This window comes from Coregonus clupeaformis, chromosome 14 (genome assembly GCF_020615455.1).
Source record: "Coregonus clupeaformis isolate EN_2021a chromosome 14, ASM2061545v1, whole genome shotgun sequence".
In the NCBI taxonomy this organism is placed as follows: domain Eukaryota; kingdom Metazoa; phylum Chordata; class Actinopteri; order Salmoniformes; family Salmonidae; genus Coregonus; species Coregonus clupeaformis.
Window position 1 is genome coordinate 21,399,517 of NC_059205.1, and position 72,089 is coordinate 21,471,605.

General features: G+C 45.1%; 1 protein-coding gene across 1 annotated transcript; it reads right to left on the reverse strand.

The window, feature by feature from the left end:
- Positions 1–1,650: 1,650 nt before the first annotated feature.
- On the reverse strand, positions 1,651–44,348 carry LOC123481233 (DNA-directed RNA polymerase II subunit RPB1-like). Its single transcript, XM_045224941.1, has 5 exons — positions 44,343–44,348; positions 41,729–42,549; positions 28,829–29,003; positions 28,535–28,617; positions 1,651–1,836 (listed from the first exon to the last, which is right to left on the reverse strand). The coding sequence occupies exons 1-3, from the start codon at positions 44,346–44,348 to the stop codon at positions 28,955–28,957; spliced, it is 876 nt and encodes a 291-aa protein (XP_045080876.1). The 3' UTR covers positions 1,651–1,836; positions 28,535–28,617; positions 28,829–28,954.
- Positions 44,349–72,089: the final 27,741 nt, after the last annotated feature.

Below are 72,089 nucleotides of genomic sequence, written 5' to 3' on the forward strand. Positions count from 1 at the left end.
ATGCTGATTGAGTTAGAATAACAGACTGGAAGCTTTAAAAGGAAGGAAGGAAACATGTGCCGTCATCATTGATTTGCACAAAAAGGGCTTCACAGGCAAGGATATTGCTGCTAGTAAGATTGCACCTAAATCAACCATTTATCGGATCATCAAGAACTTCAAGGAGAGAGGTTCAATTGTTGTGAAGAAGGCGTCAGGGCGCCCAAGAAAGTCCAGCAAGCGCCAGGACCGTCTCCTAAAATTGATTCAGCTGCGGGATCGGGGCACCACCAGTGCAGAGCTTTCTCAGGAATGGCAGCAGGCAGGTGTGAGTCCATCTGCACGCACAGTGAGGTGAAGACTTTTGGAGGATGGCCTGGTGTCAAGAAGGGCAGCAAAGAAGCCACTTCTCTCCAGGAAAAACATCAGGGACAGACTGATATTCTGCAAAAGGTACAGGGATTGGACTGCTGAGGACTGGGGTAAAGTCATTTTCTCTGATGAATCCCCTTTTCAATTGTTTGGGGCATCCGGAAAACACCTTGTCCGGAGAAGACAAAGTGAGCGCTACCATCAGTCCTGTGTCATGCCAACAGTAAAGCATCCTGAGACCATTCATGTGTGGGGTTGCTTCTCAGCCAAGGGAGAGGGCTCACTCACAATTTTGCCGAAGAACACAGCCATAAATAAAGAATGGTACCGACACATCCTCCGAGAGCAACTTTTCCCAACCATCCAAGAACAGTTTGGTGACGACCAATGCCTTTTCCAGCATGATGGAGCACCTTGCCATAAGGCAAAAGTGATAACTAAGTGGCTCGGGGAACAAAACATCAACATTTTGGGTCCATGGCCAGGAAACTACCCAGACCTTAATCCCATTGAGAATTTGTGGTCGATCCTCAAGAGGCGGGTGGACAAACAAAAACCCACAGATTCTGACAAACTCCAAGCATTGATTATGCAAGAATGGGCTGCCATCAGTCAGGATGTGGCCCAGAAGTTAATTGACAGCCTGCCAGGGCGGATTGCAGAGTTCTTGAAAAAGAAGGGTCAACACTGCAAATATTGACTCTTTGCATAATCTTAACGTAATAGTCAATAAAAGCCTTTGACACTTATGGAATGCTTGTAATTATACTTCAGTATACCATAGTAACATCTGACAAAAATATCTCATAACACTGAAGCAGCGAACTTTGTGAAGACCAATACTTGTGTCATTCTCAAATCTTTTGACCACGACTGTAGATAGGAAAGAGTAGAACGTCTTGAAATGCCTGCAGTACCTGTGATGTTGTTATTGGTTATACCCAGCAGGCAAAACTGGTTGCAACAACATCATTATGACGTCTTTTATGAAATCATGGTAAAGTTGAATAATGGTTGCATTAAAACGTTTTTGTATCGGTGTTTAGCATCCAGAAAAACGTATCTTTATCTTGTTGAAACCTTGTTAACTGACCAAATGAAAATATGACGTTATTCCCACGATGTCTTGATCTCATCATGAAAAAGACGTCTTTACCTGGTTGTAACAGTGACCAGTTGGTTGTAAATTTTGCCCACTGGGTATTTTCCTTCAGGTGGGAAGTACAAGAGACAACAGGAAGAACTGATTCCCAGACAAATTCACTGACTCCCAAACAGATGTGGTTGGAAAAGGAAACATTTTCAATTTATTGGATTCAGAAAAAAACATTGTGCTCTTAAAAAAGTTACATCAGAATGTGCATACTTCAGTGGTTCTTCTTGTTTAGTCTCTGCTCCGTCTTCAGTGTATCCAGCTCTCTCTGTCTCTTTTCCACTCTGGTCATAGTTTGTTGCACATTCTCGCAAGGCACCTCTGTTTTAGATCTATGGAAAAGGGAGAGAGAAACAAAAGACAGCAACATGTTCATATAATGTATAGCTAACCAATATCTCATTTTGAAAATGGCAATAAAATCAAGGCACCTCTTATAGAATATGTTGCTCTAAAATATGAACACCTGTACAGCAAATCAGTTCTATAACCTTATTCATTTCTCTTCAAGCACTTATGAATGTGTCAGAATTAGAGGCGTAGAAATAAATTCCATTCCAGTATTGGGTCAGTATTTCAGTCCCATTGATGTTAGGGCCTTTTTTTTGTGGGGGGGTGTTATCAAATGTTAGAAATATTCAGAAAATATTCTGATCATGAAGGAAGGGGTTTTAAGTAACAGCGCTAATTAGGCTCTATGAAGAACACACAGCCATATCTGTCATCCTGTGAGTCCAAACCTGCTGTTGAGGTTTGATGTGCCCTAGATGATAATGTGTCAAATGCTCTCAGAGAGATATGATATGCTCTCAGAGAGAATGATATGCGCTGACCACGTCGCACATTAGTTGGTGAGTTTCAACGGGGGAGCTCAACGGTTCTGTGAGTGATGGTGCTTTTTAATGAGGTTCTGACTCACTGTTCTAGTGATGTCACTGACTGCATTCATTAGTTGTGCTGTATTACTCATATTAAGATATAATTCAGAGTGTACCTGAAAAGTTTTGTCTAAAGCTCTGTTTATACCTGGCACTAACATGCATCCTTTGTCCTGATCCACATTCTGATTATGCACACATTTTCATTAAGGGAGACCGTGGTTTGTTGTCTCATGGGTTGGTTGTCAAAGTGCTTATTACAAAAAATCCAGAGGGGGCTGTGTAATAATTTCAAGATAAAAATGTAGGTCCTCAATAGGAGAGGTCATCCATGTGGTCTATTCTGGTCAGGATCACAAAACATTGAGGTGAGAGGAATATTTTCATTTTTCATGGGTGAAAGTATATATTCATATGCTTGTTATTTATGTAATACATAGTTGTATGATAAGAGTATCCATAAACAATTACTTGTATTGAGAAGAGGAAAGGGAGAGCTTTATTTCAAGCCTATTTGTGAGTTCCTAGGTCAAGCCATGTGGTAACTAGCATCTTAATTAGCATTGGTGGTAAGGGTAGGCAACAACACATCTGCCACGCTGATCCTCAACACCGGGGCCCCTCAGGGGTGTGTGCTTAGTCCCCTCCTGTACTCCCTGTTCACCCACGACTGCGTGGCCAAGCACGACTCCAACACCATCATTAAGTTTTCTGACGACACAACAGTGGTAGGCCTGATCACCGACAACGATGAGACAGACTGGCAGTGTGGTGCCAGGACAACAACCTCTCCCTCAATGTGAGCAAGACAAAGGAGATGATCATGGACTACAGGAAAAGGAGGGCCGAACAGGCAACCATTAACATTGACGGGGCTGTAGTGGAGCGGGTCGAGAGTTTCAAGTTCCTTGGTGTCCACATCACCAACAAACTATCATGGTCCAAACACACAAAGACAGTCGTGAAGAGGTCACAACAACACCTTTTTCCCCCTCAGGAGACTGAAAAGATTTGGCATGGGTCCTCAGATTCTCAATAAGTTCTACAGCTGCACCATCGAGAGCATCCTGACCGATTGCATCACCGCCTGGTATGGCAACTGCTCGGCATCCGATCGTAAGGGACTACAGAGGGTAGTGCGTACGGCCCAATACATCACTGGGGCCAAGCTTCCTGCCATCCAGGACCTACAGTGAGGGAAAAAAGTATTTGATCCCCTGCTGATTTTGTACGTTTGCCCACTGACAAAGAAATGATCAGTCTATAATTTTAATGGTAGGTTTATTTGAACAGTGAGAGAATAACAACAACAAAAAATCCAGAAAAACGCATGTCAAAAATGTTATAAATTGATTTGCATTTTAATGAGGGAAATAAGTATTTGACCTCTCAGCAAAACATGTGTCACACCCTGACTCAGGGGACTCGTACATGTTGAGTCAGGGTGTGTATATTATGTGTTGTGTATATTCTATGGTTGTCATTCTTGTATGTATAGTTCTATGTTGGCCGGTGTGGTTCCCAATCAGAGGCAGCTGTCGCTCGTAGTCTCTGATTGAGGATCATACTTAGGCAGCCTATTGGCACTGTTGAGTGGTGGGATCTCGTTCCGTGTAAGGTTTGTTGTGTGTCTACCTTAGGACTTCACGTTTCGTTTGTTGTTTTGTCGTGTGTTTATTCCGTAATAAACATGTATGCATATCACGCTGCGCCTTGGTCTGACCGTCATTCAACGAACGTGACAACATGACTTAGTACTTGGTGGCAAAACCCTTGTTGGCAATCACAGAGGTCAGACGTTTCTTGTAGTTGGCCACCAGGTTTGCACACATCTCAGAAGGGATTTTGTCCCACTCCTCTTTGCAGATCTTCTCCAAGTCATTAAGGTTTCGAGGCTGACGTTTGGCAACTCGAACCTTCAGCTCCCGCCACAGATTTTCTATGGGATTAAGGTCTGGAGACTGGCTAGGCCACTCCAGGACCTTTATGTGCATCTTCTTGAGCCACTCCTTTGTTGCCTTGGCCATGTGTTTTGGGTCATTGTCATGCTGGAATACCCATCCACGACCCATTTTCAATGCCCTGGCTGAGGGAATGAGGTTCTCACCCAAGATTTGATGGTACATGGCCCCGTCCATCGTCCCTTTGATGCGGTGAAGTTGTCCTGTCCCCTTAGCAGAAAAACACCCCCAAAAGCATAATGTTTCCACCTCCATGTTTGACGGTGAGGATGGTGTTCTTGGGATCATAGGCAGCATTCCTCCTCCTCCAAACACGGCGAGTTGAGTTGATGCCAAAGAGCTCGATTTTGGTCTCATCTGACCACAACACTTTCACCCAGTTCACACTTAGTCTAGAGACTATTTTCACACTTGACGACAGAAGACAGAAAGAGAAAGAAAACTGTTGAGCTGAACATAACAGTATGCATGTGGAATGGAGGACCGGAGCAGGTGACCCAACTCTTGTTTGTGACGACTATGATTTCCCATTGTAGCCAATCCAATTGTAATAACTCCATTACAGATTTTCTAGAAATTATCTTACCAATTTGGTTGTACATTTGAGTTTGAATCATTTAATAATTCTTAAACAAAATATATATCAGTAAAAACACGAACTGGTAGGTCTACCTTTACTTGTTACTTCTATGAACTTTCATTATCTTCTCTCCTCATGAGGGAGAACATGTCACGCCCTGACTCAGGGGACGCTTAAATGTTGAGTCAGGGTGGGTATATTCTTTGTTGTGTGTTTTCTATGTTTCGATCTATTATGTGTAGATCTATGTTGGCCGGTGTGGTTCCCAATCAGAGGCAGCTGTAGCTCATTGTCTCTGATTGGGGATCATACTTAGGCAGCCTATTGGCACTGTCTAGTTGTGGGATCTTGTTCCGTGTAAGGTATGTTGTGTGTGCTACCTTGGACTTCACGTTTTGTTTCGTGTATTGTTTTGTCGTGGTGTTTATTCAGTTAAAATAAACATGTATGTATATCACGCTGCGCCTTGGTCTGACCCGTCATTAGACGAACGTGACAGAACACTTTGAAAATATCTTAAAGATATGTGGGATTTGGGGTACGGAATTTGCAACTCAATATTAGGAAAGGGTTCCTAATGTTTGGTATACTCAGTGTATACAGTGCCTTCAGAAAGTATTCAGACCCCTTGACTTTTTCCACATTTTATTACGTTACAGCCTTATTCTACAATAGAATAAATAAATAAAAATCCTCAGCAATCTACCCACAATGACAAAGCAAAAACAGGTTTTTAGACATTTTAGCAAATGTATTAAATATAAAAAACTAAAACCTTATTTACATAAGTATTCAGATCCTTTGCTATGAGACTCGAAATTTAGCTCAGGTGCATCCTGTTTCCATTGATAATCCTTAAGATGTTTTCTACAACTTGATTGGAGTCCACTTGTGGTAAATTCATTTGATTGGACATGTTTTGGAAAGGCACACACCTGTCTATATAAAAGTCCCACAGTTGACAGTGCATGTCAGAGCAAAAACCAAGCCATGAGGTCGAAGGAATTGACCGAAGAGCTCCGAGACAGGATTGTGTTGAGGCACAGATCTGGGGAAGGGTACCAAAAAATGTCTGCAGCATTGAAGGTTCCCAAGAACACAGTGGCCTCCATCATTATTAAATGGAAGAAGTTTGGAACCACCAAGACTCTTCCTAGAGCTGGCCGCCCGGCCAAACTGAGCAATCGGGGAGAAGGGCCTTGGTCATGGAGGTGACCAAGAACCGGATGGTCACTCTGACAGAGCTCTAGAGTTCCTCTGTGGAGATGGGAGAACCTTCCAGAAGGACAACCATCTCTGTAGCACTCCACCAATGAGGCCTTAATGGTAGAGAGGCCAGACAGAAGCCACTCCTCAGTAAAAGGCACATGAAAGCCCGCTTGGAGTTTGCCAAAAGGCACCTAAAGACTCTCAGACCATGAGAAACAAGATTCTCTGGTCTGATGAAACCAAGATTGAACTCTTCGGCCTGAATGCCAAACGTCAAGTCTGGAGGAAACCTGGCACCATCCCTACGGTGAAGCATGGTGGTGGCAGCATCATGCTGTGGGGATGTTTTCCATGGGGAGGGACTGGGAGACTAGTCAGGATCGAGGCAAAGATGAACGGAGTAAAGTACAGAGAGATTATGGATGAAAACGTTCTCCAGAGCGCTCAGGACCTCAGATTGGGACGAAGGTTCACCTTCCAACAGGACAACAACCCTAAGCACACAGCCAAGACAATGCAGGAGTGGCTTGGGGATAAGTCTCTGAATGTCCTTCAGTGGCCCAGCCAGAACCCAGACTTAAACCGGATCGAACATCTCTGGAGAGATCTGAAAATAGCTGTGCAGAGACGCTCCCCATCCAACCTGACAGTTCTTGAGAGGATCTGCAGAGAAGAATGGGAGAAACTCCCCAAATACAGATGTGCCATGCTTGTAGCATCATACCCAAGAAGAGGCTGTAATCGCTGCCAAAGGTGCTTCAACAAGGTACTGAGTAAAGGGTCTGAATACTTATGTAAATGTCATATTTCCGTTTTTTTTTTTTTTTTTTTTTATAAATTTGCAAAAATCTCTAAAAACCTGTTTTTGCTTTGTCAGTATGGAGTATTGTGTGTAGATTGATGAGAAGAAAATCAATTTATTCCATTTCAGAATAAGGCTGTAACATAACAAAATGTGGAAAAAGTCAAGGGATCTGAATACTTTCCGAAGGCCTTAATTTCTCAAAAATATACTCTGCTCCTATGAACTTCATATGTTGGTTCTCATGGGTCCTTTTAGATGGAAATGCCCATATCCAGACACAATGCGTGCCTGACTAACTACGGAGGTGGTCAGAAAGATCTGATCACAATCAGAAAACAATGCATAATTTAATATTCTACACCTGTCTAGAAATGTGGGCAAAATCAGAATGTATACAAGATCAGGATAAAGGATGCATGTTAGCACCAGGTATGAACAGGGCTCAAATAAAGTGCAAGTTTGTATTTCCGTTATGTCTTGCGGTTGTAAGTATGTAGGGGTTATGAATGTGTTATGAAGTGCTTAATCAACTCCTTCGTATTGATATGAACTTGCTTTGACACCTCCTTGAACAATCTATATTATAGTACTGTAAGCCTCTCAGCTGCAGTAGGATCTTCTCCTACAATTTTGCAAATGTTTACTTAATTTTAGGCTCAAAGAAGTGCATCGCCCTTTTACATGGTACTGGCAACTTTATATATTCCGCTGTGTTTCATATTTTTGTTTATTTTCCAGTTTTTTATGGTTTGGAATGTCCAGTATAGCTGCGATACCATGCTGTCACAATGTAAATGATGTAAGCATTTGTAGGCCAATTTTGAATCTGTAGAATGACTACATTATCCATTATACTATTTGACTGGACATTCCAAATTACCATGGCAATTATGCATCCCAATAGTAATGATATTTCTATTGTGAAGGGACTTCTATGATGTAGGGCAGGCCAGTAACCATTATAACCAAATTATTTTACTGTGTCAAGTTATGGTCACACAGTGCCACTGATTGATTCAAAATGAGTAGCCTAATAATTAACCAATTTACATGGCCCGAGTTGCATTAGCAACCATTTGTTTTGATGTTGTGCAAAATCAATCATAGTTGCACACCTAGGGTGACAGTGAGCATTTGACAGTGATCATGAGCAAAAAGCTTATTAGTAGCATAAATAAATTGTACTTCAATGGTTGAAATCCTCAAAGATTGAATTGCACTGAATCAAATTAATCAGATCCAATGATTTACCGCCTGCAAGATGAGGTGCTGCTAGTATATATAATGTGTACTATGTTTTTAGATTTTTTTTATGTGTGTATATACAGTTGAAGTCGGAAGTTTACATACACCTTAGCCAAATACATTTAAACTCAGTTTTTCACAATCCCTGACATTTAATCTTAGTAAAGATTCCCTGTCTTAGGTTAGTTAGGATCACCACTTTGTTTTAAGAATGTGAAATGTCAGAATGATTTAACATTTTACATTTTAGTCATTTAGCAGACGCTCTTATCCAGAGCGACTTACAGTTAGTGAGTGCATACATTTTCATACTGCCCCCCCGTTGGAAACGAACCCACAACCCTGGCGTTGCAAGAGCCATGCTCTACCAACCTTTTATTTATTTCATCACATTCCCAGTGGGTCAGAAGTCTACACACACTCAATTAGTATTTGGTAGCATTGCCTTTAAAATTGTTTAACTTGGGTCAAACATTTCGGGTAGCCTTCCACAAGCTTCCCACAATAAGTTGGGTGAATTTTGGCCCATTCCTCCTGACAGAGCTGGTGTAACTGAGTCAGGTTTGTAGGCCTCCTTGCTCGCACACGCTTTTTCAGTTCTGCGCACACGTGTTCTTTAGCATTGAGGTCAGGGAATTGTGATGGCCACTCCACTACCTTGACTGTGTTGTATGCTTGGGGTCATTGTCCATTTGGAAGACCCATTTGCGACCAAGCTTTAACTTCCTGACAGATGTCTTTAGATGTTGCTTCAATATATCCACATAAGTTTCCTTCCTCATGATGCCATCTATTTTGTGAAGTGCACCAGTCCCTCCTGCAGCAAAGCACTCCCACAGCATGATGCTGCCATCCCCATGCTTCACGGTTGGGATGGTGTTCTTCGGCTTGCAAATTTTCCCCCTTTTTCCTCCAAACATAACGATGGTCATTATGGCCAAACAATTCTATTTTTGTTTCATCAGACCTGTCACACTCTGGCTCCGGGACTTGTATTTTGAGTCAGGGTGTGTTCGTTTTGTTGGGTTTTTGGGTTGGCTTTGTTGTGTATTGGGTGTGTTTGGTTTGGTGTGCTTGTATTGTCATATGACTCCCAATCGGAGGTAACGAGTGTCAGCTGTCGGCTCGTTATCTCTGATTGGGAGCCATATTTAAACTGTGTGTTTTCACCTTGTGTTTGTGGGTTTTTGTTCCGTGTTCAGTCGTGTACTGTTGGACTTCACGTTTCGTCAGTGTTTATTGTTTTGGTTAGTGTACTTTATCTTAATAAAGTCATGTTCACTCAACGTGCTGCGCTTTGGTCTACTCATTCGTCAGACGACCGTGACAGAAAAACCCACCATAAAAGGACCAAGCAGCGCGTCCAGGAGCAAAGGGTCTGGACATGGGAGGAACTGTTGGACGGTAAAGGGTCCTGGACTTGGGAGGAGATCCTGGATGGTATGGATCGCCGACCATGGAGCGAGACGGTGGAGAGGCGACGGCGAGAGGAGCAACGGCATCGGCAGGGCCATCGTCGGAAGGACGAGAGGCAACCCCAAAAAAATTTTTGGGGGGGGCACATGGCTTGGGCGGCTGGGCAGCAGGAGGCTGCCACAGGGAGATATGGAGAGAAGGCTATCGGAGTACGGGAGCCATTGGCGAGTAGAGGGAGGGAAGTTGTTGTGGCACGGCGTGAGAGACTGAGGTGTGTTACCAGTCCGGTCCGGCCCGTTCCTGATCCCCAGTTAAGGCCAGTGGTATGTGTTCCCGGTACGGACCGGCCTGTTCCTACTCCAAGTACCAGGTCCACGATGTGCGTCGCCAGCCCAGCCCGGCCGGTTCCTGCTCTACGCACTACGCCTGTGGTGGGCGTCGCCAACCCAGCCCGGCCGGTTCCTGCTCCACGCACCAGGGATACGGTGCGCTTCGCCAGCCCGGCCCGGCCTGTTCCTGCTTCCCGCACTAGCCCTGAGATGCGTGTCCTCAGCCCGGTACCTCCAGTTCCGGCACCACGCATCAGGCCTACGGTGCGTCCCCAGGGCCCAGCATGCCCTGTTCCTTCTCCCCGCACTAGCCCTGAGATGCGTGTCCTCAGCCCGGTACCTCCAGTTCCGGCACTACGCGCCAGGCCTAAGGTGCGCCTCAGACGGCCAGAGTCTGCCGTCTGCCCAACGGCGCCTGAACTGCCCGTCTGCCCAACGGGCGCCTGAACTGCCCGTCTGCCCAACGGCGCCTGAACTGCCCGTCTGCCCAACGGGCGCCTGAACTGCCCGTCTGCCCAACGGGCGCCTGGACTGCCCGTCTGCCCAACGGGCGCCTGAACTGCCCGTCTGCCCAACGGGCGCTTGAACTGCCCGTCTGCCCAACGGCGCTAAAGCCGCCCGTCTGTACTGAACCTGCAAAGCCGCCCGTCTGCCATGAGCCTTCAGAGCCGTCCGCCAGACCGGGAGCCGCTAGAGCCTTCCGCCAGACAGGAGCCGCTAGAGCCTTCCGCCAGACAGGATCAGCCAGAGCCTTCCGCCAGACAGGATCAGCCAGAGCCTTCCGCCAGACAGGATCAGCCAGAGCCTTCCGCCAGACAGGATCAGCCAGAGCCTTCCGCCAGACAGGATCAGCCAGAGCCTTCCGCCAGACAGGATCAGCCAGATCCGTCAGCCAGCCATGAGCAGCCAGATCCGTCAGCCAGCCATGAGCAGCCAGGTTCGTCAGCCAGCCATGAGCAGCCAGATCCGTCAGCCAGCCATGAGCCGTCCAGCCAGGATCCGCCAGAGCCGTCCAGCCGGGATCCGCCAGAGCCGTCCAGCAAGGATCCGCCAGAGCCGTCCAGCCAGGATCCGCCAGAGCCGTCCAGCCAGGATCCGCCAGAGCCGTCTAGCCAGGATCCGCCAGAGCCGTCCAGCCAGGATCCGCCAGAGCCGTCCAGCCAGGATCTGCCAGAGCCGTCCAGCCAGGATCCGCCAGCCAGCCAGGATCCGCCAGAGCCAGCCAGCCAGGATCCGCCAGAGCCGTCTAGCCAGGATCTGCCAGAGCCGTCCAGCCAGGATCCGCCAGCCAGCCAGGATCCGCCAGAGCCAGCCAGCCAGGATCCGCCATTCAGTCCGGTGCTGCCCCTTAGCCTGGTGCTGCCTCTTATCCTGGTGCTGCCCCTTAGTCCGGTGCTACCCCTTAGTCCGGTGCTGCCCCTTAATCCAGGTGGGTTAAATTGGAGGGTGGTCATTTGGAGGAGGCTACGAGAGTGGGTAGTGACTATAGTGGGGTGGTGGTCAAGCCCGGAGCCGGAGCCGCCTCCGAGGAGCAACACCCACCCAGCCCTCCCCTATTGTGGGGTTGTAAGGCGCGGTCGCAGTCCGCGCCTTTAGGGGGGGGTACTGTCACACTCTGGCTCCGGGACTTGTATTTTGAGTCAGGGTGTGTTCGTTTTGTTGGGTTTTTGGGTTGGCTTTGTTGTGTATTGGGTGTGTTTGGTTTGGTGTGCTTGTATTGTCATATGACTCCCAATCGGAGGTAACGAGTGTCAGCTGTCGGCTCGTTATCTCTGATTGGGAGCCATATTTAAACTGTGTGTTTTCACCTTGTGTTTGTGGGTTTTTGTTCCGTGTTCAGTCGTGTACTGTTGGACTTCACGTTTCGTCAGTGTTTATTGTTTTGGTTAGTGTACTTTATCTTAATAAAGTCATGTTCACTCAACGCGCTGCGCTTTGGTCTACTCATTCGTCAGACGACCGTGACAAGACCAGGGGACATTTCTCCAAAAAGTACGACCTTTGTCTCCATGTGCAGTTTTATGGCGGTTTTGGAGCAGTGGCTTCTTCCTTGCTGAGCGGCCTTTCAGGTTATGTCGATATAGGACTGGTTTTACTGTGGATATAGATACTTTGTACCTGTTTCCTCCAGCATCTTCACAAGGTCCTTTGCTGTTGTTCTGGGATTGATTTACACTTTTTGCAACAAAATACGTTCATCTCTAGGAGACAGAATGCGTCTCCTTCCTGAGCGGTATGATGACTGCGTGGTCTCATGGTGTTTATACTTGCGTACTATTGTTTGTGCAGATGAACGTGGTACCTTCAGGCGTTTGGAAATTGCTCCCAAGGATGTGTCACACCCTGGCTCTGGGACTCTATATGTTGAGCCAGGGTGTGTTCATTCTATGTGTTCTGTTTCTTTGTTTGGGTGTTCTAGGTTGGTTATTTCTATGTTTGCCTGTGTGACTCCCAATCAGAGGCAACGAGTGTCAGCTGTCGGCTGGTTGTCTCTGATTGGGAGCCATATTTAACTGTCTGTGTTTCACTTTGTGTTTGTGGGTTTTTGTTCCTTATTCGGTCAGTGTCACCGTGGACTTCACGAGTCATGTTTTGTTTTGTACTTTAACTAATTAAAGTCATGTTTGTTTCACACGCTGCGCCTTGGTCTACTCCTTACCTCGATCGTGACAGAAAAACCCACCATACAAGGACCAAGCAGCGTGTCCAGGAGCAGGCAGACTGGACATGGGAGGAAGCGCCAGGAAAGGAGATGGAGAGGCTGGCGATGGCCCAGGTGGGCAAATCGTGGTCCTGGGAGGACATGCTCGGGGGCAAAGGGCCATGGGCAAGGATTAAGGCCCTGGCGAGAGAGGAGCAGCGGCGTCAGCAGTATCATCGTCGGACGGTCGAGAGGCAACCCCAATCAATTTTTAGGGGGGGCACACGGCATGGACGACGGGGCTGACGGAGGCAAAGATGGGGCGGATCCAGGAGGCCACCAGGCCAGGGGTACACCGCCCTGTACGTCCTGTGCGGATGCCTCACACAGAGTGTGTGAGGGTAGGCATTCAGCCAGGACGGGTTGTGGCCGCTCTTCACTCCAGGCCCCCTATCCGTCTCCACAGCCCGGTTCGGCCTGTCCCTGCTCCACGCACCAAGCCTACGGTGTGCGTCGCCAGCCCAGTCCGGCCTGTCCCTGCTCCACGCACCAAGCCTACGGTGTGCGTCGACAGCCCAGCCCGGCCTGTTCCTGCTCCACGCACCAAGCCTACGGTGTGCGTCGCCAGCCCGGTCCGGCCTGTTCCTGCCACCCGCACCAAGTCTACGGTGCGCGTCGCCAGCCCGACCCGGCCTGTTCCTGCCACCCGCACCAAGCCTACGGTGTGCGTCGACAGCCCAGCCCAGCCTGTCCCTGCTCCACGCACCAAGCCTACGGTGTGCGTCGACAGCCCAGCCCGGCCTGTCCCTGCTCCACGCACCAAGCCTACGGTGTGCGTCGCCAGCCCTGTCCGGCCTGTCCCTGCTCCACGCACCAAGCCTACGGTGTGCGTCGACAGCCCAGCCCGGCCTGTCCCTGCTCCACGCACCAAGCCTACGGTGTGCGTCGCCAGCCCTGTCCGGCCTGTCCCTGCTCCACGCACCAAGCCTACGGTGTGCGTCGACAGCCCAGCCCGGCCTGTCCCTGCTCCACGCACCAAGCCTACGGTGTGCGTCGCCAGCCCAGCCCGGCCTGTCCCTGCTCCACGCACCAAGCCTACGGTGTGCGTCGTCAGCCTGGTCCAGCCCGTTCCTGCCACTCGCACCAAGCCAGGGGTGCGAGTCGTCAGCCTGGTCCAGCCCGTTCCTGCCACTCGCACCAAGCCAGGGGTGCGAGTCGTCAGCCTGGTTCAGCCCGTTCCTGCTACTCGCACCAAGCCCGGGGTACGAGTCGTCAGCCTGGTAAGGCCCGTCGCTGCTCCACGCACCAAGCCTAGGGTGCGAGTCGTCAGTCCGGCACAACCCGTGCCTGGGTCATCGGTGCCAATTCAGGTACCGCTCAACTGCTCCACTAAGGAGCTGAAGCCTACCGCCCCTGCTACGTCCAGTCCAGCTCCAGCCAGCGGGGCCAGACCGGACCAGGGGCGCTATGGGGGGTTTGTTGGAGGGTGGTGGGCAAGGCCGGAGCCAGAACCGCCGCCGAGGAGGTATGCCCACCCAGCCCTCCCCTGTTTTGCTCGTATTTAGGCGCGGTCGCAGTCCGCGCCTTTAGGGGGGGGTACTGTCACACCCTGGCTCTGGGACTCTATATGTTGAGCCAGGGTGTGTTCATTCTATGTGTTCTGTTTCTTTGTTTGGGTGTTCTAGGTTGGTTATTTCTATGTTTGCCTGTGTGACTCCCAATCAGAGGCAACGAGTGTCAGCTGTCGGCTGGTTGTCTCTGATTGGGAGCCATATTTAACTGTCTGTGTTTCACTTTGTGTTTGTGGGTTTTTGTTCCTTATTCTGTCAGTGTCACCGTGGACTTCACGAGTCGTGTTTTGTTTTGTACTTTAACTAATTAAAGTCATGTTTGTTTCACACGCTGCGCCTTGGTCTACTCACTCCTACGACGATCGTGACAGGATGAACCAGACTTGTGGAGGTCTACAATTGTTTTTCTAAGGTCTTGGCTGATTTCTTTTGATTTTCCCATGATGTCAAGCAAAGAGGCACTGAGTTTGAAGATAGACCTTGAAATACATCCACGGGTACACCTCCAATTGACTCAAATGATGTCAATTAGCCTATCAGAAGCTTCTAAAGCCATGACCTCATTTTCTGGAATTGTCCAAGCTGTTTAAATGCACAGTCAACTTAGTGTATGTAAACTTCTGACCCACTGGAATTGTGATACAGTGAATTATAAGTAAAATAATCTGTCTGTAAACAAATGTTGGAAAAATGACTTAGATGTCCTAACCGACTTGCCAAAACTAGAGTTTGTTAACAAGAAATTTGTGGAGTGGTTGAAAAACGAGCTTTAATGACCAAAGTGTATGTAAACGTCCGACTTCAAACGTATATACACATATATATATATATATATATATATATATATATATATATATATATATGTGTGTAGATATACACATATGTTGAGTATAATGTGTACAGTGGCTTGCGAAAGTATTCACCCCATTGGCATTTTTCCTATTTTGTTGCCTTACAACCTGGAATTAAAATGGATTTTTGGGGGGTTTGTATCATTTGATTTACACAACATGCCTTCCACTTTGAAGATGGAAAATATTTTTTCTTGTGAAACAAACAAGAAATAAGACAAAAAAACAGAAAACTTGAGCGTGCATAACTATTCACCCCCCCCAAAGTCAATACTTTGTAGAGCCACCTTTTGCAGCAATTACAGCTGCATGTCTCTTGGGGTATGTCTCTACAAGCTTGGCACATCTAGCCACTGGGATTTTTGCCCATTCCTCAAGGAAAACCTGCTCCAGCTCCTTCAAGTTGGATGGGTTCTGCTGGTGTACAGCAATCTTTAAGTCATACCACAGATTCTCAATGTGATTGACGTCTGGGCTTTGACTAGGCCATTCCAAGACATTTAAATATTTCCCCTTAAACCACTCAAGTGTTGCTTTAGCAGTATGCTTAATGTCATTGTTCTGCTGGAAGGTGAACCTCCGTCCCAATCTCAAATCTCTGGAAGACTGAAACAGGATTCCCTCAAGAATTTCCCTGTTTTTAGCGCCGTCCATCATTCCTTCAATTCTGACCAGTTTCCCAGTCCCTGCCGATGAAAAACATCCCCACAGCATTATGCTGCCACCACCATACTTCACTGTGGGGATGGTGTTCTCTGGTTGATGAGAGGTGTTGGGTTTGACCCAGAAATAGCGTTTTCCTTGATGGCCAAAAAGCTAAATTTTAGTCTCATCTGACCAGAGTACCTTCTTCCATATGTTTGGAGAGTCTCCCAAATGCCTTTTGGCGAACACAAAACGTGTTTGCTAATTTTTTTCTTTAAGCAATGGCTTTTTTCTGGCCACTCTTCCGTAAAGCCCAGCTCTGTGGAGTGTACGGCTTAAAGTGGCCATATGGACAGATACTCCAATCTCCACTGTGGAGCTCCTTCAGGGTTCTCTTTGGTCTCTTTGTTGCCTCTCTGATTAATGCCCTCCTTGCCTGGTCCATGAGTTTTGGTGGGCGGCCCTCTCTTGGCAGGTTTGTTGTGGTGCCATATTCTTTCCATTTTTTAATAATGGAGTTAATGGTGCTCCGTGGGATGTTCAAAGTTCTGATATTTTCTTTTAACATAACCCTCATCTGTACTTCTCCACAACTTTGTCCCTGACCTGTTTGGAGAGCTCCTTGGTTTTCCAAGGTGCCGCTTGCTTGGTGATGCCCCTTGCTTAGAGGTGTTGCAGACTCTTGGGCCTTTCAGAACAGGTGTATATATACTGAGATCATGTGACAGATCATGTGACACTTAGATTGCACACAGGTGGACTTTATTTAACAAATTATGTGACTTCTGAAGGTAATTGGTTGCACTAGATCTTATTTATGTGTGACATAACTCCATTAGTCCTAACTATGATATAATTTATGCGGATTATACCTTTTTAAAAAAATTTTTTCAATAGAATAATGTTATTTTTTATCAATTAGTATATTTTAGTTTCACCACAATATTTGTTACATTATTTGTACTGTTGTTTCTGGAAGATTAAATTGAAATTGCAACCAACTTTCTATGGCTTGTTTTAGAAATAGTGATATTTGGGAGATTATTTCCTTTTCAAATAACTGAAAGTGAGAGGTTGTAATCTGAATAAAGGGAAAAAGGCCATTCTTGAACATTGGGTGAGACAATCTTACTAATTTGCTAGAGAACCAGTTCGGATTTAAGTATAACTTTTGTATGACTGAAGCTTTTAGTGATAGGTCTAATGCTTTAATATTTAATAATTTATGTCCTCCGAATTCATATTCATTATATAAATAGGCTCATTTAATTTTGTCTGGCTTGCCATTCCAAATAAAATGGAATATTTTCATCTCACATAATTTAAAAAACTGTAGGCAAGACAATAAGTAAATAGGTATTTTTCCACAAATAGACAGGTATTTACCTTTCCATGGTAGCAAGATCTAATCTATTTTTGCTAACTCTCTATAAAAATGTATTGGAGTGAGATCATTTATTTAATTTGGGATATGTATTCCGAGGATATCCACATCACCATATTGGTAAACTACATGGTAATGTAAAACATTAATTTTTTAGTTATCCAGTACATTTATCATAATTTGGTTGTAATCCAGAGACGTTAGAAAATGTATCTAGATCCTCTATGAGGCTGTGGAGGGATTTGAGTTCTGGATTTAAAAGAAAACATGAATCATCAGCGTACAATGGCACCTTTGTTTTTAAGCCCTGGATTTCTAATTCCTTGATATTATTGTTGGATATGATTTTAATAGCTAACATTTCGATGGCCATAATAAATACATATGCCAATAGTGGACAACCTTGTTTCACTCCTCTTGACAGTTTAAAACTTTCGGAAGAAATAGCCATTATTTACTATTTTACACCTAGGGTTGCTATACATGATTTTAACCCATTTTATAAGAGATTCTCCAAAATCGAAATGCTCCAGGCATTTATATTTAAACCCCAGTCGTACTTTATCAAATGCCTTTTCAAAATCTACTATGAATAGCAGGCCTGGTTTCCCAGATTTTTCATAGTGTTCTATTGTTTCCAGTACTTGCCTTATATTATCTCCAATGCATCGTCCATGTCAAAAACCTTTCTGATTAGAATGAATAATGTCCGACAATACCTTTTTAATTCTATGTGCTATACATTTTGCTAGAATTTTTGCATCGCAACACTAATGTGTAAAGGGCCTCCAATTTTTTTAATGGACTGGATCTTTGTATTTTCCACTTGTATCCTGTTTCAGTACTAATGAAATCACCTTCTTCTTGAGTGTCTGGTAATCTACCATTTACATAGGAGTGGTTAAAACATGCTAATAACAGTCCTCTGAGTATATCAAAAAGGTTTGGTATACCTTGACTGGTATGCCATCCAACCCTGGAGTTTTCCTGGACTTAAAGTCTTTAATTGCATCCAGAAGTTCCTCCTCTGTAATTTCACCTTCACATGAGTCTTTCTGTATGGCTGTTAATGTTACATTATCTATATAAAAAAATCTCTACAATTAGCTTCGGTTAGAGGAGATGGAGGCGACTGAAACGAAAACATATGCTTAAAGTATTTTGTTTCCTCCTTCAATATATAATTTGGTGAATCATGGGTGACTCCATCATTTTTAACCAGTTTCAATACATTCTTTTTGGTAGCATTTCTATGTTGAAGATTCAAAAATAATTTGTTGCATTTTTCGCCATATTCCATCCAGTTTGCTTTATTTTAATAATATATTACACATGATCTTTCTTGAATAAGTTTCTCCATTTCTTTTTGTTTTTCCTCTAATTTATTCTGAGCCTCTATGTTACAGTTTTTATTGCTATCTATCTGTTCTGTCAGACCTTCTATTTATTTTGTTAGTATGGACTCTTTTGACCTAAATTACTTTTGTTTTTGAGATGAGTACTGAATTGTATGGCCTCTAAAGGCACATTTAAAAGTGTGCCATACAATAAGGGGATTTGCTGAAAAAAATCTGATATAAATTCCTCTGTCCTACTTGAAAACAAGTTATCATCCAATAGGCTTTGATTCAATTTCCAATATCCTTGCCCACGTGGAAATTCAGTAAGAATAATATATATGGCAATTACATGATGGTCTGACCGCATTCTGTCCCCTATCAACACTTTTTAAACTTTTGGTGCCAACGAGAATGACATAAGAATGAAGTCAAGACGACTAGCTTGATTGAGCCTCCGCCATGTATATCTCACTATATCAGGATATTTAAGCCTCCATATATCTACTAGTTCTAATGTATCCATGACATTCACAATTTCCTTAAGAGCATGTGGGTGATTGTTTGTGGTGTGATTTCCTTTACGGTCCATTGAGCTATTTAAAACAGTATTATAATCTCCACCATAATAATAGGGTCTTGTATTGCTTGCAGGGTTGAACATTTATTATATACAGTTGAAGTCGGAAGTTCACATACACTTAGGTGGGAGTCATTAAAACTAGTTTTTCAACCACTCCACAAATTTCTTTTTAACAAACTATAGTTTTGGCATGTCGGTTAGGACATCTACTTTGTGCATGACACAAGTAGTTTTTCCAACATTTGGTAACAGACAGATTATTTCACTTATAATTCTCTGTATCACAATTTCAGTGGGTCAGAAGTTTACATACACTAAGTTGACTGTGCCTTTAAACAGCTTGGAAAATTCCAGAAAATGATGTTATGGCTTTAGAAGCTTCTGATAGGCTAATTGACATCATTTGAGTCAATTGGAGGTGTACCTGTGGATGTACTTCAAGAACTACCTTCAAACTCAGTGCCTCTTTGCTTGACATCATGGGAAAATCAAAAGAAATCAGCCAAGACATCAGAAAAAAATTGGTTCTGGTTCATCCTTGGGAGCAATTTCCAAACGCCTGAAGGTGCCACATTCATCTGTACAAACAATAGTACGCAAGTATAAACATCATGGGACCACGCAGCCGTCATACCGCTCAGGAAGGAGACGCGTTCTGTCTCCTAGAGATGAACGTACTTTGGCGCAAAAAGTGCAAATCAATCCCAGAACAACAGCAAAGGACCTTGTGAAGATGCTGGAGGAAACAGGTACAAAAGTATCTATATCCACAGTAAAACGAGTCCTATATCGACATAACCTGAAAGGCTGCTCAGCAAGGAAGAAGCCACTGCTCCAAAACCGCCATAAAAAAGCCAGACTACGGTTTGCAAATGTCCTCTGGTCTGATGAAACAAAAATATAACTTTTTGGCCATAATGACCTTCGTTATTTGTGGAGGAAAAAGGGTGTGGCTTGCAAGCCGAAGAACACCATCCCAACTGTGAAGAACGGTGGTGGCAGCATCATGATGTGGGGGTGCTTTTCTGCAGGAGGGACTGGTGCACTTCACAAAATAGATGGCATCATGAGGAAGGAAAATTATGTGGATATATTGAAGCAACATCTCAAGACATCAGTCAGGAAGTTAAAGCTTGGTTGCAACTGGGTCTTCCAAATGGACAATGACCCCAAGCATACTTCCAAAGTTGTGGCAAAATGGCTTAAGGACAACAACGTCAAGGTATTGGAGTGGCCGTCACAAAGCCCTGACCTCAATCCTTTCGAAAATTTGTGGGCAGAACTGAAAAAGCGTGTGCGAGCAAGGAGGCCTACAAACCTGACTCAGTTACACCAGCTCTGTCAGGAGGAATGGGCCAAAATTCACCCAATTTATTGTGGGAAGCTTGTGGAAGGCTACCTGAAACGTTTGACTAATTGAGTGTATGTAAACTTCTGACCCACCTGGAATGTGATGAAAGAAATAAATGCTGAAATATATCATTCTCTCTACTATTATTCTGACATTTCAGATTCTTAAAATAAAGTGGTGATCCTAACTGACCTAAGACAGGGAATATTTACTAGGATTAAATGTCAGGAATCGTGAAAAACTGAGTTTAAATGCCTTTGGCTAAGGTGTATGTAAACTTCAGATTTCAACTATATATTGTCAAAGCAGTGTGGATCATCATTATTTGGTGTGTAAAGGTTAATGAGCCATATCTGTTTATGGTCCAATAACATATTTAAAATAATCCATCTACCTTGCGGATCTGTTTGGACAATTTGCACATTCGAATTGAAATTACTGTTAATTAATATCATCACCCCTTTTGAGTTTCTTTGCCCATGTGAGAAGTATATTTGCCCCCCCATTCCTTTTCCCACGCAACTTTATCTAGAATTGTTGAATGAGTTTCCTGTAAACAATATGTATTATATTCCTTCTCTTTGAGCCATGTAAATATTGTTATTCATTTGTTATTATCTGCTAAGCCATTACAATTAGAACTGGCTATATGTATTTTACCATAATGAGATAAAAGTTTAAAATCTATTTATCATTATATATGTTTGTAAATTTACCAATAAAAAATACCATAATGATTGATTGTCCATATAGCTGTACCATGATATTTGCATTGCTACTAAGTAACCCTCCAATTGTTCTCCACTATTCCCCCCGCTAAAGCCCCTCCCCATCCCAAATTGAGCCGTAATCCCAGTGATCGGCATACCACCCCCGTCCCCCCGGATCCCTAGGCCCCCGAGAGGCCAGGACCCATCCATCGAAAACAGCACACAGTGCCACCCACAAAACAGAAGCAGGTCAACCGCCAAAAGCATTTCCAATGCTCTCACCTCAATATATATATATATATATAGATATTTAAAAATATATATCTATTAAAATATCTTGAATATCTTAATTTCCATCATTATAAATTAATATGCGTAATAATGTTGGCAGTTCATTGTTACCTATAACCCGGATTGCCATTTATTACATTACATTTTTGTCAAGCAATTATTATTTTAGCAAACAATTATTGAGGTTCATCCTATATTCTCCCTAACATCCTTACTCCCTTGCAACAGATGTGGAATAAACACACACACACACACACACACGCACATACTCTAACACACTCCACCCCTTTCCTCCACAATCAACCGTAAGATCAGATGCTCAACGGTTGTTACATCCCAGAGCCCAACTCAAGAAAGGACCTGATTTACGAATGCATATACAATTACAGCTGTTTGAGAACGCATGCAAGATTGAGCAAAAATTGACCAAAATGTGAGATTTGATTAATCTATGTCAAGTCCTAGGTGATGGAGATCAGATCCACACTCTTCCCCTGAGACACAAACACTCTGGTCCCCCGTTGTAACCATTTTCCCCAAGCATCTCTGTGTAGTCAGACCACAAGGGCCACAATAATATTCCCCCTCTCTGATTGTCCGAGTGTGACCCCCTCCCCATGGGTTTCTGCAGCCAGTGTTTCCAGCACTGCCACTACCTAGGTGAGTGTGCTCCTAATCTCAGCTGTATAAAAGACACCTGGGAGCCAGAAATCTTTCTGATTTAGAGGGGGTCAAATACTTATTTCCCTCATTAAAATGCAAATCAATTTATAACATTTTTGACATGCGTTTCTCTGGATTTCTTGTTGTTATTCTGTCTCTCACTGTTCAAATAAACCTACCATTAAAATTATAGACTGATCATTTCTTTGTCTTTGTCAAATGTACAAAATCAGCAGGGGATCAAATACTTTTTTCCCTCACTGTACTTATTATGGACACAGTACTTGTGTTCTAATTAGTTGTATTTGAAGATGTAATATTTTGCTTGTTATCTTTTCTTGTAATACTGTCTTATCCCTTTATAAAGTACTATAAATACTATAAATGTGCTTTATTATTACATTCCCTACCATGGCTAGCATTGGGTGTTCCATTATTCGACTCCTCTATTAGAACTTTCAGAATAGCCATGTAGTAGTCTTTGTGTCGCGGAACATTTGGTTGTCAATTTACAGTTTATCGACAACTAGAGCAACACGCTTCCCTTTTAATATATTTTCCTTGAAGATTGGGTACAGAACTTTGCACCTTTCTGCAGTCTCCCTCGGGAACTGATTATTCATGCCTATTTTCGTGCCAGCAAGTCTTTTACCTAGGCTTTTAACCATTACTTTATCCTTAAAAAAAGCAAATTTGGCAACGATTGGATGCTCATATCTCTGTCCTCTTTGTCCGAAACGGTGTACACGTTCGAGTTGGATTTTATCGACAGCCTCGAGTGGGATTTGAAGCGCTGTAAGAAAGATGTCCTCCTAAGTACTAGATTTTATCTCATAGATCTAGTTTGTATGTCTAGTAAGGCTTGTCTCAGAAAGTTGTTCTCCTTTTTAAGTACCTTAACGTCCGTTTCTATCTTAGTGATTGTCCCTTTTAGTTTTTTTTTGTATCGTTCTCCATTATGTTGTGAGTTTATTTTCCTGTAATAATGAATACAAATTAGCTAAAGTTAAGATGAGATGGTCATTGTTTGAACTGGCTAGCCAGATAATTTCACTTTGTTTAGAAAGTTGCTTTTAGTTGCCTGGTTTGCTAGATTGACATATATTAAATTCATTTTTAAACGGATGGGTTTGTTGGTGTGAAAATACACCAGTTATGCTATTTTGGACCACCAGGCTGCTGATGTCATGCAGCCTGTCGTTTATGTGTTAATACTTTTTCATAATGACAAGTTCGAAGTCGGACGACAGTAGAATGTTCATGATGTCACTGTAACAACTGTCTACAGACATGTCGATAGACGTAGCATAAACTAGCCTTTAGTCTTGAAATCTTTGGTTGTTTAGTACACTACTGTACTCACACTGTTTAGCACATGGCCTCACATGTGAATCCTTAAAGAGATGGGTGTGAACGATGCTGAATGGGTGTCAACAAAGAAGAGCTCTCCAGTAGGTGTACCAAAACATTCAAGTGGCGTTACAAGTTTATCACCATTCAAAGCAGAATTACTTTCCCATTGTTCCTCAACTGTAGTGTAGATATACCATTTTCTATCTCTACTTTTATCCAATGTAAAAAACACAATTTCAAATGTTGCTACATAAGACCGAATCGAGCTGGTCGGTCACATATGGCCATTGGTCCACATCTGCCTGGGTAGGAATTTTCTCCTTTATCACAGGGATTTCCTTTTGTGTGTAAACGGAAGGGAGTTCCATAAAACTGCTGTCATCAAGGCTGCTTATCTCCAAGCCAGATACAACAAAGGTACTCACAACTTCCTGCTTGTTCATAGTCTTGAGAAGAATGTCTGTTCTTCTTCCACGGACCTTGAGATCTTGAAGCAGTGCTTCTGTACAAAATGTAGCTGTACTGCCCAGATCTATAAAGGCATATGTTTCCACTGTTCTGTTACTTTTTTCATTTTCACCCTTACAGGTACGATGGCTAGGATGCAATCAGGATTCCCGGCCCCAGCGTGACTCTCAGCATCTCCATCCAAACTAACAAACACACTGGTAACTGCTCTCTGTTTTAATTTATTTTGCAGCTGTTTACCACTTTGTAGGTGATGTGCAACATGGTAGGATGTTTAGGTGAACACGCTTTACAGATAAGTCTTTGTGTGCATCCTTTGCTCATGTGTCCAGGGGTCTGACAACCGAAGCAGACTCCCATGGTCTTCAAAAAGTCAAACTTCTCTTGGTGTGGCTTCTTGTTCTGTTCTGTGCATGTACCTAGACTGTGTTCTCTTTGACAGAACAGAGTGCCACACCAGAGGGATTACCAACCCAGCTCTTCACAGCTGGTGTGACGCTGGTGGCAAAACCAAAATAACTTTTCCTCTCTTTCAGAACACTTGGCCACTGTTGAGGTGGGGTTTTCCTCAGGTTTCCAAACACAGGATGTGATGCTATCATGGCTTGGCGATCAACAAAGGGAACTAGATCAGCAAACCTGGCTCTTCTTCCATTTCTCTCTTGTAGGTCATAAGCCTACCCTCTCCGTTTTTCTTTCAACTTATACAGCAGCTTTGAGACTATGGCTCTCATATTGTATGGGTTGTCCATTTCCTCCATATATTGAACATTATCCATAGTGTTACAGCATCCATTGAGAAAAACTGCAAAGGCTTGTAGGGATTTGGAATCTTCAACCATGATTGGCGGCCAGGTTAGAGCCTTCTCAATGTAAGATGTGGTGATTCTATACTCATCTCCAAAGTGTCTTTTCAGAAGCCTTTTGTCGTCTGCATAACCTGTGTCAGCTTCCATATGTTGGCAACTGCTGACTTTGAGTTGAGCCTCTTGTTTCTCCAATGCTTGTTTCCTTTTCAATGCTTCAATTTGAACCAGTAAGGCTGCCTTTTCAGCCTTCAAATTGAGCCTGATAGAAGATGTGGTGGATTGTCCTGAGCGCCTGCTGTGTTGTGATCTATTTCCACGTTTTGATGAGACATTTGAGATACTGACCCTGGGCTGGACCTCCTCATCGGTTTGGTTAGCCGCTGACCATTGGTGTGCATCTTCCATCCATGTGTCTACTGTGGTTGCAAAATAATCCAGTTTGGGCCCTACCATTGAACCTGATCCCTTTCTGCCTACTCGGCAGGTAACAAAGCCGTAATGGACTCATTGAGATCATGCAACTCCTTAACCAGCTTTGAGAAATCAGTGCACGCTTTGTGTCAACCAATTAAACATTTCCATCATCCCCCATAAACTGTGTGATCTAATTTCTTTTTTTCGTAAGTGCACCAAACTTAGCGCTTCTAGATCCTTTATGTTTTTGCTGAGTTTCCATTGTATCCATTGTAAAGGCAGTTAACAACACTGAACATCAAATCCCTTTGATTTGCAACCATAAGCACAGTATGAACACATGTTAGCACGGCACAGCTTAATGAATGAGCATCATCCAACAGACACAACAGCCAATCAGCAAAGCGTCTGCTTTTCTCTCCGCTCCACAGCGACCTCTCAACTCAGAGCGTGAATCCAACAAGAAGACACACACAATTCAAACTCCACAAGCAATTACAAGCTCCACAATTCTCAAAAGTTCCCAGAATTCATCCAACACCTCGAGTAGATAGAGCAATAGAAAGAGCAACCGCACTTCATTCCCCTCTCTCCACAGTGAGTAGCGCAAAGCGCAAATCAAACAGTCAGAGACCTACAATCGCGTAAGTCACTTTGTCACTTGAAATATACAGTAAAGTAGCAGCGCTTGTTTACCCTTGTTCAGATGAAGTCTTTACCTCCGATCTGATGTTTGATCACGCTGAAAAAACATTTGTCGGCGTTCCATCCAGCTGAAGTTTTTTGACAAATATAAAGGCAATTCGTAATCCAATTCCAAACTAGCCTTGAGGCCACAGGTATGTGATGTGCTTCCAAAACAACGACAAAACAGGGAATCCAAAGCTCCAATAGTGTAAAAAACAAACATACATTTATTTTCCAAACAAAGGTAATTTCATATGCTATATTCCATCGATGATCAAAGTCAAAGCGATCAGATTGAAACGGTAAACAAAAAGTATAGACTAATAGCAGCTTTCTTAGTTCCAAGTATTAGTGTAGCGGTAAAAAAACTGTAAGGTACCGCCATACCTGAGGCCTAGTTGACCCATTCTGCCAAAAACCAGAACAAGTATTTGATACACTGCCGATTTTGCAGGTTTTCCAACTTATAAAGCATGTTGAGGTCTGTAATTTTTATCATAGGTACACTTCAACTGTGAGAGACAGTTGAAGATGTGATTTTCTGGATTTTTGTTTTAGATTCCGTCTCTCACAGTTGAAGTGTACCTATGATAAAAATGTCAGACCTCTACATGCTTTGTAAGTAGGAAAACCTGCAAAATCGGCAGTGTATCAAATAATTGTTCTCCCCACTGTATACTGTACCTTTTGCGGGGATATTCACATGTACCGAATAAAAAACTTTTTTCAACTCTACTAATGGTTTAAACACAAATAAAATTGCATTATATAGTGAGTGTGCCCTCTCCGGTATTGGCACATGCGTTCTAGCATGTTCTCTAAAGCGCACGTATAGCCTACATGATGAGATTACTATGGACAATTGACCAAGATTATCTGGTGAAACGGCAGGCAAGAATCAATGATCATGTCACCAGATTAAGACCTTCAATATTTATTGGAAAGGAACATCAAGCTTATCACCTTGAACTTTTACCACCCTGTGAAGATCATCATCATTTAGTTCATCTGTAGCCTAATAAACTGCATGCTTTCCTGACTAGTCGTAGTGGGAAGACCACACAACATGTCATCGTGTGACTCCAAGTTTACTTCGATATGATGCTTATTATATCAATATTTGCACATAAAAGCGTTTCCACCGACATTTCTCGCATAATTCATTTTACCGACACAAAAAGTTCCCACCTCGTTTAGCATATTTAGTTTTGTCGATATTTGGAATCCACATACTTTTGTATATATATATATACACTACCAGTCAAAAGTTTGGACAGAATAATTGTAGAATAATAGTGAAGACATCAAAACTATGAAATAACACATATGGAATCATGTAGTAAACAAAAAAGTGTTAAATAAATCAAAATATATTTTGTATTTGAGATTCTTCAAACAGCCACCCTTTGACAGCTTTGCACACTCTTGGCATTCTCTCAACCAGCTTCACCTGGAATGCTTTTCCAACAGTCTTGAAGAAGTTCCCACATATGCTGAGCACTTGTTGGCTGCTTTTCCTTCACTCTGCCGTCTGACTCATCCCAAACCATCTCAATTTGGTTGAGGTCGGGGGATTGTGGAGGCCAGGTCATCTGATGCAGCACTCCATCACTCTCCTTCTTGTTAAAATTACCCTTACACAGCCTGGAGGTGTGTTGGGTCATTGTCCTGTTGAAAAACAAATGATAGTCCCACTAAGCCCAAACCTGATGGGATGGCGTATCGCTGTAGAATGCTGTGGTAGCCATGCTGGTTAAGTGTGCCTTGAATTCTAAATACATCACAGACAGTGTCAACAGCAAAGCATCCCCACACCATAACACCTCCTCCATGCTTCACGGTGAGAAATACACATGCAGAGATCATCCGTTCACCCACACCGCGTCTCACAATGACACGGCAGTTGTAACCAAAAATCTCCAATTTGGACTCTAGACCAAAGGACATATTTCCACTGGTCTAATGTCCATTGCTCGTGTTTCTTGGCCCAAGCAAGTCTCTTCTTATTATTGGTGTCCTTTAGTAGCAGTTTCTTTGCAGGAATTCGACCATGAAGGCCCGATTCACACAGTCCCCTCTGAACAGTTGATGTTGAGATGTGTGGGCTGCAATTTCTGAGGCTGGTAACTCTGATGAATTTATCCTCTGCAGCAGAGGTAACTCTGGGTTTTCCATTCCTGTGTAGGTAGTCATTAGAGCCAGTTTCATCATAGCGCTTGATGGTTTTTGCGACTGTACTTGAAGAAACTTTCAAAGTTCTTGAAATTTTCCGTATTGACTGACCTTCATGTCTTAAAGTAATGATGGACTGTTGTTCCTCTTCGCTTATTTGAGCTGTTCTTGCCATAATATGGACTTGGTCTTGTACCAAATAGGGCTATCTTCTGTATACCCCCCACCTTGTCACAACACAACTGATTGTCTCAAACACATTAAGAAGGAAAGAAATTACATAAATTACATTTTAAGAAGGCACAGCTGTTAATTTAAATTCATTCCAGGTGACTACCTCATGCAGCTGGTTGAGAGAATGCCAAGAGTGTGCAAAGCTGTCATCAAGGCAAAGGGTGGCTATTTGAAGAATCTCAAATATAAAATATATTTTGATTTGTTAAACACTTTTTGGGTTACTACATGATTCCATATGTGATATTTCATAGTTTTGATGTCTTCACTATTATTCTACAATGTAGAAAATAGAAAAAAATAAACAATAACCCTGGAATGAGTAGGTGTGTCCAAACTTTTGACTGGTACTGTATATTTAATCTATACTGTGTATATATATACAGTGATTCTGTTCTTGTTTGCTGTGATTGATCATGTCCCCTAGGCTAATGTACACTTACTTCTGGAGAAAGAGACTCTTCTGACCCGTCTACACACCTCAAAGGTGTGTTTCTCATACCACAGATGACTATCAGCACAATACCTGTAAGACACCAAAGAGTAAATCAATTATACTTGACACAGTATTTGAAATAACTGTTTTAAAATTATTTGGGGTAGGGTTACGAAACTCCTGTTAATTAACCAAAGTTACAAGAATTTTCAGAAATGTTTGTAAATGAACAGGTCATTTTTGTAGTATTATTTAAACTTGAGAAATGTAAAAATATATAAGGTATTCTTCATCTTTATACCTCTTCATGTGAGTCTTGTAGCTGTAGGAGTGGCAGAGGCACTGGGAGAAGAACTTGCAGAGCTCGAGTACGCAGGGCTGTAGCTTGGGAGCACTCACAGTGGTGGTGCTGCTAGTAATGGAGTTGTCACTCCACTCTTCTGTTTGGGTCAAGCCAGGCCTTCTCCATGGGCAGCCTGCCAAAAAGAGGCATGGTTTCTAATAGTAGTGAAGCAACACCTAGGAATGCCTCATAGCCTATTTTATAACACATTAACCTATCTTATGATGTTATGTAAAGGCTGTTAAAAGTAGCCGTGTGCTGTTATGAATTCTTATAGCAAAACGTGTGCTTTTTTTTCATAGAAAGACACTTTGTTTTCAACTTCTGTTTTTCCTCCAAGATGGGTTGAATATCTGGTTCACATAAAAATGTAATAAAATACAAATTAAATCTACCAGCCCCCGCTTATAGGTACATCGTGGTGTCCACCATAGCAACTTCTTCCTTTTTTACCACAACTCAAAGGAGATAAATTACTAGGTCGATATGTGAGTCAAGACCTGAATGGAAATGGCAGTGGCGCAACACAGGACTCGCTGCAATTCATAATAAGAAATAAAATAATAATATTAATCACAGCGAAACGATTACAAGATGATTTTGATAAGGTGCTTTAGACTTTTTTACCCCTAGGCCTACAGTAGAATCATAAATTGCAACTCTGACGTCATTGTCCTACTATCTCTTCATAAAAGTAAATAGTTTAGATTTTGGTCCCGCTTTAAATTACGTTCAGCTTATAAAGGGTTCATAAATGTGGCATAACTGTGTGACATAATCACCTATGGCAAATGTTACATAACCCATTATGTTGTATATGATATAAACATGTGCTTTATAAAGGGTGACATGTTGTGCTGAAGGATGGCATACGCTTTAAAGTGATGTCATGTTAGTCACATTATACCTAATCTCATTCCCAGACACTTCCGCCCAAATGCGAGGAAAGTAGGGTGGACCAACGCATCAAACTTGGCCTTCATTAGTTAGGGTTAGGTGTAAAATCACATTTTAAGAAGATACATTGTGGAAATGGGCAGGGTTTAGTAAGAATTATGACTTTTTGACTGTGTTAAGTAGTAACGATGACAAATACTTTACTCAGTAAGGTCATTCCTATAGAATTATATGGTCACTCCCACTAAGGCCAACTTTGAATGGTTGATATCCCAGGTTATATGTCCTGTGTGTGCAATAGCCTGGGGATGACGTTACACCAAGAAACACTTACCTTGATGAAAGCCCCACACCTAAAGAAATTGAAAGAGTCTTTCTTCTGGAACCAAGTTACATGTTCCTCAGTACACAAACACGAACACAACAAAGACTTGCCATACCGCGCGGTGCTAGGCCCAGTCAGGTATTTGCCACATTCACCCACTCCCCCGCTGAAAGATCAGCCACAAAATGTTGGCACCATTGTAATAGGTGCTGTATGTGATAGGTGCTGTAATCAAGCTCTGGTCTCCAGCATGGGAACAGAAGAGGACGCTGTATTTACCATGAAGTCAGACCCATTTGGTAATTTGGTACATACAGTAAATGCCTTGTATCATATGACACTGTACTTACTATAAAGTCAGGCTGAACGTAATTTAAACGGGGACCGAGATGTCTGAATCATATTTCACCCCACTGCAAATGCAATAACATACAGTATCTAGGCTTTCATAAAACAAAATCCCACATTTACTGAATCTGGACGTGTCGACACATTAAAAAAAAGTATGTATTCATGGAAAATATACAAAATATAAGTCATTTAAATAAACTTTTAATCTATTAAGCGCTCAGATCTACAGTATTTCATTTCTACGCATCCCTACAGATCTTTTCATTTAAAACTTGACAGAGACCTTGTAGCTGTGTTTCCTGTAGGTAGCCTCTGATCCATTCAAATGCTCCCTCAATAGGAAGCTCCTTTTCATTCTCAATTGTGTAAGGATTAAATTCCCCTCACATGAATCACAGAGGAGCTGATTCAATCTGATTATAATCAGTACATAGCAGGTGCACTGGCCTCCAATTATCATATAAATATGAAGCTACTTCCAGTCACAAAAGGGCCCTATGAGAGCACAGGTACTTCCCTTTACACCCAAGTTAAACCGAGTGAAAAGACACTGAACATGCATGTAATAACTGTAAAGTCTAGAGTTGCCCTAAAAATGGTCAAAGACTCCAGCCACCCTAGTCATAGACTGTTCTCTCTGCTACCGCATGGGAACCAGAGCGCCAAGTCTAGGTCCAAGAGGCTTCTAAACAGCTTCTATCCCCAAGCCATAAGACTCCTGACCATCTATTCGAATAGCTACCCAGACTATTTGCATTTCCCCCCCGCCCCACCACACCCCTATTTTACGCTGCTGCTACTCTCTGTTTATTATCTATGCATAGTCACTTTACTACCTACATGTACATATTACCTCAATTACCTCTACTAACCGGTGCCCCCGCACATTGACTCGGTACCAGTACCCCCTGTATATAGCCTCGCTATTGTTATTTTTACTGCTGCTCTTTAAATATTTGTTACTTTTATTTCGTTCTATTTTATATTTCGTGATTTTTTTGGTTATTCTTTCTTAAAACTGCATTGTTGGTTAAGGGCTTGTAAGTAATCATTTCACTGTAAGGTCTACACCTGTTATATTCGGTGCATGTGACAAATACAATTTGATTGGATTTGATTTGATCTCCTTTTGTTTTAGTACGTAGGCCTCACATAAAATGCAGATAGTTGTTTTAAGTCACTGTTCATTTCTGAGAGGGTGAAAAGGCCACCGTGTTGTCATTGAGTCTATCACAACCCCCCCCAAAAAAATCCAATGATGATCAAGATTTTCCTGTTGGTCAGTGACAGATCAACTGCCATATGAAGTGTGATGAGGGTGGCTATAACTCAGTGAGCAGATGTAGCCATCTAGGGACTGTTTCAGTTTGGATCAGTTTGGCCTTTTAGATGACAATGAATGAGATTGCATGGATGGGGGGGACCTGATCCTAGATCAGTATTCCTACTCTGAGACGCTTGATACATACGGACCCAGGTCTGGCCAGAAGGGAGGGTTTACAAAGTGGTGGCCTGTATGTGAACACAGTCAATTAAAGTAGGGATTTTTTGTGATAGTCTGTCGATGTGCCCTTGAGCAAGGCACTTAACCCTAATTGGCTCCAGGGGCGCCATACTACTATGGCTGACCCTGTTAAACACCACATTTCACTGCACCTATCCTGTCACACCCTGATCTGTTTCACCTGTCTATGTGCTTGTCTCCACCCCCCTCCAGGTGTCGCCCATCTTCTCATTATCCCCTGTGTATTTATACCTGTGTTCTCTGTATGTCTGTTGCCAGTTCATCTCGTCAAGCCTACCATCAGTTTTCCCGTATTCCTGTTTTCCTCTAGCCCCTGTTTTCCAGTTTTTCCCAGTTTTGACCATTCTGCCTGTCCTGACCCTGAGCCTGCAAGCCGTTCTGTACCTTGTGACACTGTTCTGGATTACCGACCTCTGCCTTCCCCGACCCTGAGCCTGCCTGCCGTTTCTGTACCTTTCGGACTCTGCTCTGGATTACTGACCTCTGCCTGCCCTTGACCTGTCGTTTGCCTGCCCCCTGTTTTTGTAAATAAACTTGTGCTTTTTCGAACTGTCTACATCTGGGTCTTATCCTGAGTTGTGATACTATCCGGTGTATGTGACAATAAAACATATTTTTATTCATTTTTTATTATTGGTTGACTATTAATAGGACTCAGTTTATTTTATGAATTTTAAATAATCAGGATGAAAATAAGATATTTAAGGGGTGGCAGGTAGCCTAGCAGTTAAGAGTGGTGGGACAGTAACTGAAAGGTCGCTGGTTCGAACCCCAGAGCTGACTAGGTGGAAAATCTGTCAATGTGCCCTTGAGCAAGGCACTAAACCCTAATTTCTCCTGTAAGTCGCTCTGGATAAGAGCGTCTGTTAAATGACAAAAATGTAACTTAGGAGTTATTTAGATCAAATAGCACTGTAGAAAATCCTAGTCAGGGCTTGTTTATTCTTTTGATGTGTAAAGCCTGCTGGAGGGGGGATGGGCTGCCCTCTGCACTAATAACATGTTAGGGCATGTCTCTTGACCTCTTGACCTGTCCGTCACCTCCTTTGACCCAGCCCAACTGGCCCCAGGCCAGTGGGGGCGGGACAACTATAAAAGCATAGTTCCACCCTTTTCGGTCTTTAGTGCAGAGTTCTTCCAGGAGAGATGTAGATACCTTTTGTCAAGAAGATTACGCTGTAGCTGAAGAGTGCATACTAGACTGCAAACTCTGGACACTTTTCCTAACATGGTGTGGTGCTAGTGCGTCAATGCAAAGTAAGTGGCCTGTTCCAGCCAACCATTGTCATGCTTGAAGTGTGTATACATGTGTAATTAGCCAATACATTCGCTATTATACTGTATTATAGTGTTGTAACAATGTTATCATTGTGTTACAAATACTTGCACTTTATTAAAGGATACCGCTACTACAAGCCCTCTTGTGTGCTGTGCATATTGTTAGTGTGGTTATGTTAGTTTCCCATTACTTTTCATGCTTTTAGAGTGTGAGTCATTCCATGTGGTATCCCCATATAGGATACTATGTGACCTAAGATGGCGGTTGTGTTTGTAGTCCCAAACCGCTAAAAGACAGCAAATATTTGGCATGGTTTCCAGCGTTACTTCCGGTTTCCGGTTTATTTCCTTTTTAACATGCTAGCGTCATTAGCATGCTAGAGACGTTAGCATGGTTAGCATGCTAGCTCCCCATGGTAAATAGAGTGTTTAGTTTGCCTAACTACATTGTTAGCATTGCAGCGCCGTTAGCATAATTACTCCACATTGTGTATATTGATTGTTTATTTACTGTAGCCTTTGTGTGCCTCTGCTATTAGCCTGTTAGCCTAATGCTATGCCGTTTACGGCACGTTATATGCTATTTACTGTTATTTATCTACTGGTTACTGCTAATATTGCACTGCTAATTCCATTGCTAATGTAGCCATCTGTATCCACTGATTATGCTATGCTAATTACCTTATTAGCCATTTACCATTGCTGCGATGTACATCTCTGTTAATACATTAGCATAGTAGCATACATTTTAATAACTGTAATTACAGCCGTGTTTCTTTCTGTTTCTTATCCATAGAAAAACACTTTCACTATCACTTCCACTTCAATCAATTCTAGTACTACAATTCAATGCCGTGTGTGTATTTGTGGCAACAAATTAGTGACTTGAGTATGTCTCCTGCTGCATCGTTGTCCCTCTGAAAGGGGACCTGGAGTGCATGTCTCTAGTTTAAACCAGCACTTCTCAGAGTTCATCAACCATCAGGTGGCGCTCTTTTTCATGGTCCTTCAATCCAGATTAGGGATAATTACCCCAGAGAAATGACCAGTAGGGGCCGGTCACAGTACGCTCAGCCCCCCAGCCAACTCCTAGTCTTGGATCAGGTCGGTACTGACCAGAGTTACACAAGCACACACCGGCGAGAAGAGGAAGAGGATGGAAGGAGAGACAGCGGCCTGCTCAGGTTGCTCACCAACCTGGAGAGATCCTTCGTCGTGCTCGTTGAAGCCCTCGACCGACTCAACTGCGAACATCTCCAAGCACTGTCAGCCCCCAATCCGCCGAAAGCTCACAGCCCCAGTCACAGGCCTCAGGCGAACAGCCATATCTTCTGGATACGCTGAGCGAGATGGAGAATGGGCGATTGCCTGCAGCTCACAAGGGCCCAGGAAATAGGACAGAGAGCCCTCCCCAAGGTCGATAAGCAATTTACCAGCAATCTTTGCCTTGCTACCGGTACGAGGAACTCCTCCAGGGGACGTTGGCCTCTACACCCTTGCTTGGACACGGTCTGCCCCCGCCACAGCAGTGAAACCTACCTAGGACAGTCATGGCTCAGCAAGTGCCCTACCAGGGGAAGCTTCTCCGCCACCCTGCCCTGGCTTCTGGCTACTCAGCTCCTCCCCCGTCGCCAATCTACCTGGCTACTGGCTAATCAGCTCCAGCTTACTTGGTTACAGGTTACCCAGCCCCGGCTTATCCGGCTCAGGAGTACCCAACATACTGGCCCTCAACCTACTACTCAAGGCCAGACCCACAGGTGTACTCTTACCAGCCAGCTGCAGCCGCCTTGGCCTCCACATACCCGCCTCAGCAGCCAGTACCCGAGCCAGCAGCTGTATCCAGGTGCCGCCGCCTACAAATACCCACCTCAGCAGCCAGTGTACCCACCTGGCCAGCCTCAGCTCTGGCCAAGGCCTCCACAGTACATGCCATTGGACGGTGCCTTCATGCACCTAGAAAAACGGACACACCCCGACTTCACTAAAGACGACAGTCGGGAGTTTGCTCTCCTGAAGATGGCCCTCGAGAACCAGGGGAGCATGAAACGGTCAAGTACCACCATTTGCTTGACCACCTTAAGCTGCTGGATGCCAAGCTTTTGTCCATGTCTCCATGACCCAGCGCCATACACTGCAGCCATGGCAGACCTCAGGCAGCAATGGGGCCATCCGCATAACTTTGCCATGGAGGAGAGCTCCACCATCATGTTGCAAGACATCCGGCCATGGGACACACAAGGCTTCTGTCGGTTCTCTCTTTGCATCCAGACCTTAGTGAGCCTGCTCTGTTCACTCAGGGGCCCAGGGGTAACCAAGCTGTCCAGCGGCTCCCAAATTGAGCGCCTCCTGGGGAAGCTCCCCTCAGAGTACAGGGCCAACTGCAAGTGCCATACAGTATGTACACCACATACCCACAAGCTCCCCACACCCTTCCGTACCTAGCACAATGGCTGAAGATGGAAGCAGAGTCACCTGGGGGCAGCCAGTGCCCATACCCAACAGGAGAAGCCTGCAGCCTTTCAGCAGAAATGTTCCGATGCCAGCATGTACTATGCGGCAACCGAGCCTCCTCCACAGGAACTATCACCTGCACAGCCCGCAGCAGACTGCCCCATATGAAAACAGGGACCACTACTTCAGCAGGTGTGAGAGATTCACCTCAATGGCTGTCGAGCAAAAGCTCAAGTGGCTGAAGGACAAGAGATACTGTCGGCGGTGCGGCCGAGCTCACCCGGTGTGACCTTCGGAGACTGTGCGACATATAGTGTGTATTGGTTGTTTATTTGCTATAGCCTTTGTTTGCTTCTGCTATTAGCCTGTTAGCCTAATGCTGTTTTTACGGCACTTTATATGCCATTTATACGCTACTTACTGTTATTTATCTACTGGTTACTGCTAATATTGCACTGCTAATTCCATTGTTAATGTAGCCATCTGTAGCCACTGATTATGCCACTGATTATGCTGTGTTTAGCTTATTAGCCGTTTACCATTGCTGCAATGTTCTATTGCCCTGCTCCTGCTAGCACCTTATGTACATCACTGCTAAAACATTAGCATAGTAGCATACATTGCTATTGTATAGTTATAACTGTAACTCACCACTGCATCCTGTATCAAAAGGTTACTCCCTTTTTGTTTACAAAGCCCTCCTACACAAGCTTCCAACCTACCTAACTTTGTTGCTAACGTATAAAAGAATGAGATATCAAACCCGTTCACAGGGTTGGTTAACTCTTCAGATTCCTCTGGTTTCCACAGAATTACTTACATTTGGATTCCCTGGTGCCATTAGGGCATTTTAAAACCCTGATGATAAACGAGTTCACCGAGGTGTGCAATTGTTTTGATTGATTGGTTTAATAACTTGTTTATGATAGCTGTAATGTTAGTGATGTTCTAATGTAATGTACTTGTTATTGTATCTTGTTATATATTTTGTAACCTTTTACTTTATGGTCTCAGGGCACCATTGAAAATGAGACCCTGGTCTCAGTTAGGCTCCCTGTTAAAATAAAAGTTAATAACAAAATGTAATAATTACAGTCCGGTTTCTTTCTGTTTCTTATCCATAGAAAGCCACTTTCACTATCACTTCCACCATTATCAACCCTAGTACTACAATTCAATGCCGTTTGTTTGTGGCAATAAATGAGTGACTTGAGTATGTGTCCTGCTGCGCCATTGTCCCTCTGCCCGTGGACCCTGGGCGATTGTCTCTAGTTTAAACAGGCAGTTCTCAAGAGTTCACCGACCATCAGATGGCACTATTTTTCAAGCACAGACACACATAAACCACGGTCAATAGACAGTGTGCCTTCTAGCCAGCCATTCCCCAAAGCCTCTGCACCCCATGACTCTTTATGTCATCTTCAGCCTGCACTGGGGGGCATAGACACTGACAAGTGATTAGTACCAGTCAAACAATTATCATAAAATGACCACAATGGCACATAAACAATAATCTCATTTCATAAATCAAAATATAATCAATACAAATATCAAAATAGATTTTAATGAGGGGTGAGACAGACAGAGAATGCGATACAGAGTAGTGTTGGGTCTGGGATTCGACCCAGGCTGAGAAGATGGTGTATATGTGCAGCAGGCAGAGGCTTTACCCACTAGACCAGCCACAGGCAAAGCATGAACATAAATGTCATGTTTATTAGTGCCTCTGTCTTAAATGTGTTAACAATTAGTTATGTAAATCTTATGTCAATAGTTCTCAAAACCCCTATAAAACCCACCCCTGTAAAATCACCTTCCCACTTTTTTTTTTTTCAAGCAGATGCTCTTATCCAGAGCGACTTACAGGAGCAATTAGGGTTAAGTGCCTTGCTCAAGGACACATCGACAGATTTTTCACCTAGTCGGCTCGGGGATTAGAACCAGCGACCTTTCGGTTAGTGGCACAACGCTCTTAACCACTAAGCTACCTGCCGCCCCTTGCCATCTGAACCTACCCCTCTCTTGCCCGCATCCCACTTCCATTCCACACAAATCAGAGTGCTCTTCACAATGACCTCCAACAAGACCCCAATGACCTCATAGAAAACCAACAAATATAAAATATATAGGCTTAATTTGCTCTGAACCTTTACTTCCCGAGACCATGAATGCAATCTCATGGGGTGGGGGACCATGTTTATGTTTCCATGGCTACTATCGGGCCACACTCTGCTGAATCCATCCCCCTCATTCCACAGGCTGAAATCGATTCACGGCCTATAGTCTATCCAGAAATTATATTTAACCAGGGTGATATGATTAGCGTTGTATTCCTTTCTATGGCCAGGTCAGGAAGAGTAAGAAGCAGAGGCATAGCGGCATCCCAAAACATATTGGGGCCAAAAAAGACTCCTAACCTTGAATGGTTTAAGTTAGCTATTGAGCTTCCTGGGAATGCTTGGAATGCATTCAATTAAAAGCTTTAAGGGGAAACTGTAATGTTTATACGAACTAAGTATAGTCATGCTAGTGAAAGGTAAGGTACAGTTGAAGTCGGAAGTTTACATACACTTAGGTTGGAGTCATTAAAACTTGTTTTTCAACCACTCCACAAATGTATTTTTAACAAACTATAGTTTTAGCAAGTCGGTTAGGACATCTACTTTGTGCATGACACAAGTAATTTTTCCAACAATTGTTTACAGACAGAAGTGTACATACCCTAAGTTGACTGTGCCTTTAAACAGCTTGGAAAATTCCAGAAAATGATGTCATGGCTTTAGAAGCATCTGATAGGATAATTGAGAAGTATGCATTGAGAAGAGTCAATTGGAGGTGTACCTGTGGATGTATTTCAAGGCCTACCTTCAAACTCAATGCCTCTTTGCTTGACATCATGGGAAAAGAAATCAGCAATTTCCAAACGCCTGAAGGTACCACGTTCATCTGTACAAACAATAGTACGCAAGTATAAACACCATGGGACCATGCAGCCGTCATACCGCTCAGGAAGGAGACGCGTTCTGTCTCCTAGAGATGAGCGTACTTTGGTGCGAAAAGTGCAAATCAATCCCAGAACAACAGCAAAGGACCTTGTGAAGATGCTGGAGGAAACAGGTACAAAAGTATCTATATCCACAGTAAAACGAGTCCTATATCGACATAACCTGAAAGGTCGCTCAGCAAGGAAGAGGCCACTGCTCCAAAACCGCCATAAAATAGCTAGACTATGGTTTGCAACTGCACATGGGGACAAAGATCGTACATTTTGGAGAAATGTCCTCTGGTCTGATGAAACAAAAATATAACTGTTTGGCCATAATGACCATCGTTATATTTGGAGGAAAAAGGGGGATGCTTGCAAGCCGAAGAACACCATCCCAACCGTGAAGCACGGGGGTGGCAGCATCATGCTGTGGGGGTGCTTTGCTGCAGGAGGGACTGGTGCACTTCACAAAATAGATGGCATCATGAGGAAGGAAAATTACGTGGATATATTGAAGCAAAATCTCAAGACATCAGTCAGGAAGTCGCTCTGGATAAGAGCGTCTGCTAAATGATGTAAATGTAAATGTAAAGCTTGGTCGCAAACGTGTCTTCCAAATGGACAATGCATACTTCCAAAGTTGTGGCAAAATGGCTTAAGGACAACAAAGTTAAGGTATTGGAGTGGCCATCACAAAGCCCTGACCTCAATCCTATAGAAAATGTGTGGGCAGAACTGAAAAAGCGTGTGCGAGCAAGGAGGCCTACAAACCTGACTCAGTTACACCAGCTCTGTCAGAAGGAATGGGCTATCATTCACCCAACTTATTGTGGGAAGCTTGTGGAAGGCTACCCGAAATGTTTGACCCAAGTAAAAAAATGTAAAGGCAATGCTACCAAATACTAATTGAGTGTATGTAAACTTCTGACCCACTGGGAATGTGATGAAAGAAATAAAAGCTGAAATAAATCATTCTCTCAACTATTATTCGGACATTTCACATTCTTAAAATAAAGTGGTGATCCTAACTGACCTAAGACAGGGAATTTTTACTAAGATTAAATGTCAGGAATTGTGAAAAACTAAGTTTAAATGTATTTGGCTAAGGTGTACGTAAACTTCAGACTTCAACTGTAAGTGGTAGGGTAATGTTATGACATGCTAGCGAGTGGTTGAGGTTAGAGTTAGACCGTTAGGGGTTACAGTAAGGTTAATGTAATTAATACTAGTGAGTGATTAAGGTAAGGGTTAGGGAAGGTTTAGAAAATAAAAACATGCCTGGATTTGAAGTCCTGAGCATTACTCCCTCCATAACAACCGACCTGAGCACCCTTCTTGTCTTGCCACATCACAAACGTACAATTCGAGCGCATAAAGACCAACATTGAGTCGATCTATTGTTATGCCACAGCATGATGACAGTCTGTCTTCACTTAGTAATGTTTTAATTAACATACCCAATAAGCAATAAAAAAAATATTGGACAAAAATAATAATTGCGGAGCTATGGACAGTAGTACTATCTGCAGGTGACATTGTACATATTGTAGATAAATAAATGTTGTACAAGAGTATTGAGTGGTATTATTAGACAGAGGATCTAGTGATAAAGAATAAATAGTTTTAGGCTCATCAGGTACTGTTATGTAACATAATTCAGTGGTATAATGTAGGAGTATAATTCCTCTAATGTTCCTTAGCCTGGTCCCAAATATGTTTGTGCTCTTGCCAACTATGTTGCTGTCAGCAGCTAGGTTTCCATCCAATTGGAGATAGATTTATGAGAATATTCTAAAATCCACTTAAAAATAATATGCACATTTTCCAACCAGAGATGTGTTTCTATCAATTTAACTTGTTGCAGATAAAAGGCTGTGCGTGTGACGTACTGCACATGAAAATACACTACATGACCAAAGGTATGTGGACACATGCTCGTCGAACATCTCATTCCAAAATCATGGGCATTAATATGGAGTTGGTCCCCCCTTTGTTGCTATAACAGCCTCCACTCTTCTTGGAAGGCTTTCCACTAGATGGTGGAACTTTGCTGCGGGGATTTGCTTCTATTCAGCCACAAGAGCATTAGTAAGGTCGAGCACTGATGTTGGGCGATTAGGCCTGGCTTGCAGTTGGCGTTCCAATTCATCCCAAAGGTGTCCGATGGGTTGAGGTCTGTGTGCTCGACTTTATACACCTAACAACAACGGGTTTAGCCGAATCCACTAATTTGAAGGGGTGTCCACATACTTTTGTATATATAGTGTACCTTTTGCGGGTAAATTCCCATGTACCGAATAGAAATTACAAGTGAAATGGGTTTCCATCGCATTTTCAACTCTACTGATGGTTTTCTCACAAATAAAATTGCGTTATATAGCGAGTGTGCCCACTCCGGTATTGGCACATGCTTTCTAGCATGTTGGCTATAGCGCACGTATAGCCTACATGATGAGATTACTATGGACAAAAGAGCAAGATTATCTGGTCAAACAGCAGGCAAGCATCAATGATCATGTCATCAGATTAAGACCCTCAATATTTATTGGAAAGGAGCATCAAGCTCATCACCTTGCACTTTCACCAACCTGTGAAGATCATCATCATTTATTTCATCTGTAGCCTAATAAACTGCATGCTTTCCCGACTAGTCGTAGTGGGAGGACCACACAACATGTCATAGCGTGAATCCAAGTTTACTTCGATATGATGCTTATTATATCAATATTTGCACATAAAAGCATTTCCACCATTTCTCGCATAATTCATTTTACCGACACAAAGAGATCCCACCTTTAGCGTATTTTGTTTTATCGACATTTGGAACATTTACTGAAAAATGTTCTGTTTCCATCTGGCCTGTCATTACATTTTTATCCGACATGTACCTAGCTCGCATAAAAAGGTTGGATGGAAACCTGATTATCGTCAAGCCAAAAAATGTTGGCATGACAATTCCTTAATGAGTTGGCAGCGAAGCAGAAACAGACAGGCAACCAGGCTAAGTATTCTTGCCTTGCATTAGTAAACTTGACGGCTTACCTGGTTTCTCTGTGATGGGTGCTTTGGTGATCACTCTGGTTGCGGTCGTGGTTATAGTGGTAGTGGTCCATAGGGCTGTGGTTGTACTTAGTTGTATTGTGGTTGTAGTTGGTTGGGCTGTGGGCCATTGTGGTGTGGTTGTAATAGCTTGGGATGTGGCTGGTGGGACTGTGGTAGGTTGTGCTGTGGTTGAGGTTATCAGGATTGCGGTTTTGGCCGATTGGACTGTGGTCAGTCGGCCTGTGGTCATAGTCAGCAGAACTGGGGTTGTCGTCACTTGGAATCTGATTGTGGGTGGCGAGGCTGTGGTTGGTTGGTCTGTGGTTGTGATCAGTTGGGCTGTGGTTGTCATCGCAGGGACTGTGGTCAGTTGTGGTGTGGTTGTAGTCAGTTGAGCTGTAGTTGTGGTCAGTTGGTCTGTGGGTGATGGGACTTTGGTCGGTTGCACTGAGGTTGTAATTGCTTGAGCTGCAGTTGGCGGGGCTGTGGTTGTGGTGGGTAGGGCTGTAGTTGTAGCCGGTAGGGCTGGGATTGATAAAGCTGTAGTTGTGGTTGGTTGGGCTGTGGTTGTGGTTGGTTGGGCTGTGTTTGTGGTTGGTAGGGCTGTATATGTGGTTGGTTGGGCTGTGGTTGTGGTTGGTAAGGCTGTAGATGTACTTGGTTGGGCTGTGGTTGTGGTCGTTGGGGCTTTGGTTATGGTTGGTTGGGCTGGGGTTGTGACCGGAAGGGCTGTAGTTGTGGTCGGTAGGACTGTAGTTCTGCTTGTAGTTGTAGTGGTATGAGGAACTGTTATTGAGGTCGGCCGGCCTGTAGTTCTGGTTCTAGTGGTTGTAGTCGGTGAGGGTGTGGTTGTGGTGGGTTGAGCTCTTGTTGAGGTCAATACGGATGTGGTTCTGGTTCTAGTCGGTGGAGCTGTAGAGGTAATTTCTGAGGCTGTGGAAGATACTAGTCAAACATGGACAGATGTAAGGTCATTGGCAGCAAGTTGAATGATTTACTGTAATTGATTATTTAAAAAATGCATTCTGCATAGCACTATGAGCACTATGAGAATGTTGACTGTCAATGAACAGCATTCAAATGGCACAAATAGTCAACATTAAACCATGACCATTACCAGTCCTATCATGATACAAGGAATTGGTAAATAAAAAGTCAATGGCATGTACAACTTACCATGTGCAGTGGAGTGGACTCTACTGGTTAGGGACGGATCGAAATTTACAGAATGGTTACCTGGAGGAAAATGAGGCAGGGTCATGCTTTTTCAATTTCAGTCAAGGGGAGGGTTTAGTATTTTTTAATACAGGGCATATATAAAGTGTTCTATAACAGCGCTTTGGTCCGCGATGCTTTATGCTTGAAACAAGCTGTAAAATACCCGGGAAAGACGGGACTCCGATGCATATGGTGATATCAGTGTTTTGTTTCTTTGACATGAAATCCAAATAAAAATCCATTTAAATTACAGGTTGTAATGCAACAAAATAGATAAAACGCGAAGGGGGATGAAACTTTTGCAAGGCACTGTATGTCACCCCATATGTTCATTAAGATAAAGTGTGTGTGTGTGTGTGTGTGTGTGTGTGTGTGTGTGTGTGTGTGTGTGTGTGTGTGTGTGTGTGTGTGTGTGTGTGTGCACGCTTGTATGTGTGCGTGAGTGTGTCTGTGTCCATTTCTGTGTGCTTGCTTGTGAGTGTGTGTGCCTGTATCTGCCTTTGTGTGTTTTAAGTGGGAAAAATACCTTTATGTTTGCTTTCTGTAATGGTCTGATTGAACAGAGGCATGATGGAGTCAACCTCCCAGAGTTGAGACAGGTATTTATCTGAAATAGTTAGAGAAAAATGTAAACTTATGTATAAACGTCATCATTTAACAAAACTTATACAAAACTATCCAAAATGTATAGCCAATATTAATCATCCAAACTTTTGATTTTACATACTTTAAATATGCAACATTTACCATACATTTCCATGTCAGTTTGAAAATCTGGATATTACAATGATTACTGGTTTAGAAAAGCCCCCACAACAATGACAGAAGAGAATTACCATTTATCACAGTCTCTATAAACTTTACCTGATTTACCTGCCATTACACAGATGTATATGCAGTCAGAAATATCATTTTGACTCACTGAAAGAAAGAAACAGTATGACATTCAAACTTTAGTCATGATCCCAATGATGACTTACAGTCATATAATGTACAGTATATTAAGGTGGCGCATGCAAGAGTCAAACCCACAGCCTGAACCATACATTCAGGGTAGTCAATTCAAATTGTATATATTGGTTCTATATCGTGGAGCTCCGCCCCATAGGGGAGCTCTGCTCCTATTGGTTTACCCTCTGCCCTAGGGCAGAACAGCCTGAAAACAAAAATATGCACACACCTACAGCCAATGGGAGTACAGGTGTCCCTATATAAGGAACCCCGTTCCCTCAATCTGCCTCCCATTATCTTCAGCGACTGGACTAGAGAAGAAGCCTTTTGAAGACTCAGGAAGATTTTCGTCGTTGACATCCAGCCGTCAACGTCTTCCTAATATGAGCGCACCTGGATTTTTTCCACCCCCAAAGGCCCTTTTTAGGGCCCTCTGTCGGTGTACCTCCATGGCCACTGCGGATTCCCACGACCTGTGTTTCGTGTGTTTGGGACCGCAGCACGCCGAGGAAGGTCTCGACAACCCTCCTAATTGCGCCTCCTGCGCCCTCCTTCCTTTGAAGGAGAGGAAGCAGCGTCGGGCGTTTTTTAAGGAGGACGTCCCTCTGGATGACGTAATGTCCACACTCGCCTCTGCTTCAGAGGCATCAGAGGACAGTGCGGAGTCGGAGGATGACAAGGAAGGCGCCGAGAAGGATATCCCAGTGGGACAATCCAGACCTCTGGCGCCTACCTTCAAAACCCCCTTTCATTCTGAGAGCGCGAGGTTAGAAGGATCCTTGTGCGATGACGACATGGGCTCTGCCAGGTCAGAAGCCCTGTCCTTCGCGGCAGCCTCTCTGCGCTCGGACTTTCCCGGGCTCATTGAGAGGGCAGCCACACGACTAGAGATTGCGCTGCCCCCAGTTCCCCTTCCTATGGAGGTGGACCTGATGGAGGCGGCCCTTACTCCAAGCCGAGGAGAGCAGCTGGGAGCCAATGGCTCCAGCCTTGCCCTCTCTCGGCAAGTATGTCGAGGGGCTCGTGGGGAGCACCTCTGGCGGGCGCGTTCGCCCGGCCAGGCGTATACTCCCCTTCACCAGAGTGACGCGGTTTTGAGTGGGCGGCTAGGGGGAATCCCCAGGCTCGGGCGCCATGACCCGGCATTCCTAGTGCCGGGTTCGAGTCCCTGGGCAGCCTCCAAGAAGGCCACTCCGCCAGCCCAAAGGACAGGTTCACAGCCCAGTTGGCTGAGAAATCCTACGCTGGGAGCCCAGGGCGTAGCAGCGCGAATAATATCGCCCTCCTCGCGGCCTCCCTGTCCCGTCTCACGACGGGCAGGTCTGAGATGACCAGTGAGGAAGTGGAGGAGGCCTCCAGAATTTCTGGAGCCATCCTTCACCTGACGCAGGCGGTTGCCATATGTGCGGGCAGGACCATGGCCACCTCGGTGGTCACAGAACGGCACCTCTGGCTATCTATGACAGCCATGAAGGAGACCGACAGGGCATCTTTACTCAACGCCCCCGTCTCCAGCGAGGGCCTATTTGGCCTCGCAGTTAAGGACGCGACAGAACGCATTGCCAAGCTGGACGAGGAGAGGAGGCACCTGGCGAAGCATTTGCCGTTGGCAATGAGGGCCGGCAGAGCCCCAGCCAACCCGCCCACCTCCAACGCCCCCAGCAGAGCTACAGGGAGGCGAAGGGCCAGGCGACAGGCGCACACCACAGACAGCAGGAGAGCGGGCTCGGCCCCTCCAGCAGCGACGGTGGAAGCGACGGTCCCACCGGCAAGGGAGGACGTCACGAGGCCAGCCTGGCAGCACCAGAAGGTCTCCCAGAAGCGCAAGCACCTCTGACGAGGCGAGGGAGAGAGAATGGAGGATGGCCCGGCGAGTTACGCAGAGGAGCCTAATGTTCCCCCCCACCCCGCTGTTCAGGGCGTGGAGGGTTATTGTTGTTTTTGCATTGTGTGAATAAAGAGCTGGTTCTCATTTGACATTGTCAAAGAAGGACATTTATTCCATAACGTACAGAACACTTCACGTTCTATGTCTCTCCCTCACCATCTTGAGTGTAGCTCAACCCACTTAGAGTGTGTAGCTGAGCGCGCTCAAGAGAGGAAAAGGGTAAAGGTAGCGAGGCGCAGCCTTAGCTTACCTAATAAAGATCTCTTACTACAGACTCCTAGGAGCTCTGTAGTAAAGGTCTCACATAGCAGGCAGTTGCCTCTGTCCCAATGTGACATGAAGGCGCAGCCGCTAGCCGGGAATGACGCCTTACTGCAGGCCATTGCCTCAGTCAGCGCAGATCAGACCCGTGCGACGTTCACGGAGAGCAGGGATACCAACAAGGTATGGAAGCCTCCGAATTATTCTGAACGTGTCAATGCCCATGGCTCTGGAAGCAGCTCACCACACATTGAGTGTGTCGTTGAACAGCCGCTTAAGACCAGTAGAGAGGCATTGTGGCACCACCGTGTGGTGACAGTCAGAGATCACACCTTTCAGACTGAGTTCTGTAAAGGATAAGTCTCATGCTAAGCGGCAGTCTCAGTCAGACAATGACATGATGACGCAATCGCTTTCTGGGAAGAGCGCTCTGTCTCAGGCCAGTACCTCAGACAGTGCAGTTCAGACCCGTGCTGCGTTCACGGAGGGCAAGATTACTGGAGTTAGGGTCGTAACCAACGTATCAAAGCCCCCGATTCACCCAGAACGAGCTGATGTGTCCTCTCCCTTTCAAGGGGGGCCCACCTTGGGCTATTCCACCAACCCAGTGCTGGGGAATAGCGGCGGCGTGGGCCATAGAGGGGGGGCGTACGAGTTCAAGAGGATGCCGTTTGGGTACGCCCTGGCACCTCGAACGTTTTTCCAAATGTGTGGAGGCGGCATTGGAACCGCTGCGTTGTCAAGGGATAAGGATATTAGCCTACCTAGACGACCTGCGGGTTCTCGCCCCGTCAGCAGAGCTGACGTTTACTTACACGACACAGACAGTGATTCATCTCACGCGTCTGGGGTTCGCTGTGAATTGGAAAAAGAGCGCACCCTGGCCCAGTCATCAGATTGTCTACCTGGGACTACAGCTAGACACTGTAATGATGAGGGCGCGAATTTCGGACCCTCGAAGGGCAGCATTGGTACTAGCCCTGAGGGAGTGTCGTCCGAATTACACAGTAACGGCGCTATCGATCATGTCACTTTTGGGTCTCATGTCGGCAGCCCACTCTGTGGTCCGCTGGGGGTTTCTGCACATGCGCAGAACACAGCGGTGGTTCGCCCAACTAAGACTAGACCCAGTGCGTCAACGTCATCGGTTGGTGGTGGTTCCTCTCTCGCTAAGAGCAGACCTGGACTATTGGAGGAACCCGTGCGTTCTCACGCACGGGGTCCCGATGGGCAAGGTGCCATCCTACATTCCAGTGTATACAGAAGCCTGTCTAACTGGATGGGGAGGGACATGTCAGTCTCAAGCGATAGGTGGTGCATGGCCTCAACCAGGTCGGCACATAAACCTCATGGAGTTGGAAACGGTTCAACTGGTTTTTAACCACTTCGCGTCTACCCTTCGGGGGTCGCGATGTGTTGGTTTGATCAGACAACCGGACCACAGTAGCTCACATAAATCGCCAGGGAGGGGTCAGGTCTCCTGCCCTCCATCGGGCGGCAGAGGAATTGTGGCTGTGGGTGCACAAGCACCTTCGCTCGTTGAGAGCAGCGCACATTCCGGGCTACTTGAACGTAGAGGCAGATCTCATGTCAAGTTTCTCCCTGAGACAACAGGACGATCCGCCATTGGGAAGAGACGCATTCGCGCACTGCCCGTGGCGAAAGTTTATGTTTGATAAGCAGAAATCGCCATCCACCATTCGAGTGTTGCAGCGGCAATTTCAGCTGGTCATGAAGGGTTTAACGTTCAATCACACATTAGTGAAACGTTTTTATTGGGAGCATAGCGGCTTAGGCTAATGCCTAGAGCTACGTTGCCCGATGGGTTTTGGCCTTAGTTCTCGAAGCGCTATGTAAGTCGTCGTTCGAGCCATTGAATCAAATACCCCTCAAAATGCTGTCTATCAAGACGGCGCTGTTGCTCGCCTTGACTACCGCTAAGCGGGTTAGTGATTTGAGTGCACTGTCGACGAGACCCGACTGCCTTGCCATTAATGGCGATTTGAGCAGAACGGTGTTACGTCTCAACCCGGCATTTGTGCCGAAGGTTGTTAACAGTGCATATAGATCACAGACAGTGGAATTGTGGGCTTTTTATCCCCCTCCCCATGGGGAGAGGAGTGAGAAAAAGCTTCATTGTTTGTGCTCAGTACGCGATTTGGCGTGTTACATTGAGTGCACAGTAGCGATTAGGTCATCGCCTCAGCTGTTTGTGTGTCACGGTGCGGCTGCATTGGGTAGACCACTTTCAAAACAGCGATTGCCTCATTGGCTTTGTGAAGGCATTGAGACGGCGTACGAGGCGGCGGGGCAACAACCGCCTCAGGGTGTTAAAGCGCACTCCACTCGTGGAGTAGCAGCTTCTACTGCCCTCTTCAGAGGTACAGAGGTAGTGGGTATTTGTAGAGCGGCGTCTTGGGTGACACCGTCTCCTTTTATTCGTTTCTATCTGTTGGATATGTCTTCTAACTCTTTGGCTCGATCTGTACTCAGCGTGGCTGAAGGGAGATCTTGAGAAGGAAACAGAGAAAGAAAGCAGGATTGTGACCATGTTCATAAATCCGCTTTTATTAGAAGAAACATATTATGGCACGTTTTCCAACTCTTTGAGCTCGGTCGGCATTCAGCAGAGCTGAAAGGCGATTTTGAGCTAAAGGGAGAGGACAGAGCAGGACCTTGGACAGGTTCCAATCAGGTCCGCCTTGGTTAGGAAAACGTGTTATGTCAAGAATAGGCTTTTTAATTTTCAAGCTCGATCGCACTCAGCATAGCTGAAAGAGAATCTTGAGCTAGAGGAAGGAGAGGCAGGACGATGGACAGGTCTCTATCAGGTCCGCTTCTGATGAAAAGCTATCTGTGGCATGTCTCTTGACTCAGGGTCAGTACATAGAGACATGTATTGAAATGACAGAATGTGAGGTCATTTATCTGATTCAGATAGTATGACTTATATTTTGTTCCTGCCTACTAATCTCTGGGTTCCATTGAGTGAGTAAGGCGGTCTGTTGGACACTTAATGTAGAGTGACTGAGGTCATTCCATTAGTGAACGATAGTGTTGTCACAGAATATTGAGGCACGGCTATCTGCTGGTACAGATTGGCACGGCGTCTATTCTGAGGATTCGTCCACTAGCCATTGGCATTGCCATTGAGCTAGAGGGGGCGGGTCTATAACCGATGACGCGGTATATTGTGACGACCCGGGTGGGTTTTTTAGTCGCAGTACTGCGGAAATTGGTTGCAGCCATTGCTGGGCTTGACCTATTCTCATTTTTGAATGGGATGTGTTAGGCTCGGCAGGGGGTACATTTTGGAGCGTTTCGCTCCGCCGTAAACCAATAGGAGCAGAGCTCCCCTATGGGGCGGAGCTCCACGATATAGAACGACTAGTTACCGGAGTGTAACTCCAGTTCTATGAGTGGAGCGGAGCCCCATAGACTTTTAAAGCCCTGCCGACCCTCTCTAGTCTCGCTGAAGATAATATCTCGGGAGGCAGATTGAGAACGGGGGTTCCTTATATAGGGACACCTGTACTCCCATTGGCTGTAGGTGTGTGCATATTTTTGTTTTCAGGCTGTTCTGCCCTAGGGCAGAGGGTAAACCAATAGGAGCAGAGCTCCCCTATGGGGCTCCGCTCCACTCATAGAACTGGAGTTACACTCCGGTAACTAGTCGTTCTCTTTCAAATACTCCTTTATATGTATCACAATGGGATTCACTGGAGGGGGATCACTAATAGGAAGGACCAATCACACAATGTCTGTCGGAGACAGACAGGTCGAGTGTCGAATGAAGTGAGCCCCTCCCTCTTTACAAGAGCCACTCGTCCCACCCTCTAGTCATCCTTGCTCACGTCCTTGCGAAGATCACTACGCTCCTGAAGCTCTCCTCAGCACGACTAGATCCCTGTCTTAACTGTTCACATGCAAACCGTGTAGGTTAACGATGCGGAACGTAGGACCTCAGCTCCTGTCGATAGTGTTGAGTACTGACCGAAAGGAAATTAGTTTTCAACTTTTCAGTCACCGTCACCGGTGGTAGCTAGCATCACATGGCTAGCTATCGAGACCTGGTTAGCCCACATTGCTAAGCTTAAGCTAACTTGGCTAACTCGCTGGAAAGCAAGCTAGCCACACTATAATTCTACCTGCACAGACGGTAGTATTTCTAGCTCCCTTCTCTTGTTTATTTTAACCTACGTTCACTCATTTCTGTTAACTAGACCGACCGTTTTAGCCTCGCAGCTCTACAGCCGTGAGAGAATACCAGCCCAAAGTTGAACACTGCTCCCACGCGGTTCCCTTCGGCTACCACTGTGCTAGCTACAGTGCACCTTAGCCACGCAAGCTAACACTTTACTAGCCTCGTGGCTATAACGTTCATACTCTGCTCAACCTAGCTAGCCATTAGTCACAAGGTTTCTAACAAGCTAGCTTACACCTATTCAAAGCCTCTGGGCTACCACATTGTTTTTTAAAACAGGCGTCTCGGTGTTAGTAAGCCCCATTATATTTGTTATTTTTGATTAAAACAAAACCGCTATTCATTAAATACGACTACAGAACTTGCTTTTGCATGGATTCCACGCCGCCGATAGCTTTTAACAGCGAGGACCGCTATTTCTTGTCCTGGAATCCCGCTTGACATTACTAAGCTGCTCCCGAATGTACTACGTCAGAACGTGGAAATCGATTCTATCGTAGTCCATGTGGGTTTTAATGACATTATGAAGGGCAGCTCTGAACAGTTGAAACTGGATTTTAAAGAGCTGATTGACTCTATGCTAGACACTAACTAAAAACCCATCATATATGGCCCTGTGCACTCTCTGAATCATGGCATTAAACACATTAAGCAGGATTCTTTCTCTTCACAACTGGCTACGTGGTTATTGCAGCTCAATGGGTGTTACTTCTGTTGACAATTTCGATACCTTTTGGAAACAAAACACGTTTTATAAGAAGGATGGGATCCCCCCAAATCATTTGGGTTCCTGGATCCTTTCACAGCATTATAAGGCTGCATTGAGACAATGACTTATCAATAACCCAAGCCCAGCTCAGCTAATCCCTACCATTGTGATGCAGAGATGTCATAATGCTTCAGCAAATGTACATTACACCAGGGACATTGGTAGACACAATATAAGTACAATAATTTATGTCCATCTAACTGCCCTGAATGCCTCTGCTGATCCTATAGCTATTTTATGCAGTAATCATGTGCCTAAGAACCAGATTTATACTGTTAGCACTGAGCCGGTGTGCCCTAGGAGGAAATCCACTGTGTGCATCTCACCCTGCACTAACATAAAGAACATGAGCACATCTACTGCTGCTAAGCTTCCCAGTAAAGCAATAAAAACAAATAAGCATCCCAGAAGAAAAGTGCTCAAATAGCCCACGTTAACATATGTTACTTAAAAACAAGCTTAATGAAATCAATAATTTGCTAGTAACAGATGACATTCATATTCTGACTATCTCTAAAACTCACTTAGATAATACCTTTGATGATACAGTGGTAGCAATACAAGGTTATAACATTTACAGAAAATATAGAAATGCCAATGGTGGTGTTCCAGTTTATATTCAGAACCACATTCCTGTGAAGATTAGAGAGGATCTCATGTTAAATACTGTTGATGTAATATGGCTACAGGTTCATCTGCCTCACCTAAAGCCCATTCTGGTAGGAATCCGCTATAGACCACCATGTGCTATCAGTTAGTATCTGGATAATGTGTGAAATGCTTGATAATGTATTTGAAATCAATAGAGAGGTATACTTTCTGGGTGATTTCAATATTGACTGGCTTTCATCAGGCTGCCCACTCAAGAGAAAGCTTCAAACTGTAACCAGTGCCTGCAACCTGGTTCAGGTTATCAGTCAACCTACCAGGGTAGTTACAAACAGTACAGGAATGAAATCATCAACATATATTGATCTTATCTTTACTAATGATGCAGAGATGTGTTTGAAAGCAGTATCCAAATCCATTGGATGTAGTGATCACAATATAGTAGCCATATCTAGGAAAACCAAAGTTCCAAAGGCTGGGCCTAATATTGTGTATAAGAGGTCATACAATATGTTTTGTAGTGATTCCTATGTTGTTGATGTAAAGAATATATGTTGGTATGTTGTGTGTAATGAGGTGCAAACAGACACTGCACTTGACACAATTGCTTATTCCAAGGCAAAAAGGCAAACTCAGCTCCATCATTAATTGAATCAGATGGCTCATTCATCACAAAACCAACTGATATTGCCAACTACTTTAATGATTTTTTCATTGGCAAGATTAGCAAACTTAGGCATGACATGCCAGCAACAATTGCTGACACTACACATCCAAGTATATCTGATCAAATTATGAAAGACAAGCATTGTAATTTCGAAATCCTTAAAGTGAGTGTGGAAGAGGTGAAAAAATGATTATTGTCTATCAACAATGACATACCACTGGGGTCTGACATGGATGGAAATTTACTGAGGATAATAGCGGACGATATTGCCACTCCTATTTGCCATATTTTCAATTTAAGCCTTCTAGAATGTGTGGCTTGGAGGGAAGCAAAAGTCATTCCGACACCTAAGAATAGTAAAGCCCCCTTTACTGGCTCAAATAGCCGACCAAAATTGTGTTTGACCAGATACATTGCTATTTTGCAGTAAACAAATTGACAACAGATTTTCTGCATGCTTATAGAGAAGGACATTCAACAAGCACTTACACAAATGACTGATGATTGGCTGAGAGAAATTGATGATAAAAAGATTGTGGGGGCTGTTTTGTTAGACTTCAGTGCGGCTTTGAGTAAAGCCAGAGTGTCTATGTATGCGAAAGACTCAACACTATACATGCCAGCTACTACAGAGACTGAAACGACTGCAACACTTAACAAAGTTAGAGTGGGAGGTAAAGAATAAGTTAGTTCTAAATATTTCTAAAACTAAAAGCATTGTATTTGGGACAAATCATTCACTAAACCCTAAACATCAACTAAATCTTGTAATAAATAATGTGGAAATTGAGCACGTTGAGGTGACTAAACTGCTTGGAGTAACCCTGGATTTTAAACTGTCATGGTCAAAACATATTGATACAACAGTAGCTAAGATGGGGAGTAGTATGTCCATAATAAAGCGCTGCTCTGCCTTCTTAACAGCACTATCAACAAGGCAGGTCCTACAGGCCCTAGTTTTGTCACACCTGGACTACTGTTCAGTTGTGTGGTCAGGTGCCACAAAGAGGGACTTATGGAAATTGCAATTGGCTCAGAACAGGGCAGCATGGCTGGCCCTTGGATGTACACAGAGAGCTAACATTAATAGCATGTCAATCTCTCCTGGCTCAAAGTGGAGGAGAGATTGACTTCATCACTACTTGTATTTGTGAGAGGTATTGACATGTTGAATGCACCGAGTTGTCTGTTTGAACTACTGGCACACAGCTCAGACACCCATGCATACCCCACAAGACATGCCACCAGAGGTCTCTTCACAGTCCCCAAGTCCAGAACAGACTATGGGAGGCGCACAGTACTACGTTGAGCCATGACTACATGGAACTCTATTCCACATCAAGTAACTGATGCAAGTAGTAAAATTAGATTTAAAAAACAGATTAACAAACACCTTATGGAACAGCGGGGACTGTGAAGCAACACAAACATAGGCACAGACACATGCATACACACACACACACACGATAACATATGCAGTATACACACACGTACACATGGATTTTGTACTGTAGATACTGTATGTGGTTGTGGAGTAGGGGCCTTTGGGCATTCAGTGTGTTGTGAAAACTGTGAATGTATTGTAATGTTTTAAAGATTGTACGAACTGCCTTAATGTTGCTGGACCCCAGGCAGCAGCTAATGGGGATCCATAATAAATCAAATCAAATCAAATCAAATTTTATTGGTCACATGCGCCGAATACAACAGGTGCAGACATTACAGTGAAATGCTTACTTACAGCCCTTAACCAACAGTGCATTTATTTTTAACAAAAAAAGTAAGAATAAAACAACAACAAAAAAAGTGTTGAGAAAAAAAGAGCAGAAGTAAAATAAAGTGACAGTAGGGAGGCTATATATACAGGGGGGTACCGTTGCAGAGTCAATGTGCGGGGGCACCGGCTAGTTGAGGTAGTTGAGGTAATATGTACATGTGGGTAGAGTTAAAGTGACTATGCATAAATACTTAACAGAGTAGCAGCAGCGTAAAAAGGATGGGGTGGGGGGGCAGTGCAAATAGTCCGGGTAGCCATGATTAGCTGTTCAGGAGTCTTATGGCTTGGGGATAGAAGCTGTTGAGAAGTCTTTTGGACAAATACAAATACATTCTATACAATGCTATGGCTACCCAGTCCCAGGGCGAGCCAAGCGCTTGTACTGCCACGTTCTTGCGCTTGCGATTCCATGATTGCGGGCAAGGATTTTCACCTTCTATGCATCAACTGCCTGGGAAAGGAACATGTTCAGGCAGCACTCGACAACCCTGAGTCCTGGGAGCACTGCAAAGCGCTGACTAGGGCGGGCTCAAACGTTCCTCTATCTCTGCCCACCCCTCACCTCTAAGCCACCGGCCGAGGCTGAGATTCAGCTCCTCGCAACCGAGCCCAGCTGGGGTGAGTTTATGGATAGCCTCAATTCCCTCGCCTCCCTGTCTGACTACTTGGTGTCAGTGGAAGGCAAGCTAGGGGATGACGACTTTGCGACTGAAATGGAGTGTGAAGACCCCGTTCTTCCTCTCAAGCCGCTATGTTTTCCTGCTCCCAGTACAGGGGGGCTGCTCTCCCCTCCTTGGAGTTTTGGCTCTTCAACGTTTGCAAGCGAGCCGCGGCCAGACTCGGCATCGAGTGGCCGGCTCCCTTGGGGGGGGGTTTAGGATTCCGTTAGGGACTTGTATGATGGGAAAAGACTCCTGTCCCGTATGGCCCAAGTTAAGAAACTGCTTCCCACTCTTTCAGCTTGCCTCAGGGAGGTGAAGGGCTCATGGCAAAAGTCACTTACCAGCAAGATCCTTGCTAGGGGCTCCCATAGCCTGGACATGCACAATATGGAGGCATCCAGGTTTTGCAAACCCCACTGGCTTATTCCTCTAGAGAGCCTGCTTTTCTCATTTGTAGAAGTGGTGTGACCTTTGTAGAAGTGGTGTGACCTAAGGCAGATAATTCCTTACCGATGCTCTGTATCCAAGGTGTTATGCTTCTTGCAGGACCTTTTGGACAGAGGGAAGGCTTTCTCCACTGTTAAGGTCTATTTAGCCGCTATCTCAGCCTGTCATATATGCTTCAACAATAACACAGCAGGGAAGCATCCTCTGTTATGTCATTTTATGAAGGGAGCGCATCGCTTAAGCAGAGAGTGGCCTCCCGAGTGGCGCAGTGGTCTAAGGCAGTGCTAGCTGTGCCACGCTAGCTGTGCCACTAGAGATACTGGTTTGAATCCAGGCTCTGTCGTAGCCGGCCGCGACCGGGAGACCCATTGGGTGGCGCACAAGTCGTCCAGGGTAGGGGAGGGAATGGCCGGCAGGGATGTAGCTCAGTTGGTAAAACATGGTGTTTGCAATGCCAGGGTTGTGGGTTTGATTCCCACGGGGGGCCAGTATGAAAAAAATAATAATAATGTATGCACTCACTAACTGTAAGTTGCTCTGGAGAGAGCGTCTGCTAAATGAAAGAAAAAATGCTTAAGCCCAGTATCCAAGCCTTTAGCCCCATCTTGGGACCTGTCTTGTGTTTGAGGCTATTTCACAGCAGCCCTTTGAGCTGCTGGAAAGTGTGGATATCTCTCCTTCAAAACCGCTTTACCTATTGCCCTTTCAGTCCACCATTCATGCCTACAGTTTGCCCCGGGGTTATCCAAGGTAACCTTGTTACCTAACCCCGCCTTTATGCTTAAGGACAGTGATAATTATAAGCAGTGGCAATTTTAGCAAGTCAATCTTGGTGGGGCAAACTCCAAAAATTAGTATGATGTGTTACGTTTGTAGGGTGGTTGGTTGGTCAGGGTGGATGGGTATATGTTTACCGTGAGTGTCTAGCAATTCAAGGTTGCGTGTTAAAATCTCATCATGGACAACTTTAGCATTTTACCTAATTAGCAACTTTGCAACTACTTAGCATTTTATCTGACCCTTCCCATAACCTTAAACCTTTAACCTAACTCCTAACCCTCACCTTAACCCTCACCTTAACCCCTGACCTCTAACCTAGTTAACGTTAGCCACCTAGCTAACGTTAGCATTAGGCACCAAGCCACAACATATTGGAATTCGTAACATATCATATGTTTTGCAAATTCATAACATATCATACGAATTGTAATTTGTAACATATCATACGAAATGGATGATGGACATCCACAAATTAATACATACCATACGGACCGTGAGAATGGCGCTGCATTACATAGTAGCCCTTTTACGGGCTCATGACAAATTCAGCTATTTTGTATTTTTTGTGCTGATCTAAAATGTTTTGTACATAATGTTTCTGCCATCATTTCACATGACCGAAAAGAGCTTCTGGACATCACTAACCCCGTTTTGGATGAAAATGTCTTCTTGGAGGCGCAGGACACACTGCTCACCCTGGACCATGCACTAATCCCCGAGACAGAAAAGAAAAGGCGGCGTAAGAGAGGTTGACGTGCGGGCACCCTGACGATACTTCTTCGGTGGTTACATAAACCGCCTCTACCCTCCATTCTGTTGGCAAATGTACAATCACTGGAGAACAAATTGGACGAGCTCCATTCGAGACTGTCCTATTAACGGGACCTGAAAAACTGTAATATCCTATGTTTCATGGAGTTGTGACTGAACAAGGACATGGATAATATACACTACATGACCAAAAGTATGTGGACATCTGTTAGTTGATCATCTCATTCCAAAATCATGGGCATTTATATGGAGTTGCTTCCATTCTCCATTCAGCCACAAGAGCATTAGTGAGTCCGGGCACTGACGTTGGGCGATTAGGCCTGGCTCAGAGTCGGTGTTTGTATTTGTATTTGTATTTATTATTGATCCCCAGTAGCTGATGCCAAGGCAGCAGCTACTCTTCCTGGGGTCCGGCAAAAATAAGGCAAAACATTACAATACGTTCATTATAGAATTCAGAACACACTAGGTGTGTACCGTCAGGCCCATACTCCACTACCACATACAGTGGGGGAAAAAAGTATTTAGTCAGCCACCAATTGTGCAAGTTCTCCCACTTAAAAAGATGAGAGAGGCCTGTAATTTTCATCATAGGTACATGTCAACTATGACAGACAAACTGAGAAATTTTTTCTCCAGAAAATCACATTGTAGGATTTTTAATGAGTTTATTTGCAAATTATGGTGTAAAATAAGTATTTGGTCACCTACAAACAAGCAAGATTTCTGGCTCTCACAGACCTGTAACTTCTTCTTTAAGAGGCTCCTCTGTCCTCCACTCGTTACCTGTATTAATGGCACCTGTTTGAACTTGTTATCAGTATAAAAGACACCTGTCCACAACCTCAAACAGTCACACTCCAAACTCCACTATGGCCAAGACCAAAGAGCTGTCAAAGGACACCAGAAACAAATTTGTAGACCTGCACCAGGCTGGGAAGACTGAATCTGCAATAGGTAAGCAGCTTGGTTTGAAGAAATCAACTGTGGGAGCAATTATTAGGAAATGGAAGACATACAAGACCACTGATAATCTCCCTCTATCTGGGGCTCCACGCAAGATCTCACCCTGTGGGGTCAAAATGATCACAAGAACGGTGAGCAAAATCCCAGAACCACAGGGGGACCTAGTGAATGACCTGCAGAGAGCTGGGACCAAAGTAACAAAGCCTACCATCAGTAACACACTACGCCGCCAGGGGACTCAAATCCTGCAGTGCAAGACGTGTCCCCCTGCTTAAGCCAGTACATGTCCAGGCCCGTCTGAAGTTTGCTAGAGTGCATTTGGATGATCCAGAAGAGGATTGGGAGAATGTCATATGGTCAGATGAAACCAAAATAGAACTTTTTGGTAAAAACTCGTCGTGTTTGGAGGACAAAGAATGCTGAGTTGCATCCAAAGAACACCATACCTACTGTGAAGCATGTGGGTGGAAACATCATGCTTTGGGGCTGTTTTTCTGCAAAGGGACCAGGACGACTGATCCGTGTAAAGGAAAGAATGAATGAGGCCATGTATCGTGAGATTTTGAGTGAAAACCTCCTTCCATCAGCAAGGGCATTAAAGATTAAACGTGGCTGGGTCTTTCAGCATGACAATGATCCCAAACACACCGCCCGGGCAACGAAGGAGTGGCTTCGTAAGAAGCATTTCAAGGTCCTGGAGTGGCCTAGCCAGTCTCCAGATCTCAACCCCATAGAAAATCTTTGGAGGGAGTTGAAAGTCCGTGTTGCCCAGTGACAGCCCCAAAACATCACTGCTCTAGAGGAGATCTGCATGGAGGAATGGGCCAAAATACCAGCAACAGTGTGTGAAAACCTTGTGAAGACTTACAGAAAACGTTTGACCTGTGTCATTGCCAACAAAGGGTATATAATAAAGTATTGAGAAACTTTTGTTATTGACCAAATACTTATTTTCCACCATAATTTGCAAATAAATTCATAAAAAATCCTACAATGTGATTTTCTGGACACCAAGACAGTCGTGAAGAGGGCACGACAAGGCCTATTCCCCCTCAGGAGACTGAAAACATTTGGCATGGGTCCTCAGATCTTCAAAAAGATCTACAGCTGCACCATCAAGAGCATCCTGACTGGTTGCATCACCGGCTGGTATGGCAACTGCTCGGCCTCCGACCGCAAGGCACTACAGAGGGCCAAGCTTCCTGCCATCCAGGACCTCTATACCAGGCGCTGTCAGAGGAGGCACTCAAAATTGTCAACGACTCCAGCCACCCTAGTCATAGACTGTTCTCTCTGCTACCGCACAGCAAGCGGTACCAGAGCGCCAAGTCTAGGTCCAAAAGGCTTCTCAACAGCTTCTACCCCCAAGCCATAAGACTCCTGAACAGCTAATCATGGCTACCCAGACTATTTGCACTGCCCCCCCACCCCCACCCCATCTTTTTACGCTGCTGCTACTCTGTTAATTATTTATGCATAGTCACTTTAACTCTACCCACATATACATATTACCTCAACTACCTCAACTAGCCGGTGCCCCCGCACATTGACTCTGCACCAGTACCCCCCTGTATATAGCCTCCCTACTGTTATTTTATTTTACTTCTGCTCTTTTTTTCTCAACACTTTTTTGTTGTTGCTGTTTTATTTTACTTTTTTATTTAAAAAATAAATGCATTGTTGGTTAAGGGCTGTAAGTAAGCATTTCACGGTATTGTCTACAGCTGTTGTATTTGGCGCATGTGACAAATACAATTTGATTTGATTTGATTCAACATGTCAATACCTCTCACAAATACAAGTAGTGATGAAGTCAATCTCTCCTCTACTTTGAGCCAGGAGAGATTGACATGCATATTATTAATATTGCTCTCTGTGTACATCCAAGGGCCAGCAGTGCTGCCCTGTTCTGAGCCAATTGCAAATTTCCTAAGTCCCTCTTCATGGCACGACTGAACAGTAGTCTAGGTGCGACAAAACTAGAGCCTGTAGGACCTGCCTTATTGATAGTGCTGTTAAGAAGGTAGAGCAGCACTTTATTATGGACGGACTTCTCCCCATCTTAGCTACTGTTGTATCAATATGCTGATTTTACCTGGATTATGTTGGAGAGGCTTCCATTAAAGAACACCCTATGTGTTCTATTAGACAGGTAACTCTTTATCCACAATATAGCAGGGGGTGTAAAGCCATAACAGATCCGTTTTTCCAGCAGCAGACTATGATCGATAATGTCAAAAGCCGATAATGTCAATTTCTCTCAGCCAATCATCAGTCATTTGTGTCAGTGCTGTGCATGTTGAATGTCCTTCCCTCTAAGCGTGCTGAAAGTCTGTTGTCCATTTGTTTACTGTAAAATAGCATTGTTTCTGGTCAAACACTATTTTTCACTACGTTTGCCAATTGGTTGTGCAGACAGACTTATTTGCCATTCGTTTTGCGTCATCCCTCTCAACCATAACATTTTTCAATTCCTCATCAATCCACTGGGTTTTTACAGTCATTTTCTTCATGGGTGCATACTTATTAGTAACTGGGATAAGTAATTTCATAAATTTCTCAAGTGCTACATCTGTTTGCTCCTCATTACACACCACGGACATACAAATATTATTTATATCAACAACATAGGAATCACTACAAAACGTATTGTATGACCTCTTATACACTATATTAGGTCTTGTCACGGTTCCCTAAGACAGAACCCAGAAGCAGACCAGGACAAGGAGAGTTGAACGAAGGTGAGTGTTTATTACAGATTCAAAAGGTGCAGAATAATCCAGGAGACGGAGCGGGTGGAGTAGGTGGAGGTGAAGTGGCAGATTAAACGATGGCACGGCAGGGGTTGGGTGAAGGTTCCGGGAGAATGATGTTAATGGCTAACGATCCGGCAGGGAATGGATGTTAGACCAGAGCCTAAGAAGGGTGATGATCAGGACCAGGTGTGCAGATTGCTGATGGGATGCAGGTGCGGAAATCAAGAGAGCTCCCCGGAGCGTTCCAGCACCCTCGGGAAACTGGAGATCACGAGCAGAACAACTAGACCACAGACAGGACCCGACTCAGACTGCCGGGATCGTTACAGTACCCCCCTCCGACGAACGCCACCGGGCGGACTCCCGGAGCGCCAGGATGGAGGCGGTGAAGTCACTGATGAGGTCAGCATCTAGGATCTGTCGCCGCGGAATCCAACTCCTCTCTTCAGGACCATACCCCTCCCAGTCCACGAGATACTGGAAACCCCGGCCCCGCCGTCTGGAATCCATGATGCGTCGCACCGTGTAGGCAGGACCACCTCCGATCATCCGAGGAGGAGGAGGAGGAGGCGGAGGAGGCAACAGAGGACTGAGGAAAACAGGCTTGAGGCAGGAGACATGAAAGGTGGGATGGACTCTGAGCGTCCTCGGGAGTTTGAGTCGAACTGCCACCGGATTGATCACCTTCTCCACCACAAACGGACCAATGAACTTCGGTAACAACTTCCTAGACTCAGTCCGTAAAGGAAGATCCCGTGTGGCCAACCAGACCCTATCTCCGATGGTGTAGGTGGGAGCGGGGATCCGGCGACGATTCGCCTGGAGCTGATACCGGTCCGAAACTCTAAGGAGTGCCTTTCTGGCCCGATGCCAGGTCCGGTGGCAACGACGAATATGGGCCTGAACAGAAGGCACTGAGAGCTCCTTCTCCTGAGAAGGGAACAAGGGAGGTTGGTAGCCATACAGGCACTGGAAGGGAGACATCCCAGTGGCAGATGTAGGGAGAGTATTGTGGGCATACTCAACCCAAGGCAACTGAGAGACCCAGGAGGTGGGGTTGGAAGAGGCCAGGCAGCGTAGCGTGGATTCCATCTTCTGGTTGGCTCTCTCCGCCTGACCATTAGATTGGGGGTGAAACCCAGATGTGAGACTGACTGTAGCTCCAATGGCCAAACAGAAGGACTTCCAGACAGCAGAGGTAAACTGAGGGCCACGGTCGGAAACGATATCACTGGGCAAACCGTGGACCCTGAAAACCTCCCTAACCAGGATCTCGGACGTCTCCGAGGCAGAGGGGAAGCTTGGCAATTGGCACAAAGTGGGCGAACTTGCTGAATCTGTCCACGATAGTCAGAACGACCGTGTTCCCCTCAGAAGCGGGCAACCCAGTGACAAAGTCCAGGGCCAGATGCGACCATGGTCGCCGGGGAATAGGAAGGGGGGTGAAGTAGTCCAGAGCTGGGCCGATTGGTACTCTTATTCTGCGCACACACTGGACAGGCAGCAACATAACCCCGAGTATCCTCGGCCATGGCAGGCCACCAAAACGTCTGCGAAGAAACGCCATCGTCCGAGCCACGCCAGGGTGACAAGCCATCTTGCTGGCGTGGGACCATTTGAGGACCGCAGGGACGAACCGACTCAGGCACAAACAACCGACCGGGTGGACCGTTACCGGGACCGGGCTGCGTCCGAAGGGCCGCCATCACCTCCTCCTCAATCTTCCACCTAACAGCTCCCACGACGCAGTTCCGGGGAGAATTGTCTCGGTCTTGGACCCACTCTCTCCTCCGTCTTGGAGAACATCCGAGACAAGGCGTCCGCCTTGCCGTTCTTAGATCCAGGTTGGAACGTCAGGGAAAAAATTGAATCGTCCGAAAAACAACGACCACCTGGCCTGACGGGAGTTGAGACGTCTAGCCGATTGCCGTAAGCAAGATTCTTGTGGTCAGTCCAGACAATAAACGGTTGCTCCGCCCCCCTCCAACCAGTGGCGCCACTCCTCCAAGGCAAGTTTCACCGCGAGAAGCTCCCGGTTACCCACATCGTAATTCCTCTCCGCAGGCGAAAGGCGACAGAGTAGTAGGCGCAGGGATGGAGTTTACTGTCCGTGGAGCATCGCTGCGACAGGATGGCGCCAACTCCCACATCAGACGCGTCCACTTCAACGACGAACTGACGGGCCGTGTCCGGTTGAGAGAGAATCGGTGCGTTGGTGAATCGCCTCTTCAAATCCAGAAACGCTCGATCCGCCTCCGGATTCCACTTGAAGCTCCTGATACTGGAAGTCAAGGCAGTTAACGGAGCGGCCACACGGCTGTAATCCCGGATGAATCTGCGGTAAAAATTCGCAAACCCCAAAAATCTCTGGAGCTGCAATCTCGTACCGGGCTGGGCCCATTCCAGAACCGCTCTAACCTTCTCCTGGTCCATCCTAATCTCTCCCCTGGAGATGATGTACCCGAGAAAGGATGTTGTGTGGGCGTGAAACTCGCACTTCTCGGCCTTCACGAACAGGCGATTCTCCAACAATCGCTGCAGAACCTGCCGGACATGCTGGACGTGGTCGGAAGGTTCCTTCGAGAAGATCAGAATGTCATCCAGATAAACAAACACAAAGAGACCGATCATATCTCTCAGGACGTCGTTCACCATACTCTGGAATACCGCTGGAGCATTGGTCAGTCCAAACGGCATCACCTGATACTCGAAGTGACCCATCGGTGTATTGAAACCCGTCAACCACTCGTCTCCCTCTCTGATCCGGACCATGTGATACGCATTGCGTAGGTCTAGCTTGGTGAACACCGTAGCACCCTGTAAGGAGTCGAAGGCAGAACTCATCAAGGGCAGGGGATACTTGTTCTTGACCGTGATGTCATTCAACCCCCGATAATCAATACACGGTCGAAGAGAGCCATCCTTCTTACCCACAAAGAAGAATCCTGCCCCCCAGGGGGTGATGACGAGGGACGAACGAGACCAGCCGCTAGGGACTCCTTGATGTAGGTCTCCAAAGCCTCACGTTCAGGTCGGGAGATACTGTATAACCTTCCCTTGGGGTAGACAGCTCCAGGGAACAGGTTGATGGCACAATCATATGGTCGATGGGGAGGGAGTGACAGAGCCTTCTGCTTACTGAACACTTTCCCCAAATCGTGATATGTCTCGGGAACCAGGGACAAATCTGGGGGTTTAGCCTCAATCACCTGACTGGGAACCGAATGGGGACAGGCAGTCTTGAGACAGTTAGCATGACAATCAAGGCTCCAACTCGTTACCTTGCCCGTCACCCAATCGAACGTGGGATTGTGTTCCTTCAGCCAGGGGTATCCAAGGACCAGAGGAACATGGGAAGACGGCAGAATGAAGAATGAAATCATCTCCGAATGATTCCCCGACAACAGCATCTTAACCGGTTCAGTCCTCATCGTGATACGTGCCAGACTACTGCCGTTCAGAGTGGTCGCTTCAATGGCTTCCGGCAATTGCTCCTTGGAAAGCCCCAGCTGTTCCACCAACTTCGGCATCAAGAAAGCTTCCATCGGCACCTGAATCGACAAAGCGTTAATCGCTAAGCTCTGATTCCTGTTCACAAGGGTAGCCGGGAAACGGGGTCTGACAGAGGTACTGAGAGGTTGAAACTGGCTCGCTAAAAGTCCTCCCAACTTTAGCGAGCCGGGCAGTTTGACGACCGCCGGGAACAAGTGGAGATGTAATGTCCCGAGCTACCACAGTAGAGGCAACAGTTGGTCTTACGTCTATGTTGACGCTCCTCCTTGGTTAACCCGTGCCGCCCCACTTGCATGGGTTCAGAATCGGGAGAGAGAACCTCTCCACTAATCCTTTGTGGTGGAGAATGATCGACGTGTTCTGGTCCACCACCCGACCCGACTGGGAACTGAGAAGCTGATCGATTGGACGGACCCCATTGCTTCTCCCTCCTTCGCTCTCGGACTCGATTATCCACCCGAATAGACAAGGCTACCAAGCTGTCCAGGTCACTAGGCTCGGATAGGAGATCAACTCATCCTTGAGCTGCTCCGACAGACCCTGGTAAAAGGCCGCTTGCAGAGACTCCTCATTCCACCCACTCTCCACAGCCAACGTCTTGAACTCGATCACGAAGTCGGCCACGCTGCGAGTTCCTTGGCGAAGCGAAAACAGGCGCCTAGCTGCGTCCCTCCCTCGGACGGAATGGTCGAAGAGCTTCCTCATCTCGGCCGTGAACCCCTGGTATGAAGCCATGCAGGGATCCTGTCGTTCCCAAACGGCTGAAGCCCACTCCAGCGCTCGACCACGCAGCAACTCAATCACAAAGGCTATCCTAGCCTTGTCTGTGGCATAAGAGTAGGGCTGTAGATCGAACACTAATCCACACTGCATAAGGAAGGAACGGCATCTTCCCAGCTCCCCCTCATATTTATCCGGCGTCGGAACCTTGGGCTCACGGAAGGACACAGCTCCAGAAGCGGCAGGCGAGATGGGTGAAACCGGTAGTGGATCCTCCACCGGAAACTCGCGTTGGTTCTGGACCTCCGTCAGACCGGTAGAAAGGTTCCGAACTGACAACGCGATCTCCTGTAGTGCCGTGCTATGTTGTCCCAACATCTTCTCCTGATGGGAAATGGCATGGCGAACAGAGTCCAGATCCGCTGGGTTCATTAATGGCCGGATCGTTCTGTCACGGTTCCCTAAGACAGAACCCAGAAGCAGACCAGGACAAGGAGAGTTGAACGAAGGTGAGTGTTTATTACAGATTCAAAAGGTGCAGAATAATCCAGGAGACGGAGCGGGTGGCGGAGATGAGTAGGTGGAGGTGAAGTGGCAGATTAAACGATGGCACGGCAGGGGTTGGGTGAAGGTTCGGGAGAATGATGTTAATGGCTAACGATCCGGCAGGGAATGGATGTTAGACCAGAGCCTAAGAAGGGTGATGATCAGGACCAGGTGTGCAGATTGCTGATGGGATGCAGGTGCGGAAATCAAGAGAGCTCCCCGGAGCGTTCCAGCACCCTCGGGAAACTGGAGATCACGAGCAGAACAACTAGACCACAGACAGGACCCGACTCAGACTGCCGGGATCGTTACAGGTCTAGACTTTGGAACTTTGGTTTTCCTAGATATGGCTACTATATTGAAATCAATACATCCGATGGATCTGGAAACTGCTTGCAAACACATTTCTGCAGCATTATTACAGATGTGATCAATACATGTTGATGATTACATTCATGTGCTGTTTGTAACTACCCTGGTAGGTTGACTGATAACCTGAACCAGGTTAAAGGCACTGGTTACAGTTTGAAGCTTTTTCTTGAGTGGGCAGCTTGATGAAAGCCAGTAAATATTTAAGTAACCCAGGAAATATGTCTCTCTGTTGATATCACATATATTATCAAGCATTTCACACATGTAATCCAGAGACTGACTGTTAGCACTTGGTGGTCTATTGCAGCTTCCAACAAGAATGGTCTTTAGGTGAGGCAGATGAACCTGTAGCCATATTACTTCAACAATATTTAACATGAGATCCTCTCTAATCTTTACAGGAATGTGGTTCTGAATATAAACAACACCTCCACCATTGGCATTTCTGTATTTTCTGTAAATGTTCTAACCTTGTATTACTACCACTGTATCATCAAAGGTATTGTATAAGTGAGTTTCAGAGATAGTCAGAATATGAATGTCATCTGTTACTAGCAAGTTATTAATTTCATTAACCTTGTTTCTTAAGCTACATATGTTAACATGTGCTATTTTGAGCACCTTTCTGGGATGCTTGCTTGTTTTCATTGCTTTACTGGGAAGCTTAGCAGAAGTAGATATTATCATGTTATTTATGTTAGTGCAGGGTGAGCTGCACACAGTATACTTCCTACTAAGGCACACCACCTCAGTGCTAACAGCATAAATCTGGTTCATAGACACATGATTGCTGCATACAATAGCTGTAGGGTCAGCAGATGCATTCAGGGCAGTTAGAGAGACATACATTATGTTACTTATATTGTGTCTACCAATGCCCCTGGTGTAATGTACATTTGCTAAAGCATTATGGTGACTCAGTGACACAATGGTAAGGATTAACTGAGCTGATCTTGGGTCATTGATAAGTCATTGTCTCAATGCAGCCTCCTAGTGCTGTGAAAGGATCCAGGAACCCAAATGATTTGGGTGGATCCCATCCTCCTTATAAAAGCTGTTTTGTTTCCAAAAGGTATCGAAATTGTCAACAAAAGTTACACCCATTGAGCTGTAATAATCATGTAGCCAGTTGTGAAGAGAAAGAATCCTGCTAAGGCGTTCAATGCCACTATTCAGAGAGGGCACCGGGCCAGATATGATGGGTCTTTTATTAGTGTCTAGCATAGAGTCAATCAGCTCTTTGTAATCGAGTTTCAACTGTTCAGAGCTGCCCTTCATATTGTCATTAAAACCCACATGAACTACGATAGAATCGATGTCCATGTCCTGGTGTAGTACATTCTGGAGATGTTTAGTAATGTTATTTACTCGAGCCTTGGGATAGGACGTTGTTTTTGCACCAGGAACAGTCACATTTCTTACCATGGAGCTGCCCAAAATCACGGCTGGCGAGAAGGACGAGGAAATCCGCCCACTCCCACGCGTCACAGGATGGTGCAGGCCTCCGACAGATGGAGAAGCCCCACTCGATACAAAACAGGGACCGAAGGTTGCTGATGTCAACTTCTAAATCGTAGGGGAAGGAGTAGGAGTAGGCACAGTGGCCGCAGACACAGGTACCCCCAGCGACGAAGGTGCAGGAAGATTAGGCTCCAGGGTGGTGTAACTATTTGTTGTTTGTATCCGCTCCGGCCTTCTCGTTGGGAGTGTAAACTGCTTTGTGGGAGGCCGCTGTCTTCGGCTTCCACGGCTCGTGACATTTGACCATCATTGATTGCCATGCTCCTCTTGCTTTGCTCCTTCGACTCTGCTATCAGATGGGCGAGGAGAGGCAGGAGATGGCTCCCTGCCAAATGAACTCCGGGCAACACCGGCCAGTCGGATCATGACAAACGACAAGAAGGAGATGCATCCAACATGCGCGAATGCCATCCAGCCACCGGCGTAGAAAAGGTAAACATTCCACTCTACGTTTTCCCCAGTTTCTCACTTAGGCTGGCAACCTGTATGATCAATGAAGCCACCTCAATCCTATAATCCTCGGCAAGCAAACAATTGCCGCATTGGAACTTTGAGTGATCCAGTTTGTCCCGATAAAAGCGTAGTAGATAAATCTCCTACAGCGCTGGAACCGTTCATTTACTTCTCCAGACAAAGAGGGCTCCATTGGAAAACTCATCTGGGACTAACTTTGTTAGCTTGATGGCTAACGTTAGCAGCTTAGCTAGGTTAGCGGCTCTTTCAAGCAGACTTGAAAGAGCCACTAATTCATCCCAAAGGTATTCGATGGGGTTGAGGTCAGGGCTCTGTGCAGGCCAGTCAATTTCTTCTACACCGATCTCGACAAACCATTTCTGTATGAACATTTCTTTGTGCATGGGGGCATTGTCATGCTGAAACAGGAAAGGGCCTTCCCCAAACTGTTGCCACAATGTTGGAAACACAGAATCGTTTAGAATGTCATTGTATGCTGTAGCGTTAAGATTTCCCTTCACTTGAACTAAGGGGCCTAGCCCGAACAATGAAAACAGCCACAGACCATTATTCTTCCTCCACCAAACTTTACAGTTGGCACTATGCATTGGGGCAGGTAGCGTTCTCCTGGCATCCGCTAAACCCAGATTTGTCAGACTGCCAGATGGTGAAGCTTGATTCATCACTCCAGAGAACGCGTTTCCACTGCTCCAGAGTCCAATAGCAGCGAGTTTACACCACTCCAACCGACTCTTGGCATTGCACATGGTGATCTTAGGCTTGTGTGAAGCTGCTCAGCCATGGAAACCCATTTCATGAAGCTCCTGACGAACAGTTCTTGTGCTGATGTTGCTTCCAGAAGTAGTTTGGAACTCGGTAGAGTGTTGCAACAGAGGACAGACGATTTTTACACACTTCAGCACTCGGTGGTCCCGTTCTGTGAGCTTGTGTGGCCTGCCACTTCACGGCTGAGCAGTAGTTGCTCCTAGACGATTCCACTTCCCAATAACAGCACTTACAGTTGACCGGGGCAGCTCTAACAGGGCAGACATTTGATGAACTGACTTGTTGGAAAGGTGGCATCCTATGACAGTGCCATGTTGAAAGTCACTGAGCTCTTCAGTAAGGCCATTCGACTGCCAATGTTTGTCTATGCAGATTGCATGGCTCTCCCTCGCCCTCCATTTGGCAAATCTGACCATAACTCTATGCTCCTGATTCTTGCTTACAAGTGAAAACTCAAAACAGGACGTACCAGTGACGCTCTCAACACGGAAGTGGTCCGATGAAGCAGATGCTAAGCTACAGGACTGTTTCATTAGTGCAAACTGGAATATGTTCCGGGATTCATCCGATGGCATTGAGGAGTTTACCACATCAGGCTCATGCTTCATTGAGACAGCCTATAGGGTGGAGGTCAGAGACCTGGCAGTGTGGTGCCAGAACAACAACATCTCCCTCAACATCAGCAAGACAAAGGAGCTGATCGTGGACCACAGGAAATGGAGGGCCGAGCACACCCCTATTCACATCGACGGTACTGTAATGGAGCGGGTCGAGAGCTTCAAGTGCCTCGGTGTCCACATCACTAAGGATCTATCATGGTCCACACACATCAACACAGTCATGAAGAGAGCATGACAACACCTTTTCCCCCTCAGAAGGCTGAAAAGATTTGGCATGGGCCCTCAGATCCTCAAAAGGTTATACAGTTGCACCATTGAGAGCATCTTGACTGGCTGCATCACCACTTCGTATGGCAACTGCTTGGCATCCAACTGCAAGGCGCTACAGAGGGTAGTGCGTACAGCCCAGTACATCACTGGGGCTGAGCTCCATGCCATCCAGGACCTCTATACCAGGCTGTGACAGAGGAAGACCCTAACATTTTTTAAAGACTCCAGCCACTCAAGTCATAGACTGTTCTCTCTGCTACCACACGGCAAGCAGTACCAATGCACCAAGTCAGGAACCAACAGGACCCTGAACAACTTTTACCCCCAAGCCATAAGACTGTTAAATAGTTAGTTAAATAGTTAACCAAATAGCTACCTAGACTATCAGTATTGACCCTTTTTGCACTAACTTTTTTGTCTCATCACATATGTGACTCATTTCAGGACTACTTCACAGGTGAGCCATTTGAACATAAACTAATTTTTTTAATCAAATACCATTTTGGCAGAAATACTTTCTGGAACATGTGAACTTTCGTGTGCCTTAAAAATAAATGTGTATGCCATCTGTAAATACAAATACAATTATTTAATTACAAGCCTAGTTGGTTTAGCCATGTAAAAAGACAGGAACCTTCCCGCTAGCCATGATTGGCTGAGATGAAGGATGAGCTGGACATGCCGAGAGATGAGTTCGGATTGGTCTGCCATGTAGCACGCTTCTGTCTATAACATGAGCTGCTCAGTATGTATAGGTAATCCTTTCTAACGCAGCTTTTTTGGAAGATATCACGAAGTAGATCTGCAAAAATGTTGCTCTCCAATTTCTGGAGGACCAAGTATTGAAATCAGTGGAATTAGAGTATGACAGCTAAGGAGATGGAGAAAACTATGTTTTTTTTATTGCAAATATGCAGAGGGAGTCGAAAAGAGAAGGCTATTGTATAAAACACCTTTCTCCGAATTACATCTTAAAACTAAGGGCAACCATGGCATCTGTGACAGAGAGGGAGAAGCGTCCATCCATGTATACGGGTAAGATAGTCTCGCTAGATACATTTTCAGATATTACGTTTCTAATTTTGTCAGAAAGTCGTTTTCATTTCAAGTTAAAGCGTACTGTTAGCTATCTAGCTAACGTTAGCTGGCTGGCTCGCTAGTTAACATTACGTGTATGATCTGTGTAGTAATATTATTTGTATCTCAGACCCATTTGCATTGCCTGTTACAGCCTAATGTTAGCTAGCTAGCTAACATTGAACCTGGTTGGTTAGCTACAGTATGTAATAATGTGCTCTATGATGTGCTGTTTTTTTTGTGATGTACCTTAATCTTGTTTGGACCCCAGGAAAAGGGATCCTTAATAAATACAAATACTAAATAACATGCTTTAGAATTGCCAGGGGGCGGAACGAGTGGCTCTTGTAAAGAGAAAGGGGCTCACACTTCATTCGCCACTCAACCGGTCTGTCTCAGGCAGACCTTGTGTGATTGGTCATTCCTGTTAGTGAGCCGCCTCCAGCTAATCCCATTGTGATACATCTCACTCATATTATTAGAGAACCGGGGTTACGAAAGTAACCTTGAGTTTTATATAGCACTTTTTATTGATCCAAAGACACAGTAAAATCTTCTCTCATCCCTATCATCCTTACCTGATAATATGGAGCTAGATTTGAATAGCTCTTGTAGATAGCTTGTTGAATTTTCCATAACATCCAACAATATGGCAGTGAAGTCTGATGGGAGACACAAAGATAATCTTGACATGCTTTATTTGTTTGTTTATCTACTGGTATTGTTGCCTTAACAATGATGGTATAAGATGTGCTTGCTGAAAGCAAATAGTAAGAGATTTTCATAACTACTAATGGTGTGCTTCTGTAAAGGGATGATTCTCCTCTAGCTCCCTGCAGGTGGTCGGTGAGTATAATCACAGACATGGTGTGACCTGAGATAGAGATAGCCTGGAGGAGTAGAACAAACCCCTATTTGTCCTAATCATCTTTGCTTTTGAGAAACTAAGCCAGGGAGTGGCGCAGTGGTCTAAGGCACTGCATCACAGTGCTAGCTGTGCCACTAGAGATCCTGGTTCGAATCCAGGCTCTGTCGTAGCTGGCCGCGACCGGGAGACCCATGGGGCGGCGCACAAGTTGTCCAGGGTAGGGGAGGGAATGGCCGGCAGGGGATGTAGCTCAGTTGGTAGAGCATGGCGTTTGCAACGCCAGGGTTGTGGGTTAGATAAAATAATGTATGCGCTAACTGTAAGTCGCTCTGCATAAGAGCGTCTGCTAAATGACTAAAATGTAAATGTAAACAACACCTGGTGCTCATAACCACAAGATGAACCCACAGTGGTTTACGATGCCCCGATCTGCATGGGAGGGGTGAAACCAGCCATGACTAAGCATTTTTAGGTCCACTATATTTCCTGTATTGTTGGGCTCTCAACAATCACCTACGAGTGGTCGTTGACCAGCTCCATTATTGCAATAATTAATCAATATCAAATAAAGATTGATTGTTTGAAGAAATGACAAAGTCTCTCTCACTTGATTAGAATTTCCACAACAACTCCTCTGAACTTGTCGTTGGACTGTCTGTCAAAGTGGCGCACCTCTCTCACTCAGGGAGAGTGAGGTAGAGTCAGAGCTACGTCACAGGGTTATATAGCTCCCCACTCACTGCAGCGCTAGATAGAACTTTGTGGAATAATGCAAATCTACGAAAAATATAAACGTTCTGTCACAGCGAAAATACTAAATTATGGAAGTCCAATTGATTGTGAGATATGGCATGTGATAAGGGATGTGATAATGGATGTGATAATGACA

Excerpts from the sequence above, each read along its gene's own strand:
- LOC123481233 (XM_045224941.1), bottom strand. Across the intron at positions 29,004-41,728 it reads ACCCATCACAGAGAAACCAG|GCTGCCCATGGAGAAGGCCT; the intron begins GTAAGCCGTCAA and ends TCTTTTTGGCAG.